Source organism: Felis catus, chromosome A3 (genome assembly GCF_018350175.1).
Source record: "Felis catus isolate Fca126 chromosome A3, F.catus_Fca126_mat1.0, whole genome shotgun sequence".
Taxonomy (NCBI): Eukaryota; Metazoa; Chordata; class Mammalia; order Carnivora; family Felidae; genus Felis; species Felis catus.
In genome coordinates this window covers 33,824,280-33,896,368 of record NC_058370.1, presented here as the reverse complement: position 1 = coordinate 33,896,368, position 72,089 = coordinate 33,824,280, and the positions used below count along the sequence as shown (strand labels likewise).

The 72,089-nt window shown below is 38.5% G+C and overlaps 1 protein-coding gene and 1 long non-coding RNA gene across 3 annotated transcripts; both read left to right on the top strand.

Moving 5' to 3' along the window:
- The first annotated feature begins 13,269 nt into the window (after positions 1–13,269).
- On the top strand, positions 13,270–59,613 carry HAO1 (hydroxyacid oxidase 1). Of its 2 annotated transcripts, none has more exons than XM_045053869.1 (8): positions 13,270–13,447; positions 19,884–20,035; positions 36,852–37,107; positions 44,549–44,724; positions 50,825–50,916; positions 57,188–57,346; positions 57,458–57,527; positions 57,681–59,349. In XM_045053869.1, the coding sequence occupies exons 1-8, from the start codon at positions 13,311–13,313 to the stop codon at positions 57,749–57,751; spliced, it is 1,113 nt and encodes a 370-aa protein (XP_044909804.1). In that variant the 5' UTR covers positions 13,270–13,310; the 3' UTR covers positions 57,752–59,349. The 2 variants fall into 2 exon arrangements, with proteins under 2 accessions (XP_044909804.1, XP_003983819.2); XM_003983770.5 differs by lacking the exon at positions 57,681–59,349 and adding an exon at positions 59,383–59,613 and having other exon boundaries at positions 13,272–13,447.
- Positions 59,614–67,602: 7,989 nt separating this feature from the next.
- Positions 67,603–71,142, top strand: LOC109498078. Its single transcript, XR_002154657.3, has 3 exons — positions 67,603–67,665; positions 68,311–68,452; positions 70,588–71,142. It is a non-coding gene; the product is annotated as an uncharacterized LOC109498078 (long non-coding RNA).
- The last annotated feature ends 947 nt before the right edge of the window (positions 71,143–72,089 follow it).

Here is a 72,089-nt window from a genome sequence, read left to right as displayed (position 1 = left end):
GGGTCTTGCTTTGAAATGGCTTCACTTACTCAGTTGTGTTAACAAGGAGTGTGAGAACTGTGTCCTAGATTTGATCCTTGCACAAAACCAAATTTGAAATGGCCTTTATCACTCATACATCTTTTAAATTTTATATTTTATTGACAGGGTTTGGGAACCGCTAGCTTCTTCAAGCTTTTCAAATCCTAACATCTCTGAGCTCTTTCTTTGAAGAATCTTTTGCGTTTCTCCATTGGAGAACCCGGCCAAGACTTTGTGAGCTGATTTATTTTTCTTGTAATAATTCACCCAATGAAGTCAATAGCAGCCAACTCATGATGCATATTTTGCTTCCCAATTCCTTCCCTTAATGGTACATGTTCATTAAGTACATAGTCTATCTCCAAGTTATTGCAAATGACATTAATAATAATGGTTTTGCCACTGCATGACATGCATTTTTACCTTTTTTTTCCCCTCAACAGTTATCCTATCACATATCCCCTAACCAAATACTTAACATTTTTCCTTTATTTGTTACTCCTTTTCTATGTTTTAAGTTTGTCAGAGTGTGTTGGATTCTACTGCAACAATAAAAATTCAAAATTTCAGGGTCTTAAAACAACAGAAGTTCATTCTTGCTCACACTACATAGCCATTTTGGTCTGGCTAGAGGTTATGTTCTATGATACTCACATTTGGAAACTCAGTCTGATGAAACAGCCACTATTTGGAATATTAGTAGTTACTGTGGCAGAAGAAAAGGTAGCCCCAGATGGTCTCAGTTGGCAATTAAATTCTCAGTTGACAAACTATACTTCCACCTGTGATTCCCTGGCCAGAACAGATCTTATGGCCCAACTGTACCACAAGCAATTCAGGACATGCAATCCCAAGATGGGCTTAGGAGACAAAGAGACCTATTTGCCAAAGAGTAGTAATGACAGCTTCAGTGCACAAAGATCAGTTCCAGATGGAAGAAAATACAGGAAAATGCTTTTATGAACCTTAGAGAGCTTTCTAAATAAGACAAAAGAGCCCACAACTAATGAAAAATTTGATTACATTATAAAATTTAAATTTTTGTGCAATAAAAGATTCATAATTAAAGAAAAAAAACACAGACTCCAGCTTTTTGAAAATACTGTGCATTAGGTTTACTAAAAAAAGTCTTTCACAAAACACCTACAGATGTGAAAAAAATATTGAAAGCATATTTTACAATGTGTTGCTGAAATGGCAAAAAGGTAACGTATATTCTCAAGACGCCAAATAAGTAAATGAATAAACATATCAAAAAAAACACAAAATAAAAAACTTAAAGCTAAGCAAAAGCCCAACAGACTGGTAAATGACACTGAACCTGAGGGTTGTCCAAAGGACATCTGTGAAACCCTGTCAACTGAGAGTCTGCATGTGTGGAGTGAGGAGACAAAGCCATGGAGATTCCTGTATGAAGAAAGGAACTAAACAGGCCACCCCCTCAGTGAAGATAGTGGTGATGGGCATGAGCATGGGCAACATCCCTTCCTGCAAGGAGAGACCCAGAGGAAAATGATCTGTTTACACATCCTAGACCTGGGAAATTAGGAAAAACAAAACTGACATTAATAATTCATGACTATCAGTTAGTAGTCAAGTGAGTTGTCACCCACATTCGTACTGAGTGATCTAAAACATGTCAATACAATTATCCTGCTGAAGATAATTTATAGCCATTTTAAATATAACACATATTTCTAAATGCATTAAAATGTTCATAAAATAGTAAGGAATAAACTGACTAAAAATTGGGTGAGAGAAAGAGCCCAGAGAAGAAAGCATAGAGACTTGTCCCCCAAGGGTATGTGTTGATCCCAGTATTGGATCTCTACTTTAAGGGCCTCATGGACATTGGGAAACAGAGAACAAACCATACAGCTTTAAATGTGGATGGGGTAGTGGAGAAATGCAAGTAAACTCTTCACACCCCTCGTCTCCATTTTCAGAATACCCGTAGGTGACTGCTTACAAAGTCAGCCCTACTGCACAGCATGAAAGCGGGAACCTTTCCAGAAGTTTGTAATGATTGCATACCCTTTCATCCCAGCTTAAAGCCAGGAGCTCAAAGGGCAACACATTTAGTGGGTGAACCAGAAAAAAAAATCCACCTAGCTCAAGGCAACTTGCCTGTCTAGGACTTGGCTCTAATTAGAACAAGGTGGGAAAAATAAAGACGGATAATAAGAGAAGGAGCAGAAGGAGGAAGAAGAGGAGGAAGAGAAAGAGGAGAGGAAGAATGGGAAGGAGAGGAAGGGGGGAGGGGAGGAGGAGGAGAATGGAGACAATGACAAAGGAAACTAAGTAAAAGGTGACACAGAGAAAGAGAAGAGAGGAAGGGTGTGGAGAGAGAGTAAAGAAGAAAAAGAAAAGGAATGGAGAATATCTAACCACATGCTATCACACAGCTTTGAGGCTGACATTAGCATTTTTCCTGTGTGAAAAAAGTCAAGAGCTTAGTAAAAATGTACCTCTATATGTATACTTACAAAGGATCTGTCTCCAAATTTTATAAAGAAATTCTGTCACTCGGTCACAATAACAAATCTATATAAGAAATTGCCAAAGACACAAGCAAGCATTTCATAAAGTGGGAAAATAAAAGCTCAATAAATGAGCTCATAAAATATTATCAAACTCATTAGTAAGCAGAAGAATGCAAAGTACCACCACCATGAAATAGTTTTTACCCTTGTGAGAAGTACTCTCTCCAGCTGCCCTGATAGGTTGGCGTCTTGCTGGCATTGATGCCTAGGACACTGTAAACACAGCCCCTCCTAGTGCCTAGAGAAAGGGGAGAGACTGAGATTCCACCAACCCTACACCTCATTGAAGATGAAAAGCCTCTAAAAGGGATAAAAACAGGAAATAAGATATTTTCCAAGCAATGGTGTAAATGACACCTTAAGGCAAATGAGATTGAAGACCAAGGTAAGGATATGGAGTTCTCTACCAGTTCAGGCTCGAACTGTCCTTGAGATGAAGACAGAACAGTTCCCCATGGGTTGGAAAGTATCTAAGTGTTGTGGAGATGGTGAGGCATTATTCTGCTGAACATTTTATTGGGGCATTAGGAAGGGCTGGAAGTGAATTAAGATTTCATTGAGTCTAGTATAGTATAAGAAAAAAAATCTCTATTCTTTGGCCACTGTGAAGGAGAGTGCTCAAATCCAGCAGGTGCCATCAAACCGCAATTTACAGTTCTGATCCCAGACTGGGGGCTGAGGAGGGAGGTGTCATGTGGGCAAGTGCAGCCTGTAGAAGCTTGAACAAGGCTTGAACTTGTTTGGTCACCTTCCACTCTCAGCATCTCACTTCACAGAGACCTAGAGAGGAATGCGTGTCTCCAAAAGAATGTGAGGTATTTAAACAATGCAATTATCACAAATTAAGAAAAGCTTTATAAGCTCCAACTGCTTCTTTCCCCCAAGAGATTAATTAAGCAACATGAGGACTATATTTTAATTTATTCATGAAGATGGTTCTCCAAAATGAGCTGTTGGCCTGCGATTGTGCAGGATGAGAGTAGATTTTTTTTCAACCCTAAAAAAAAAAATCTTCCTTTACTCTCCATCTTGCCAAAGTGGTGGTTATCAAACAATATTATTCCTAAGAATCACTTGGAAGGCTTGTTAAGGAACAATAGCTATAGAATTTGTGATTCAGCAGAACTGGAATGGGGCCTGAGAATTTGCATTTCTTTTTTTATGTTTGTGTATTTATTTATTGAGAGACAGGGAGAGAGAGAGTGCAAGCAGGGGAGGGGCAGAGAGAGAGAGAGAGGGAGAGAGAGAATGCCAAGCAGGCTCCATACTGTCAGCACAGAGCCAAATGTGGGACTCCATCCCACCAACCATGAGATCATGACCTGAGCCAAAACCGAGAGTCGGAAGCTGACCGAGCTGACTGAGCCATGCAGGCACCCTGAGAATTTGCATTTCTAACCAGTTCCCAGGGGGAGGCTAACACTGTTGGTCCTGCTGGTTCAGGGCTACACTTTGAGAAGGACCGGGCCTTCTCTTCCTTAGTTTCACCAGAACTTGGCCTGCTTAAGGTTCACTCTAGAATATTAAGTTGCCTATGCGCCAAAATTACATTAGTTGCAAGGTGCTTACAGTTTTACTCTTTAATTTATTTATTGTTTAATTTACATCCAAGTTAGCATATGGTGCAACAATGATTTCAGGAGTATATTCCTTAATACCCCTTACCCATTTAGACCATCCTCCCTCCCACAACCCCTCCAGCAACCCTCTGTTTGTTCTCTATGTTTTTTTTAAATATATGAAGTTTATTGTCAAATTGGTTTCCATACAACACCCAGTGCTCATCCCAAAAGGTGCCCTCCTCAATACCCATCACCACCCTCCCCTCCCTCCCACCCCCTATCAACCCTCAGTTTGTTCTCAGTTTTTAAGAGTCTCTTATGCTTTGGCTCTCTCCCACTCTAACCTCCTTTTTTTTTTCCTTCCCCTCCCCCCTGGGTTTCTGTTAAGTTTTTCAGGATCCACATAAGAGTGAAAACATATGGTATCTGTCTTTCTCTGTATGGCTTATTTCACTTAGCATCACACTCTCCAGTTCCATCCATGTTGCTACAAAAGGCCATATTTCATTCTTTCTCATTGCCACGTAGTACTCCATTGTGTACATAAACCACAATTTCTTTATCCATTCGTCAGTTGATGGACATTTAGGCTCTTTCCACAATTTGGCTATTGTTGAGAGTGCTGCTATAAACATTGGGGTACAAGTGGCCCTATGCATCAGTACTCCTGTATCCCTTGGGTAAATTCCTAGCAGTGCTATTGCTGGGTCATAGGGTAGGTCTATTTTTAATTTTTTGAGGAACCTCCACACTGTTTTCCAGAGTGGCTGCACCAATTTGCATTCCCACCAACAGTGCAAGAGGGTTCCTGTTTCTCCACATCCTCTCCAGCATCTATAGTCTCCTGATTTGTTCATTTTGGCCACTCTGACTGGCGTGAGGTGATATCTGAGTGTGGTTTTGATTTGTATTTCCCTGATGAGGAGCGACATTGAGCATCTTTTCATGTGCCTGTTGGCCATCCAGATGTCTTCTTTAGAGAAGTGTCTATTCATGTTTTCTGCCCATTTCTTCACTGGATTATTTGTTTTTCGGGTGTGGAGTTTGGTGAGCTCTTTATAGATTCTGGAATCTATCATATAGCCCTTTGTCCTATATGTCATTTGCAAATATCTTTTCCCATTCCGTTGGTTGCCTTTTAGTTTTGTTGGTTGTTTCCTTTGCTGTGCAGAAGCTTTTTATCTTCATAAGGTGTTGTCTATATTTAAGAGTGTTTTATGTTTTGTTCCCCTCCCTGTTTTTATGTTATTTTTGCTTCCTTTCCCTTATGTTCATCTGTTTTGTATCTTAAATTCCTCATGTGAGTGAAGTCATATGATATTTGTCTTTCTCTGACTAATTTCGCTTAGCATAGTACCCTCTAGTTCGATCCGCATAGTTGTAAATGGCAAGATGCAATCTTTTTGATTGCTGAGTATACTCCATTGTATATATATATACAACATCTTTATCCATTCATCCATCAATGGACATTTGGGCTCTTTCCATCCTTTGGTTATTGTTGATAGTGCTGCTATAAACATCAGGGTGCATGTGCCCTTTCAAAACAGCACACTTGTATCCCTTTGATAAATACCTGGTGGTGTAATTGTTGGGTCATAGGGTAGTTCTATTTTTAATTTTTTGAGGAACCTCCATACTGTATTCCAGAAGGCTGTACCAATTTGCATTCCCACAAGCAGTGCAAAAGAGATCCTCTTTCTCCACATCCTCACCAACATCTGTTGTTGCCTGAGTTGTTCATTTTAGCCATCCTGGAAGCTGTGAGGTGGTATCTCATTGTTGTTTTGATTTTTATTTCCCTAATGATGAGTGATGTTGAGCATTTTTTCATGTGTTGGTTGTCCATCTGGATGTCTTCTTTGGAGAAGTGTCTATTCATGTCTTTTGCCCATTTCTTCACTAGATTATTTGTTTTTTGGTTGTTGAGTTTGATAAGTTCTTTATAGATTTTGGATACTAACCCTTTATCTGATATGTCGTTTGCAAATATCTTCTCCCATTCCATCGGTTGCCTTTTAGTTTTGCTGATTGTTTCCTTTGCTGTGCAGACGCTTTTTATTTTGATGAGGTCCAAATAGTTTATTTTTGCTTTTGTTTCCCTTGCCTCTGGAGACGTGTTGAGTAGGAAGTTGCTGCGGCCAAGGTCAAAGGGGTATTTGTCTGCTTTCTCCTAGAGGATTTTGATGGCTTCCTGTCTTATGTTTAGGTCTTTCATCCATTTTGAGTTTATTTTTGTGTATGGTGTAAGAAATTGGTCCAGATTCATTTTGCTGCATGTTTCTGTCCAGTTTTCCCAGCACCATTTGCTGAAGAGACTGTCTTTATTCCATTGGATATTCTTTCCTGCTTTGTCAAAGATTAGTTGGCTGTAAATTTGTGGGTCCATTTCAAATTTCTCTATTCTGTTCCATTGATCTGAGTGTCTGTTTTTGTGCCAGTACCATACTGTCTTGATGATTACAGCTTTGTGAGATGTCTTAAAGTCTGGGAGTGTGATGCCTCCAGCTTTGGTTTTCTTTTTCAAGATTGCTTTGGCTATTCAGGGTCTTTTCTGGTTCCAAACACATTTTAGATGTGTTTGTTCTACTCTGTGAAGAATGCTGGTGTTATTTTTATAGGGATTGCATTGAATATGTAGATTGCTTTGGGTAGTATTGACATTTTAGCAATGTTTATTCTTCAAATCCAGGAGCATGGAATATTTTTCCATTTTTTTTGTGTCTTCTTCTATTTCTTTCATAAGTTTTCTATAGATTTCATTGTATAGATTTTTCACCTCTTTGGTTATATTTATTCCTAGGTATTTTATGGTTTTTGGTGCAGTTATAAATGGGATCAATTCCCTGATTTTTCTTTCTGTTGCTTCATTATTGCTGTATAGGAATGCAACCAATGTCTGTGCATTGATTTTGTATCCTGCAACTTTGCTAAATTCATGGATTAGTTCTAGCAGTTTTTTTGTGGAATCTTTTGGGTTTTCTGAGTATCATGTCATCTGCAAAGACTGAAAATTTGACTTCCTCCTGGCTGATTTGGATGCCTTTTATTCCTTTGTGTTGTCTGATTGCTGAGGCTAAGACTTCCAATACTATGTTGAATAACAGTGGTGAGAGTTGACATCTCTGTTGTGTTTCTGGCCTTAGGGGGAAAGTTTTTTCCCACTGAGGATGATATTAGCAGTGGGTCTTTCATATGCGGCTTTTACGATCTTGAGGTATGATCCTTCTATCCCTACTTTCTTGAGGGTTTTTATCAATAAAGGATGCTGTATTTTGTCAAATGCTTTCTCTGCATCTTTTGAGAGGATCACGTGGTTCTTGTCCTTTCTTTTATTGATGTGATGTATCACATTAATTGTTTTGCAGATATTGAATCAGCCCTGCATCCCAGGTATAAATCCCACTTGGTTGTGGTGAATAATTCTTTTAATGTATTGTTGGATCCACTTGGCTAGTACCTTGTTGAGGATTTTTGCAACCATGTTCATCAGGGAAATTGGTCTACAGTTCTCCTTTTTAGTGGAGTCTTTGTCTGGTTTTGGAACCAAGGTAATACTGGCTTCATAGAAAGAGTTTGGTAGTTTTCCTTCCATTTCTATTTTTTGGAACAACTTCAAGAAAACAGGTGTTAACTCTTCCTTAAATGTTTGGTAGAATTCCCCTGGAAAGCCATCCAGCCCTCGACTCTTGTTTTTTGGTAGATTTTTGATTATTAATTCTATTTCCTTACTGGTTATGGGTCTGTTCAAATTTTCTATTTCTTCCTGTTTCAGCTTTGGTAGTTTATATGTTTCTAGGAATTTGTCCATTTCTTCCAGATTGCCCATTTTATTGGTATATAATTGCTCATAGTATTCTCATATTATTGTTTGTATTTCTGCTGTATTGGTTGTGATCTCTCCTCTTTCATTCTTGATTTTATTTATTTGGGTCCTTACCTTTTTCTTTTTGATCAAACTGGCTAGGGGTTTATCAATTTTGTTAATTCTTTCAAAGGACCAGCTCCTAGATTCATTGATGTGTTCTACTGTTTTTTTGGTTTCGATAGCATTGATTTCTGCTCTAATCTTTATTATTTCCTATCTTCTGCTTGTCTGGGGTTTTATTTGCTGTTCTTTTTCCTGCTCTTTGAGGTATAAGGTTACCTTGTGTATCTGAGAACTTTCTTCCTTTTTTAGGAAGGCCTGGATTGCTATATACTTTCCTCTTATGACCACCTTTGCTGCATCCCACAGATTTTGGGCTGTGGTGTTATCATTTTCATTGGCTTTCATGTACTTTTTAATTTCCTCTTTAATTTCTTGGTTAGCCTATTCATTCTTTAGTAGGATGTTCTTTAGTCTCCAAGTATTTGTTATCTTTCCAAATTTTTTCTTGTGGTTGATTTCGAGTTTCATAGCGTTGTGGCCTGAAAATATGCACAGTATGATCACGATCTTTTTGTACTTGTTGAGGGCTGATTTGTGTCCCAGTATGTGATCTATTCTGGAGAACGTTCCATGTGCACTGGAGAAGAATGTGTATTCTGCTGCTTTAGGATGAAATGTTATGAATATATCTGTTAAGTACCTCCAGTCCAGTGTGTCATTCAACACCATTGTTTCCTTGTTGATTTTCTGTTTAGATGATCTGTCCATTGTTGTAAGTGGGGTGTTGAAATCCCCTACTATTATGGTATTATTATCAATGAGTTTCTTTATGTTTGTGGTTAATTAATTTATATATTTGGGTGCTTTCATGTTTAGAGCATAAATGTTTACAATTGTTAGGTCTTCTTGGTGGATAGACCCCTTAATTATGATATAATGCCCTTCTTCATCTCTTGTTACAGTCTTTATTTTAAAATCTAGATTGTCTGATATAAATATGGCTACTCTGGCTTTCTTTTGTGACTATTAACATGATAGATGGTTCTCCATGCCATTATTTTCAATCTGAAGGTGACTTCAGATCTAAAATGGGTCTCTTGTAAACAGCATATAGAGGCATCTTGTTTTCTTATCCATTCTGTTACCCTGTGTCTTTTTATTGGAGTGTTCAGCCTGTTGATATTTAGAGTGGGTACTGAAAGTTATGAATATATTGCCATTATGTCACCTGTAGAATTGGAGTTTCTGGTAGTGTTTTTTGGTCCTTTCTAGTCTTTGATGCTTTTGGATTTTGGGGGTTTTGGGGGTTTTGGGTTTTTTTTTTGGTTTTTGCTTTTGTTTTTGTTTTTTCATCTTTTCTCCCCTCAGAGAGTCCCTCTTAAAATTTCTTGCAGGACTCATTTAGTGGTCACAAACTCCTTTAATTTTTGTTTGTCTGGGAAACTTTATCTCTCCTTCCATTTTAAATAACAGCTTTGCTGGATAAAGAATTCTGGGCAGCATATTTTTCTGATTCAGCACATTGAATATATCCTGCCATTCCTTTCTGGCCTGCCAAGTTTCTGTGGCTAAGTCTACTTCATACCTGATTTATCTTCCCTTGTAGGTTAAGGACTTCTTTTCCCTTGCTGCATTCATGATTCTTTCCTTGCCTGAGTATTTTGTGATTTTTGACTATGATATGCCTTATTAATGGTCAGTTTTAGTTGAATCTAATGGGAATCATTTGTGCTGCCTGGATTTTGATGTCTGTGTGTTTCCCCAGATTAGGAAAGTTTTCTACTATGATTTGGTCACTTAAATTGTCTACCATTTTTTCTCTCTTCATCTGGGACCCCTATGATTCTGATGTTGTTCCTTTTTAATGAGTCACTGAGTGCTCTAATTTTTATTTCATCTCTTTGCCTTAGTCTCCCTCTTCTTTTCTGCTTCATTATTCTCCATAAGTTTGTCCTCTATATTGCTGATTTGCTGCTGTGCCTTATCCATCCTTGCCACTGTGGCATGCATTCGAGATTGCAGCTCAGTTATAGCAATTTTTATTTCATCCTGACTAGCTTTTACTTCTTTCATCTGTGCAGAAAGGGATTTTAATCTATTTTCAATCCCAGCTAGTATTCTTTTTATAGTGATTCTAAATTCAAGTTCAGACATCTGCTTATATCTGTGTTGATTACATCCCTGGCTGTCATTTCCTCCTGTTCTTTCTTTTGAGGTGAATTCTTTCATTTCATCATTTTGGAGGAATAAAAGGAATTAATAAGGTAAAAAAATTAAAAACAACACAAAGAAATCAAATAAAGGGTACCAGATCCTAGGTGTGTTTCGGTCTGGTTGTTGAAAGAAGCTTGATAGATTAGAGAAAAAAGGGAAAGATAAGAAAGGAAATAAAAGATAAAAGAAAAAAGGGAAAAAAAGAAAATGTTTGAAAATTTGAAAAAATAGAATAAAATGAAATGATGAAAGTAAAATATAATTTAAAAAATTTACAAAAAAGTAAAAAATGTAGTAGAACAAAATTAAAGAAAAATATTTTTAATAAAAATGGAAGATAATAGATTTTTCGCTTTCTGTATTCAAGAATAAGAAAAGAAAAAGAAAAAAAATTGAATAAAAGGACCAGTGAACAGAATGAAGTACGATTGAAATTACATCTGTTTTCCCATAGATGTCAAGCTATGAAGCACTTTATAGTCCATAAACTAAGCAGGTGGAGAGACTTTGTCAAGAGCATTGTAGGCGCAGTTGGGTGGGGTTTAGTGCAATGGTTCCATTCTCCACTAGATGGTGCTGCTTAGCTTACTGGGGTGGATTGCTGGGGCACTTGTAGGCAAGCATGCGCATGCTCCGGAGGGGTGAAAATGGCATTACCCAGCTACCAAGCAGTGTTTCAGGGTTTATGGAAAATCACAGCACACATCTGGTGCCAGGTATCACCCTTGACATCCTTGTTCCAACACCAGCGAATGTGGTTGTTCCCTGGGGTGTGCTGGAACCTATGATTGTGGGGTGGCCACACAGCCTCTACCAAATGTCCTCCCAGCAGGGGAACTGCCTCTCCCCATATGGCCCAAGGACCACTTGGACCTCATTCTCTCCTCCTGTGGATTCACCCTTCCCACCAGAGCACCACCAGGTATGAGCTGTGGACTTTCAGACTTTGTACTCCCCCTGTTTATAGAGTCTTAATGGAATTTAAACCTCTACTTTCTCTTTTCTCCCTTTTTTTGTTCAGTCCTTGTAGCTGTTTCCACTTTTCCACTTTCTCTCCATCTGCTTTGGGTTGGGGGGTGCTTTTCCCATACTCTCCCCCACCCCCCACCCTGTCTCTGTTCTCTTTCTGCAAGCAAAAGCAGCTCCCTGTCCTCTGCGGCTTCTCTTTCCCCCAGTTCACCTCTCTCCACTGCATACCTGCTGAATTCTATGGTTCAGGTTGTGCAGATTGTTGTGTTAATCCTCAAATCAGTTTCCTAGGTGTGCAAGATGGTTTAGTGTTGATCTGGCTGCATTTCAGGGATGAGAGATGCAAAAAAAAAAAAAAAAGCAAGGTGCTTACAGTTTTAACAATTATTAAAATTGTAATGAAAATGTATTTTAATCTGCAAAATTTGAATTAATTCTTAGCAGAATTAAGATTCCTTAGTCAACTTTCTCAGTAACTTCAGTAACTATAAAATTGAGTTATGTTTTGTAGGACTCTCTTATCATATTAACAGATGTTTACATTCCAATAGCAATTAAAATTTTTTTTAATGTTTATTTTTGAGAGAGAGAGACAGAGCATAAGAGGTGAGGGATAGAGAGAGAGAGGGAAACACAGAATCTGAAACAGGCTCCAGGCTCTGAGCTGTCAGCACAGAGTCCAACGCAAGGTTCCAATTTGGGAATAGCAAGATCATGACCTAGGCCAAAGACAGATGCTTAACCAACTGAGCCACCCAGGCATCCGTTCCAATAACAATTTTAATGTCATTTTACCTATTGCCACACTGATGCAAAAAGTACTTTGGGAATGAACCTATGTTCAATTCAATGCCCAATCCTGACAGCTTAAAGCTTTTAATTAAATTAAGGGGTAGGAAAGTGAGGCCACACGGTGGTTTAGCAACCAACTCATACTGTGGGCAACTGAAGGCTGCAACAGAGAATACACACGAAGGAGGGGTATTTATGGGTATTTATGTACCAGCTCCCTTGAGTCTTTGATTGAAGACTTGGTGGAGGGCTGTCCCTTAGAGCATTGACTCCATAGCACTGTGGTATGACAAGTGGATAGAAAAGTAGGGTCCAAGTTGAAGAGAACATTCTTGTGCAGAGACAGGCAGTTGGAATGCAGCTGCTGAATGGCTGGTGAGCAGCTTAAATTGGAGACTCCTGGACTGAAACCCAGGTCTGACTGATGTCAAAGCCATTTTTTTCTAATTCAAATCTTCCCCCAAGTATTCCATGATTGAGTGAAATTTTAGATGGAGACCACAAGGTCTTTGGAATGGCACCTCTCTAACATATTCCCCAGAATGAGACAAGACTCTTTAAAATTAGCTGTAGGGGTGCCTGGTAGCTCAGTTTATTGATCATCCAGCTTTTGATTTTAGCTCAGTTGTAATCTCAAGGGTGATCTCCACGTTCATGGGATGAAGTCCCCTGTTGGGCTCTGTGCTGACAGTGTGGAGCCTGTTTGGGATTCTCTCTCTCCCTCTCTCTCACTCTCTGCCCCTCCCCCACTCACACGTGCATATCCTTTCTCTCTCAAAAGAAATAAATAAACATTAAAGAATCAGCTGTTAAATGTGGGCTTACTGTTCCTTGCTAAAGCCAAATTTCTGTAATCAGCTGAAATCGTATTACGTAGAGACCCTATTTTTACAGATCCTCCATTCTATAAGCTCTTTGTCACATGATATGTTCATGGTCCAAATGTGGAAGAAAACTGAGCCGGCAGCCCATTCTAGGTTCCAAGCAAAGTGCAAACATACATATCATGTGAAAGAAGCAGCCTTAGTTAGAACTGAGCCAAGAGGGGTCATGCAAGTACTTCTCTATATCCTTCAGTTTTGATATAACAGCTAATCCCCTTCTGCTCCTCCCCAGGCCCTCCTCATGGCTTAGATGTGGCTGTTCTTTGGCAGACAGCTGTTACATGAAATTGCAAAATCTAAGCACATATTTGCTCACTTAATGGAAGCAACAGAGAAATAAATCTGAACTTTGGAAAAAGTCTATTAATAATTAACAGATAGTGAAATTATCAAGATATAGAATGCTATGCAGGAAAAAAAATCCCAAATCTTGGGTTTGGAATAAACTGTGAAAATGTTTACCCGGTTAGTTTGTATCAGTGATTATGAACAACATGCTAAATCAGTACTTCAGAAGTCTGTATATGACTATTACAGGTCTGGGGCAAATGATCAGGAAACATTGGCTGATAATGTTGCAGCATTTTCCAGGTAAGAAAATTTATTTATTTTTAAATCATGTTTTGTGTAATTACATGAAGACATTCTACCAAAATAAGACCTCAGGTTTTAATGTTGTTGATGTGAAATTATCCGTCTAGATAGATGCTTAGTAGAGAGGGAAAAATTCTTGGGGCTGTGAGAAATTTTGGGCTATCAAACTGTTTAAAAATATCCCAAGCCTGGGAATCTCAAACCATTGACTGAAAAAGCCACCCCTAATTGTCCTCACATGGAATTATGTGGATAATTAATTTGACTATATATAAAAATAGTGATGCATTCTAAAGACTCTACTGTCTTTTTCTCTGAGTTGGACAGTGAGGGTCTATGAGCATGGTGTAGGAAGCGGTTAGCACTAGGTTCAAGATAGCCATCTTATCTGGTTGAACCAGATCGGATTGTTGCCTCAAATGTTCCCATCCTGCTGGCTTTCCCTTATCATTCATTTTGATTATTGTTGTCTCAACTTTCACTTTAGATTTCAATTTGTCTATATAACATTAATCTTTCAACGTTGCTGCTTCATCCATCATCCAAAGTGCTTCACCTACCTCTGTTTCCAAATTAGTTTTCCCTTGCCTTTCATATTTCAAAGCACAAGATGGTAGGTGTCACGGTTTATGTTTTCTGTTTGTAATAAAAACAATAAACAAAATAACTTTAAAGGAGTGTTTTTCTCTCAGCAGTTGCAAAATGGTTTATTTGCTGGAGTAGGGGAGGAGAACCCTCCATACACTATACTCTCTTAAACTCATCCATCTTACATTACAGCCTTTAGTAAAGCTAGTGAATATTGTGGGTGTTCATTGATGGTGATAAATTAAAGAAAAAGGGTAGAAGATATCCAGAAGAAAGTATCTGCTTTCCTGCTTGGCTTCTTCTGTCTAGAGCAAAATCTCTCAAAAATCACTTTTCTATGTGTAAATTAGGAAAAATGAGATGATTCTAACCAAGGTGGTCCCTGGCAAATAGCACCGATGTACTCTCAGGAGTCTGAGAATGGGGTGAAGGATGGGGCCTCCCCCAAACTTCTCTAAGCCTTGACTTTGTCTCAGTTCTTCCCTGGAACCCACATGGCTCTTCTGTGGAAGAGCCACAGAAAGGGAAAATTTGGCTAAGAGTGGAGGGGCTTAAAATTCTGTATGATCTTTTTCAATCATTTAACATTCTGGGCCTCTCCAAACTTTTCTGTTCCTGGAAGATGTCCCTTCCTGGGCCCAATAGCAGCTCCGTTCACCGGGTAATATGGCTTACCTCCTGGTAATCTCCTGAAAACAACACTTTAACCCAAAAAGGTTATTTTAACCAAGGAAATTTCAGGCCCTTGACAGGTGTATGGAGTTGGTGTCTCCTTGCATTTCTTATGTCATAATGCTCAGGTGACCATCTATTTCCTCAAACCCCCTTTAACACCCTTCCGCTCATGCTACTTAATTAATGGACTCATGCTTATTAGGAATCTCTATAGGCTAGGTTCTATACTACATGCTGAGGATAGAGCAATGAGCCAGACAAAGCTCCTGTTCACAGGTGCTTACATTCCAATGGATGCACATTGACCTTTGACTTCCATAATGCTGGTGGGTTGAATTGATGCAAAATGTACCCCGAACAACTGGCCTAGTAGAGGCCTTAAAGAGAGAGCCAAGGGGTGCAGCACATACAGGCACCTCTGCAACCCTAGAAATTCTGGAAGCTTTGTCAGACATAGAAGGCATTGTTGAGTTCCAAGTTGTGGACTGGAAGAGTGCCTCATGCTTGTGTGGGTTTCATGGTACTCCAGTAAGTATTCCCACCCTGTGCATGTACTCAGTAACTTCAGGACAGAGCACAGATAATGAGAAAGAGTTTGCAATGCCATCCTTTCCATGAACCTTGATCTTTCCTTTTTGTTCAGCTTGAAAGGGAAAAAACATGGATTAATCAACTTTCTCTGGAAGTTGGCTGATGCTATTTTATGATCAACCACTTGAAGAGTTTTTATATTGCAACAAACGTTAGCGGCCATTGCTTATCTAACACCTCAATTCCTCTTTTCTTGTGTAACTTTCTGGGTGACCCTTCATTCCTCACCTTGTATCATTGAGCTGATCACATGGAACTAAGAATAGATTTTCTGCCAGAGTTGTGGTGGCTTTGGGTTGACGGGATGAAGGAAATCAATCTGAACTCTCTCATTCTGATTCAAATGAAGACTGCAAAACAACCAAACCTCAGATAACCTGTTGTGACACAGTGTCAGGGCATTTTAAAGACATTTATGAAATGTGTACACTTTCCCTCCCACAAGCACAACAAAAGGTCATTCATAGTGACAGCTGTTATCTCTCTGTGCTCAGCTCTGACAATCACATTTTGGAGTTTTGGGGATATGGCTCACTTATGTGACCTAGCAGTTGCTTGTAAACTTTTCTGGGGTAAGACTTGCAACTCTAATGTTATCATGGCTAAAAACTGATAAAATAAAATAAAATACAAAAAGACACCTGAAGTCAAATAGATGGAACCATACTGAAGAACAAAGTTACCTATCGTAAACATTTTGAGAACAGTAGGTGTTAGCTTGCAACATTTTGCATGATTGGAATCATCATGACCTGATTGGAGTTAACTTAAACACACACACACACACACACACACACACACACACACACACACACACACAGTATGTTGTTTCTCTTACACATTAACTCAGTGTATCCTTCTCAACCATGGTCTGCACTTTGTGGCTTCTGATGAAATCATCACTAGTGGAAACTTAATTCTATAATTTGGGTGTCTAGAAGTCCTGATGAAGTTAGAAAATGAAGCTCCTTTCTTTTCTGTTGTGTCATTTATTGACACTGAAAATGGGGTGATTTTCTTTTCAATAACAGGTGATAAAGTGATGTCATTATTCCTTTATTGCAGTGCCTCACAGGTTGATAGTGATCCAATTAAATGTTTTAAAGATGTCACAATATTAAGAATGAAGGGTAAAAAATAAGATTACAAGGGCTCCAGGGTGGCTCAGTCGGATAAGCGTCGGACTCTCAATTTCGGCTTGGGTCATGATCTCAATGTTCGAGAGTTTGAGCCCCAAGTTGGGCTCTGCGCTGACTGTGAAGAGCCTGCTTGGGATCCTCTCTCTTTGCCCCTCCCCTGCTCTCCCTCTCTCTCTGTCTCTCTAAAAAAAAATTTTTTTAAATGTTTTAAAAATAAGATTACAAAAATTGTGTTTTGTATACGTATTTACATACATTTTATTTGCTTTAAATAGTTTAAACAATTAATGTGAAGAAATTGGACTGCAGTATGATCATCTTACAGACTTATGAAACATTAATTCACTGTGTTCAGTTGATGGGATTCAGTAACAGCACTTGGCTTTACAGCTGGGTGATAAGTGTCTTCCTTCAAATACAGTATCCCATCTTGGGGAGTGTATACATCACCAGATTTTTTTGTAAATTAAATGTGAGGCTTTTGTTGGATGTGAAGGGTGGGTCAAAAGTTCTGTGAAAAGATCCCCACCTTTACCCCCTACTTCCTTTACTCGGTCATCTTATTTTCCATCCTTCGAAAGAGGTTTATTATTTGATTGGTTCAATTGTTTTGTCCATCTTCATATCCTTTTTCCAAAGTGGAAGTGTGCTCATAAGAGCACAGTCCAAGGTTACATTCAGCTACTATTTGATGTAAGACTGTGAAAAAAAAAAAATCACTTCTATTGGGGGTGGAGTCAGGTGGGACTCGGAAAGCTATTGGAACTACTTGACAAGGTTAGTTGTAATTGTTCTTTGGAAAATATCAAAAAATGGAAAACTTTTTAGATAACATACACTTCCCACTCCATTGATCTTATATAATTTTGCCTGAAACTTGCATTTTGTGCATTGGTTGGTGAGTCTCCGTAATGTCACCGTCAGAACAGAAAATAATGTGTGTGGGAAAGCCAAGAACACAGTTATTAAAGGGACTGCGCCACCATGTGGACAATCATAAATAAAGCTACTGTCTGGAGATAGAAAGGTTGAGCCTTGACTTCTACATAGGAATTAACATTTAACAATGTCCTTTCTGACACACACACACACACACACACACACACACACACACACACGATGCCCAGCAGCTCTGTGTGTGCTCTTCATAAAAGCTTTCATTGTTTCCTCAGCTCTAAGTAAATATTAATGCCTTCCAAGGCCAACAGCTGCTATTAAAATCGTTTTCTCTCATTCTCGTAATACACTTAGAGATGATTGGTAATAAAAACTCTCTTCAAGGCTTCTGCCTTTCCCCCTTCAAAATGGAGATCAAAGAAGCATGCTGTGAGGGTCAGTCCAAAAGGAAAGACTTCCAGCAGCAAAGCATGTGGTGTGACAGAAAATAATGACAATTATGATGTTCAAAGGAATTGCAGAGAAATCACACAGTAAAACTTCTTTATTATGCTTTTCAAGGGCTGGATGTTTTTACTTTATTATGTGGGGAAGGGTTAGATTACAGACCCAAAGCAACATGAAGGCAGAATTTCTTCTTCCACTACAGGAAGTAGGCTCCAGTTAAGACCTTGGAGGTTCAATTTATTTTGGTTACTACATTTCTAAATCACACTTCAGTATATTAACTAAAAATCTTGTTCTCTCTGGAAGCAAAGTAAAATCTAGGTAATAAAAGGTGAGGGCTGGTTAGGTATGTATGTATGTGTTACACACATGTTTGTTTCTTAGTGCTCATTAGAAAGACGGCTGTATTTTCTTCAGTTCTAATGAGTTACTAATGAGAAAAATAATCCTGAACAAATAGGACATATAAATTTCGCTGAGAGGAAAGAGAACTTGTTCTCCTGTAAATTTTACTAGTAAAGTTTTTGGTTCTTGGTTTATTGATAGTTTTCATTACAACACAAAAGAATTGCAGGAAAAGTCATTTAAGATCGTGTTCAGGAGTCAAAAATTCTTCAAGCGAAAAGTCCAGTTTCTGCCAAATACCCTTTTAGAAGAAAATGCACAATTAAACTAAAAAGAATTATCTTCCCTCATCACCATACTTCAGTGGATACTGACTTCCGTTTAAGAATTTTGAAGAAACCACATTATAATTTTATTTTTTTAAGTTTTTTTAAATGTTTACTTAATTTGGAGAGAGAGAGAGAAAGAGAGACAGTGCGAGTGGGGGAGGGGCAGATAGAGAAGGAGACACAGAATCCAAAGCAGGCTCCAGGCTCTGAGCTGTCAGCACAGAGCCTGACCTGGGTCTCAAACTCACCAACCATGAGATCATGACCTGAGCCGGCATCAGATGCTTAACAGACTGAGGCACCCAGGCACTGCACCACATTAAAATTTTAAAAGTAATTACCTGAAGTTACTGTCTGTTATTTGAAAAGAAAAACGAAAAACAAGAAGGACAAACTGTACATAATATATCTTTTTTTTTAATTTTTAATTTTTTTTGAGAGAGAGCAAGTGCACAAGTTGGTGAGAGAGGCAGCAGGGGAGGGAGAGAGAGAGAGGGAGAGAGAGGGAGAGAGAGAGAGAGAGAGTGTGTGTGTGTGTGAATCCTAAGCAGGTTCCACTCTCAGTGAGGAGCCTGACTCAGGGCTCAATCCCACAACCTTGGGCTCATGACCTGAGCCAAAATCAAAAGTCAGATCCTCAACCAACTGAGCCACCCGGGTACCCCTCTTCTTAAAGTATAATCTAATCCATGTTTTTGTATACCATCTTCAAAATGACCTGGAGAAAGTGAAATGAAAGCTATGTTCACACAAAAACATTTGCATAAATGTTTACAGCAGCTTTATTTAAAATTGCTTCAAACTGGAAATGTTCCAAATATTTCTTAGCTGGGGAATGGGCAAACAGACTGTGGTACTTCTGTACAGCAGAATATTGTTCATCAACCAAAAGGAACAAATTATAGATGCACATGGCAACATGGATGAATCTCAAATGCATTGTGCTAAGTGAAAGAAGGCAGACTCAAGAGGCTACATACTTTATGATTCCATTTATATGTTCTTGCGAAGTAAAACTATATGGACAGAAAAAATACCGGTGGTTGTGAGAGGGTTGGTGGGAGACAGAGTTTCACTGCTAAGGGAAATGGGGAAATTTTTAAAGATGGTGAACTGTTCTTGATTGTCTTGGCACTTATACGACTGCATGCATTTGACAAAGCTCCCCAAACTGGACACTCACGTGGGTGAATCCTACATATGTTAACTACACCTCACTAAGAAGGATAGCTTGTGAAATTCATTATTATCTTATTGCTAACATGCTATCTTAACAAGCATTGAAATTGCCCCTTTTCCTTCAATTTTGCTATTTGCTGCGTGGGAAAAATACAAGAATATTTTCTCTTTTTAAACTAAAACGTAATGTCAAAGCCTTGGTTATGATTTTAAAATTCTGAAACTCTTTTTTAAAAATTCTAGATGGAAGCTGTATCCGCGGATGCTCCGGAATGTTGCTGAAATAGACCTGTCAACTTCTGTTTTGGGACAGAGGGTCAGCATGCCAATATGCGTTGGGGCTACTGCCATGCAGTGCATGGCTCACGTGGACGGGGAGCTTGCAACTGTGCGAGGTAGGAAGAAAGTCCTCACTCAAAAGGACAGAAGAGCACTAACATTTAGTGACTCTTTTCTGTGTATGCATCAAGCAAACACTTCCCTAGATATGTTTATACTCACAAAAGCTAAGCTCATTGACTCTATCATTAATATACCTGTTTTTGAACCTTCTGCTCCTCTATTTTCTAGCTGTATGACTCTGGGCAAGATACTTGTGCCTCAGTTTTATCAGCTGCAAGATAGGGATAAAAATAGTACCCACCTCCTCAAGTTACTGTCAGGATTAAATGAGTTTGCACAAACAAAGCACTTAAAATAGTGCCTTGCACACAGTGGTGGTTCAATAGCTTTTAGTTATATTATGTGTATTAATACCCATATTTCAGAAAATGGAGGTCTGAGAAATTGACTTGGCTCACCCATGGTCATACAGCAACATAGTGGCAGAGATGGGATTCAACCTCATGGCTACCTTATTTCAAAGCCCTTCCTGCTTCCCCAAACCATGTGAGTCTCACAGGGAAATAGCAAATGCAGTGACCTGGTTGGTTGCATTTTCTGCCATGGCTTTGGACCATGATTCTGTTTTACGAATGGGTTAGATTCCCAATAGAGCATTTCTAACTGCCTTAGGAGAGAGAGATGAGAAATTCAAATATGATGTAAAGAAATTCCTTCTTAGGGCTAATTTATTAACTTTCAGTCCCCTAGCAACCATGAACATTTGAAAAGGTATGTACAGTGATAAATCTACCCCCGCCCCCCATCTTCAAAACCTCCTATAAAACTCCTATCTGACTTCTTTTGGTACTAAGCAGGGCAGGAAATTCAGGCCCAAGGAGCAGGAACTAAATACTATTTTAAAGCATTTCAGTTCTAAGTATTACCGATCTTATGGATTTACTTCCCTTCTTGAAATGTCTACCATAGAATTCTGCTAGGGACATCAGCATGACAGAGTGAGATTTTGCTGGACAGACTTAGGTTAGAGTCTAGAATTTTTTTTGTTTTAATTCTAGGACCACACACAGAGAAGTGACCTTAGGACCCAGCCATTTGTCTATGAGAAACCTGAAATATGGGCAGGGAGAAGGAGAAGGGAGGCAGAGAAGAAAACCAGTATCTGTCTATTTACAGTTGGAATAAGAAAGGCCTTTCCTTTCTTATGGCTTTCAAAGGCCATAGACAACAACCATTAAAACAAAAGCCAACAAATCAACACAAAAACCCAGAAACTTCTATGCTGTCAAAGTTCTACAAAAATTGATAAAACAAGTGGCAAACAAAACAAATTGAAATTATGAGGCTGCAAAGCGTTAATGACCTTTCTGTGTGAAAAGCCCCTATACTTGAATAATGAAATAACATCTAACCCCAAATAGATGAAGAGATATAAGTGGAAAAGGACAAATAGGAGATTCATAAATGGACACATAAAAATGGCCAATAAACATATGAAAAGTATTCAATGTCCCCAATTATCAAATGCATATAAATTATAACTATATGTTTTATTTTCTGAATATCAAATTACCATTTTCAGGTTATACAGTGTGATGCGGTTGTTTTCAAATATTGATAAGAAGAGGGTAAGGTGGAATCATATTTCTAGAAAATTGTTTGACAATTGTTTATCAAAATTTTAAAGTATGAATTCCATGTGATGCTGTAAGTCCTCTTCTAGGCATTGCAAGGAAATAATTATGACTTTGAAGAATAACATCTCTGCATGGATTCTCCTGCCTTTGTTTTTTTTTTTAATTTTTTTTTCAACGTTTATTTATTTTTGGGACAGAGAGAGACAGAGTATGAACGGGGGAGGGGCAGAGAGAGAGGGAGACACAGAATCGGAAACAGGCTCCAGGCTCTGAGCCATCAGCCCAGAGCCCGACGCGGGGCTCGAACTCACGGACCTGGCTGAAGTCGGACGCTTAACCGACTGCGCCACCCAGGCGCCCCAACTGCCTTTGTTATTTTTAATAGGAGAAAAGTTAGAAAAAAGAAAAACCCAAATGTCCCCATATTTGGAGATCGGTTGTAAAACAAAATAGGGTGCATTAAAAATGGAATCAATTTTTTTAGTGATATGAGAGAAAGAGTGTGGTGGTATGGAAAAATGTTGTGGCATGTTTTTTAAAAAGCAGTTACAAACAATAGTCAGAAAGATAAATATATGATTTCACTCATATGTGGAATTTTAGAAACAAAACGGATGAACAAATATTAAAGAATCCATCCTCAGAGCAGCCCAAAGAATAGTACTATATTAAGCCCATTTTACACCTGGGAAACTGAGGCATGCAGCAGATGAATAACTTGCCCAGAATCACACAACTCATAAATGGTAGAAACAGGATTCAGACCTAGACAGCCTGGCTGAAGAGTCGTGGCTCCTTACCTCCCTGTACTGCTTTTAATTTCCAGAAAATCCCATAAAATGTCATGAGAAGACGCCCATTTATCTGTCAGTTACAACCCTAAAAATAACTGATTTATCACGTTATGCACATGCAAAGCAGCCCCCCCCCCCCCCAGGGGAGTGAGATACATGATAAACATTGGGACAGGGTGGAACAGTTAAGAACGAAGAGGATGTCATGACACTGAGGACACAGAGGAACTGGCAATGACATGTTACACACAATGCCCTTGAGAATCTAAGACCCTGGATCAGGTTGTTGTGAGGGCAGTGATATCACAGTTTAGATCTAGATTTGTAGTAGAAATCTCCTGTAAGGATTTTGACATTCCTAAGGTTTTTTTCTATGGTCCAATTACCATCTGTGGATTGATGATTTATTTAATATTTAAATTAACCCTGGGGGTGCCTAGGTAGCTCAGTCTGTTAAGTGTCCACCTATGGCTCAGGCCATGATCTCATGGTTGGTAAGTTTGAGCCCAGTGTAGGGCTCTGCGCTGACAGCTCAGAGCCTGGAGCCCATTTCGGATTCTGTGTCTTCCTCTCTCTCTCTCTCTCTCTGCCCCTCCCCTGCTTATGCTCTCTCTTTCTCAGAAATATGCACATAAACTTTAAAAAAGTGTAAAAAATTAAAAATAAAAATGTATCCTTAAATTAACCCTGAAAGACAATGGTGATCCCCCCATAACCAAGAGTACTCCTTGGTTGGTATGTTTGGGTTGTGAGATGGATAGGTTACTTGGAAGGAAAGAAAGTATAAGTACCTGGAGCAGATGCTGTTGGTGTTCAGGTTATATCCCCTTGTTACTTATCATTTCTATAAGAACTTGCAACTTTTTGCCTGTATTTTCTCTGGCAACAGGAGCTGATAGATGGGTGGGTTGGGGGTTACCTTCCCATTAACACACCTTTCCTTGACTGCCTTCTCTTCCTTCTTTCACTTTCCTATTCTTCAACTCACCTTGTGATTATTCCCAAATAAAAGACTTGCACTCATATCTTTGCCTCATTGTTGGCTCCTGGAAGAATGCAAATCAAAGTGAGGACCATTCAAATCCCCAGGGAATGATCAGGCTTGAATAATTAGAATGGGCATCCAGAAAGTTCTCAAAGCTGCCACAGTACCACAATCTTGCCTTCTCAATTGGCTCTCTAGACTTCACAGCACCTTGCTTAAAGGGTCTTTTGGGCTTTCTTTTCACCACTGTGGAGCACATCCCCAGTATAACTGGGCCTGAGAATGGAGCTCTATTTTCTTATACAGCTTTGTGGTTGTAGAGTGACCAATAGAGCTACTCTTTCTTCGTTTTCAAAATGGCAGTGAATATAAGGTTACCAAATAAAAGGCAGGGAACCAGCTGCATTTGAATTTCAGATAAACAGCAAGTCATTTGTAACTGGGTCATCCTATATGTTTATTTGCTGTATCTGACAACCTTAGTTGAATAAGAGCTCTTACTTCTAGGGGTCCTTTGAAAATTACCTGAGAATAATGCTAGGAAAAGCTTCCCAAAATGGGGTGCACTTTTTATTTGCCCCTCAGAGTCCCAAAAATGTCTTCCACATATTAAAAAACTTACTTTCAGAAAAGTATACTCCCGGGGTGCCTGGGTGGCTCAGTCAGTTAAGCGTCCAACTCCTGATTTGGGCTCAGGTCATGATCTCAGGATTTTTGAGTTTGAGCCCCACGTCGGACTCTGTGCTGACAGCGTGGAGCCTGGTTGGGATTCTGTCTCCCTCTCTCTCTGTGCCTCCCAAGCTTGCTCTCTCTCTCTCAAAATAAATAAAAATTAAAAAAAAAACAACTTAAATAAAAGTATACTCCATTTACACTTTAGTGGGAATGAAAGTTGCTCTTTTTACTTTGCTAAAGATATTTTTAATTTAAGCTTTATGCAGGGACCTCAAAAATGACTTTAAGGGTCAGATTGGTAACATAAATACCCAGAAAGGGATGGAGTTAGGAAAACAACAATGCAGGCTCGATGGTGGAGACTGTAGCAAACCTGAGATTGCAGGTTCCATAGAGGAGGGCAGCCACATTTTAGTGCTAGCTAACTACTGCCCCAAGGGATTGAGGATGTTGGGCTGCCAAATCTCCAAAAACTTTAAGAGAAGCCAAAACCCTTGATTTTTATGTGTAATCTCCTGGTTTTTAAATGTTGGCAAATAAATCAAAAATTCGCTAAAACACTGTTTGGGGCAGTAATGTGTGGGCCAAAGCAAATACTTTTGCGGGCTACAACTGTCCCCTGGGCTGTCAGTCTGGGACATCTGATTTATGTGGAATTCACCACTAACTAGTTTCACTTCTGTAGCAGGCCATTTTCACTCTCTAGGAGGATTACGTTTCCTCACTGATAAAGTCAGCTGCTTAAGCAAGATCAGCGGTTTGCTTATCATGTCCCAAAGAGGTTGGGATTGTTCCCAAGAGTCTTGGGGAAGTGAGGTGTGTCACCAACCACGGAGCTACTTGTGTTGCATGTTGGGGTTCAAAAAGACAGTTAAAAAAAAGAGTTCTGCTGTGAAGGCAAGAATGCAGACAAAATCTCTACAATGAGAAAACTCAAAAACCCAAACCAGAAAATTCCTAACAGGAAGATGATTTTACCATTTTTTTTTTCAGGTTAGAAATGAATGGTTCTGTCCTTCTTTAAGATTTCATGAACTAGAGAAGCCATTCAAGGTAGAGAACTGTCCTTCTGAAATCCCACCCTTATCCTCTACCTCCTTCCTCCTGTGCCAGCCCTGGAGAGTGTAGACGGTGGAGTGAGCATTTATATGTGATTGCTTTTCATTTCTCATAGCTGCATTCTTGGGATAGAGGAAAGCAAGTAGACATATATATTTCCGGCTCTTGCTGAAAACACAAATAGATGTTTAATAAATGCCACAGAAATTAACTGTTGTGAAAAATGATGATAGCCAACATTTATTTGGCAATTCACGTATGCCAGGCAATTTGCATTTATTAACTTATCTATGTCTTACCCATCTTAAAACATGAGTGCAAAACTCTAAAGATCTTCTTTTTTTTAATGTTTATTTATTTATTTTGAGAGAGAGAAAAAGAGCGCGAGCAGGGAGGGACAGAGAGACAGGGCAGAACCCAAGTAGGCTCCACACCGTCAGCACAGAGACCGATTTGGGACTCAAACTCACTGACCACAAGATCATGACCAGAGCTGAAATCAAGAGTCAGACGCTTAACTGACTGAGCCATCCAGGAGTCCCAAAACTCTAAGGATCTTTTTCCAATTCCTATGGTTATGGAAACTGAGGCTTGCAGAGGTTAAATACCTTGTTCAGGGATATTAATCACTTTCTCAATGCTGTGTATAAGATCCTGATCAGTGACTGATATTTCCAAGTATCATTAATTACAGCAAGAAGCCTAAGGCAAACTCTATGTTATAGTCTCAGAATATTAACTGCAATTATGTTTTGCAAATATGTTAATTATGCAAATATTAACTGCATTCTATGTTTTTATAGTTTTATCCCTTTGATTTTGAGAGGATGGACTAAGCCACCGAATATGAAACTTATTAGGAAATATGAGCCTTCAGCAAGACTCAGGAGCATAAATAAAGGGGCTTGAATTTTAAGCAAAAATTAAAACTCCTAAAAATCTTTTAAGATGGAAGGAAACTAACCAAGAAACACTGAGTGGAGAGCAGTTTGTCATGCATTGTGTTATGAATAAGGGATTTATTGCAGTAGATGATTTAGTTAACATTTTAATAATTGACAATTGTTATAATATTTAAGGAGCCATATAAACACCTCTACTCATAAACAGCGCATCCATCTGAATGGTTTTTGATTGGTTTTTGATTTACGTTTTATTCCTCTTATGAGCTTCAGGGATGATTACAGAATCATTTCTACAAATAGTTAAAGTAGTGAAGGAAATATCAATGATAAATATAAATGCTAGTGTAATATAAAACAGGTAGTCTCATTAGGTGAAATTTCCATCTTGCAAGAGAAGTAAAACATCTCTGACTTCTCACAGAGCAAATTAACAAAATGCTTACTATGCCACAGAGGCTTTTAGGACATTATCATAGAAATCTCTCAGGTTTTATGTACAGTGGCTGTAATGAAATTTTATTTCAGCCTCCATGGAACTACATTAGCTCCTTTGCTTCATTTAAACATGAGAAATCAAGAGGAAGGAGGAGATTGAGTTACTAATTCATCCCTTTGCTTCTGACTGTTATATGTCCACGCGCCACATGAGGGAGTGCCAGGACCTCAAATAGAGAGAAATTAAAGCCACCTAAGGCGTTCTAGGAATGCTCAGCATATTAGCAAATTCTTAGTAAAGTGTCAAAAAAAAAAAAAAAAAAAAAAAAAAGAAAAGAAAAAAAGATTTTAAAAGAAATTCCTGCCCCTGGATGCAATTAGAGGCTACCACACAGGATTTGATAGGCCATAAAACCATTAACTCTAAACACTTTCTTTTTGAGCCTAAAAGGCTAGAACATTCCAAAGTGAAGTTTTGGGACTTGGCTATGACTTGACCACCTATTAAGACGCAGGTGGAAGAGATGGCGGAGTAGCACAAAGAGCCATACAGACCCCAAAGAACTGAATTAGGGCATAGGTGAGAGCTTTAGCTGTTGAATTTTCTGGATTTTCCGAGATTAAGTGATCGATTTTGACATTGAGTGAAAGACCATTCAGCAAGAAAAATTGTCATTTCCTTTGCTCCAGACCCAAATGATATATTTTTGAAAGCTTTATTGATTTATATTTTATGTGTTGTACTAGGTGACCGAGCAGATATACATTTCAGCATACCTATGAGGAAAATATCCCATTATTCTTAATTTTACCTAAATACAGGAAAGCATGAGATTTCTTTATGAAGCTTTTTTTTTTTTCCCCTGAAGTGAGTGAGTGCCTTTTATGCACCAGATACTGGACTTTACAGCCCCATCATTAATCCTCACAATAGACCTGTGATGTAATTATCATTTATCATTCCCCTCATTTGACAGTGGAGGAGAAGGACGCCCTTGACCAAAGTCTAGGGCTGGCCCATGATCAAGATGGGGCTTGAACAGCAATCTGCCCTCTAGAGTTTGATCCAGTTATTTGTCATAATCCATTAACAAAACTAAGGAGGAATAAGAAGAAAGGACAGTTCACTAAAACTTTGTCCAAATTATATCATTAAACACTTGGAAGAGAATACCTCTTTGCTTCATTGTAGTAAAAATCAACCAATTCTCACCTTTATTTTCAACGTATTTCAGCTCAATTTTATGTTTTGGACATTCTTTTCCCACAATCAAAATTCAGTGGACATGCTCATTCCGCACACACAACTCACACACAACACATAAGCATAGACACACACACACATATACGTATATATACATTCACACATATTAAAAGATTATGGACCTTTTTTATATATATACATAGGTATACAAAATATATAAAATGTATATATGTGCATAGATATATCAAAATTTTATATCTAAAAATTTTCCAAGAAATGCTAGATTCGGGATTGAAACCACTTTGCAGTAGGACAAACTTCAATCAAAAACAGTTAGTAAAAAATTAGCCTCTCACTACATTAAAGACCAACATCAAGTGGTATGATTTTTAGTATCTCGCACCAGAATTTAAGCTATCGGCAGCTTTCTTGAGAGCATGAGATTGCTTCTTCTCAAATTATAAGTGTGCCTGATGACATTAAAGCATGATAATCCAGAAGTCAGAGGCTCATGTGTGTGTTTCAACACCAAGGTTGTTATACTGAGGGAGGTTAATTGAGGTCAAGTGCAGGCTTGATCTGCCTTGAAACCATCATAAAAGGCATCTCACTATGGTGTGGTCTCCATGTGATCTGCCAGTTATATGCCAGGACCTGACAACTTAATAAAATGACAGAATAATAACCTAGGGATCATTACAGTAAGGTTAATGTTTTAGTCTAATGCAGAGTTCTACCCCAGAGACACAGTGGAAGCAAGAAAGGGAGGGCACAGATGTCATTGGGACTAGTTATTTCTTGAAAATCTTTCGATGCAGACAAAAAGAGCTCTCAAAGTTAGTGACAGTGTGATCACTCAAGTTAAACTGCTCCGGATTTAGACAATGGACCATCTTGAAAGCACTGGAAAGATGAAATCTGGTTTTCTGGCCTTTTTTGGCAGTGTTGAAATTGCTTAAGTTCCCTAAATCATAAATTAAGATTTGTTTGACCACTTCTAAGTATTTCACACATAATTATAGTGGAAGTTTCAAAACATTATTTTTCTAAGTAATCTCAAATTGTAATTTTAGACGTGCAGACAATAAATAATTTTTACTCCATCTTTAACAACTCTGTAAATGGCAGTTCCTGTGTGAAGAAAGGTGGGCACACCCAGTGGATGTTAGGGTGCACATTTATGCAAACACCTTAGTGTGTCAGACCCTGAGTTTTGAGCCACACAACTGCTTGGTACTTTGTCATTGCATATTTTCCCCATTGCACAATGACTTCCTGTGCAGAGGACAGAATGCGTTTTCTCAACATTTTCAGCACAGCTGTCTTGGTGACTAAGTTTTGCAGGAGCTTTTTAATCAAATGCACCTAAAAATAACTTTAGTCACTTTAATCATGTTATCCTTTTTTCCTTTAAAAACACAATTTTGGAAACATAACTCACCTTTCCCATAAAAGAGAGCTATTTTCAAAGAAATAACTTGGACCCAAAGTAGCACATTGCTTAACCATTCTGCTCTAATCTGGAAATATGATTGACCCACATGAATTAATGTTTCAAATAATAGACGTTTACTGCCATTGGTAACTAATAGTTTACAATTTCCTCTGTGGTGGTGGTGGTGGTAGCTGTGGATGAACATCATCCTCAAATGTATTATAATTCCCCTCCCTGTCAAGCCTAGCATGATAAGCTTTAGTTTTACTTGGTGATTCAGCATCTTATCTATATGTGTAAGATTGTTGGACAATACATTAAACATTTGGAAGCTATTTTATAATTGGTGAACTATCTCATCTTTCAGTAACTTCCCTCTCTCTTATCTTCTTCAATTTTATTTTTATTTTGTTGTTAATATTTGTTTCTAACCCCAAATCTAGGAAGCTGGGCAAGTCCTAGATAAGCAAGGTTTTAAGATACGTCTGATGATGAGGCACCTGGTGGCTCAGCTGGTTGAGTATCCACTCTTGATTCTGGCTCAGGTCATGATCCCAGGGTCATGGGATGGAGCCCCTAGTTGGACTTCATGCTGAGCATGGAGCCTGCTTAAGATTCTCTCTCTCTCTCTCTCTCTCTCTCTCTCTCTCTCTCTCTCTCTCTCCCTCCCCCTGCACCTCTCCTCTGCTTGAGTGCTCTCCCTCATGTGCTCTCTCTCTCTCTCTCGGTATATGTGTGTATATCTATATATATATATAGATATATATACATATACGTATGTATATATATATACGTGTATATATGTATATATATACACATATATATGTGTGTATATATATGTATATATATGAGTCTCTTGGCACATTATGTATATATATGTATATATTATGTATATATATGAGTCTCTTGGCATATTTAACCATTACCATATATATATGGTATATATATATATATATGGTATATATATATATGGTATATATGGTATATGGTATATGATATATATGGTGTGTGTGTATGTATATATATATATATATATATATATATACATATATATATATGTATATATATATAGTAATGGTTAAATGTGCCAAGAGGCTGTTGGTATAATGCAATTTATTCCTTGACTTTAAAACTAGTAAGGGATGAATGCATAAGAAATAAGAAAATGTGGCAGATTTACCTGTGCCCTCCTCAAAGGGACAACAATGCAGAAGACAGACAGATTCATTGGCAAGATGTTTCTGGCAACTGGCAAGCTGGGAGCCAGACACTACCCACCCTACCACCACTGGTCAGTTTGCTGTAAGTCCTAGCTTTACTTATGCCATCAGTTATATCCAACTAACTTGAATGAGTCCTTGAGAAAGAAAATATCCACCTCATTGTTCTAAAAGTATAGTCCACAAAACAAAAGCATCAGCATCACTCAGGAGCTTGTTAGAGATGTTAGATTTCACATCCCACGCCAGAACTACTAAACCAGAATCTGAATTTTATCAACATCATCACATGATTTCTATGTATATCTGAGCTTGAGAAGCACTGGACAGAGCCTAGAATGAAAGTCTTTGGTGGCTCCCAGCCAATGATGTAGTTTAAATCCTCAAAGATGAAACAGTGTTGGATGTAGCATGAATATCATTCCCACCTGAAGACCCTATAAGATCTTCTGAAAGCCTGTTGATATCAGGGTGACTCAAAACCAAGGAGAGGAATGTGTACAAAGTGGTTTTGGATTAAAGAATTTGGACAGGTAGGCTTAGTGTCCCCTAAAATTTAAGTCCACAGAAGGTTTCCTGTCTTCTCTCCTTTACATCCAGATTTCCTAGATAAGAAATGAACATTTTTATTAAGGCTTGCTTGACAGAAAGCAAAACACTGCCAAGATGTACAAGCGCAACTGCATTTCTTAGCCATACAGGGGATTCTGCCAGTTCATGCCACTTTGCAAAGCTACTTACTTGTTCTAGCCCAATTAAATCACTGTACATTGGAGCTTAGGATTTGTATCAACTCCAGAAGTGGTTGCATTGATATCTAAGATGAGTTGATGTAAATAAACCTCAGTGGTTGATTATAGGTTCCATAGTGTAGGAAATTGAGTTAGATCTACTGAATGGCAGTTTGGGGAGGCAGAACTACATTTGACTAAGGTCAAATCTTATACCAGATTATTGAAGACCCTTGTAGCATTTCCCCAGACTAGGGCATGTGATTTCACTCTAATAAGAAATTTGTTGTGGGTGGGTTCTAGGATAACTTTTATTCTGTTAACCAGAACGCACAAATGTTTTTCACTGGCCCATAGCCAGTGTGGGAGGGACGGGATTGTGGGTGATAGTAAACAATGATATTAAATGCATTTATTTCCATATTATTATACTTATTATACTTTTTATACTTATGGTTATGCAAATAAAGCAAAGAAAAAAAATATAGTGAGAATTTCTTCCAGTATTGCTGTTGTTGTCTTACTAAGGAAATGCTGACAGCCTCTCAGATCTACTCTGCAGACTCTCCTCAGAAATCTGTAGACAGATAAGGGATAGAGGTAGGGAGTGGGGAAAGTCATGTTTTTGTTGCATCTCTCGTATTATTTTCTGTTGTCTTGTCCCTGGCTTTTCAAAGGAATGTACACCCTGGGAATGTAGGAATTATCTGCTTTGATATTCTCTTCTTATATCAGCCCTATCATGGAGTTCCTTGGCCTGGAAAAAATTCCTCTCTCCTTTGAGAGCTTTCTTGTTTAAGGGACTCTCTTTGACACTCTCTTTGCAAAGAGGAATGGGTGTCTTGATCATCAAAACCAATGCTGGGAAAAGCTGGGTGTAGAGAAGATGATGAGTAATGATAAGAAATCCAGGTCTTGTCAAAATTCTGAGTTTATAAGGCTACCTAGGACTTCTTTTCCCATGTAGTGTTAGGCATTCTCTCACTTAACCCTTTAAAATTGCATGACTTCAGAGTTTACACAGAAAATGTTCACAAACCTTGCCTCAGTGTTGACTGTCTAGCAGTGTTATGAAGCAGACAAGATAGCAGCTGTGGTTACAGATATTTTGCAGATGAAGTGTGCCTCATGGATGGCCAGCCTGGGACAGTAGCCCAGGCTTTCTGACTCTCAATCCATTATAGCTTGTTGTTTTTTCAAGAAATACATATTATTACCTAGGTCATTTCCAGGGCTTTATCTTCAATGCTTTATAATTTTTTAACTGTTTATTTTGAGAGAGAGAGAGAAAGAGAGAGACAGAGCATGAGTGGGGAAGAGGCAGAGAGAGAGAGACAGAGACAGAGACAGAGACAGAGACAAAGAGACAGAGAGACAGAGGAGACCCAAAACTTGAAGTGGGCTCCAGGTTCCATGTTGTCAGCACAGAGCCTGACATGGGGCTCGAACCCACAAACTGGGGGATCATGACCTGATCCATAGTTGGACAGTTAACCGACTGAGCTACTCAAGCGCCCCTATCTTTGATGCTTTAATGTCTACAACCTTACTAATGTCTCTTTTAGTGATATGTGTGTGTGTATCTCATATGCATTTAAAAAAAATTTTTTTAATGTTTATTTGTTTTTGAGACAGAGAGAGACAGAGCATGAACGGGGGAGGGTCAGAAAGAGGGAGACACAGAATCTGAAACAGGCACCAGGCTCTGAGCTGTCAGCACAGAGCCCGACGCGGGGCTCGAACTCACAGACCGCGAGATCATGACCTGAGCCGAAGTTGGCCGCTTAACAGACTGAGCCACCCAGGTACCCCTCATATGCATTTTTTATAACAATGGCATAATGTATTACTGCTGTCTCTAAATAAAGAAGAGGAAAAAATTAAAATACGAATACATCTAGAGCATTAAAGGTTTAGGTTTTTATTCTTGAAAATATATCTTAGGGATGATAAAAGAGGGAGTGAGTGAAAGTAAGGAAACAGAGTCGTGGGATGTCATATGGGATCAGTGTTTACTTGATTGTGTATCCTCCTGGATATTGTATCTCTAGGATATGCTGGCTATAATGAAAGCCAAGATTTTTAGACTTGGATCAACATTAGGGACTTTCATCTTGGGCAAGGGCCAGGCCTTGTCTTTACCACCTCAAATGTGATCTCCATTTTGCTAGGAGTTATGAAAATGCAACATACGCTGGAGTCTTCTGTTGCTACACCGCAAGCTGGACACACAGCTCCATGCAAGTGAACCACTGTCCCTTGTAAAATGAAATCTAACAGTTGCTGCTTTTGAGAGCAGGTCAGAGTTTCATTGCAGAAAATTAATATGGAGTGAAAGTGGGCTTCAAAAACATTTATGCACTGGACTAGGATAACTCTAATTAGAATTTTATAACAAAGTCTGACTATGCCAAGTGATTTATAAAATTAAAAAGCTTGTAGTTTTTGTCCCCAAAGAGCAATGTGGGCTAGAAGGGTATTTTCTTTATTTATCAGGCAAAAATGACATTTGAAACATTTAGCAACCAGTACAACGAAAGACTTTAACCAATTAGAAGAGATGCTCAGATGCTGGTTTCTAGTGCTCTAACAGCATTCTGGATGCCCAGCAGCCCTGCCAGGCATTAACATTTGAATTTCTGGGTTGTAGGGGTGGAGGTCCAGGAATTCCTTGAGGAGAGAAGAGAATGATGCCACATTGAAGGGACTCAATGAAGGAGGGTCATTTCCTTCACAGCCATGGTTATTTGCCAGTTAGAATGGAAGTGTTTCAATATTTTAACAGGCAAAGTTGTGATTGTCTCTCTGAATGGTCCTTGCAAAATCCCAGGGTGCTCTATCTCATTCAACATAAAACTGTGTTGAAAACCATAGATGTAATTCATCCATAATTGTCTTTTTTTTTTATCACAGCATATGATCACAGGTGAATGGGGATCACAGTGGGCAGTAATATATGTTCCAAGGAGCATGAAGCCTTCTAAGTTTTGCTCCTGTTCTCTCCTGGGAGTAATATATAGTCTCAACTCGTAGTATGTCAGCATAGGCTCTGAAATTCTCTCTGCATCCAGCATTTTCTCCTGAAGTAAAATCACCAAATATTTATTAAATGCCTACAGCTGGAAACATTGGTAACTTAGAAGTTTAAAGGTCCCTGATTCTCAAAACTTCAGCCCCATATGATTTAATCATTGAAAAATAAACATTGAGCACCAATAGCTTCAGGAACCATTAGTATCAAAGCAGTAGACTCAGGAAATAGATGGCATGAACTAGCCTTGCTTTTCTCTGGACATACCCACCCAAGGGGACTAGACAAAAGGTTTGTGAAGGTCAACACCTCTTGCAAGTTTGATAGCTTAACGATTTTAATGGTCTTTGTGGAGTGTCTGTAGATATTTCTTATGAATTCAAGATCTTTTTGAGGATTCTTGATCCTTATTGACAGAGGAGCCGCTCACCGACATGATGCCTTTGTATACACTACAAAAAGGTGTCCTATCATTTGATGGTCCTCTTAGCTGAACCCCTTTGTGTAGCTACACTCTGTACTGCAGTATGTGGCAGGCCCTACACCCTGGTTTCCATTTCCATGCCTTCCCAGAGCTGTTGGCATGGTAGCATCCTTCAGGGATATGGCAAACCTACTCCCTTTGGGGATGATGGCTCTGAAGAATTGGGAGAACGCATTTATTTATGCTTGATACCAGAGAGTCTTTTGGGCATCTAAGAATTCTATCTAGAAAGATCATTGCCCTGCAGAAGTAGTCAGACATGCTGGGTCCTCATCCCACTCAGCTCTCCATTTCTGTGCAACCTTAGAGCACATCCTCTTCAGGGCATATTTTCTCTGTGATAAATTGATGGTTAGGGGATTCTGACCCAGTCAGCGTTCCCTGGTGTTCCTTCCAAACAGCAGTAGATGACCTAGAGCTATTTTCCATATTTATAAATCTTAATGAAAATCAGACAATGGTCTAGATGTGCATATGTGTTATTACTTAATAAGATGTGGGTAGTGACAATATTTTGCAAGTCATGAGCCTCTTGAGAGCAATTCTCAAGGCACACTTGGAGGGAATAAATTAGCTGCTCACAGACAAGATAATCTCCAGTTTAGGTCTTCTTTATCTGAACTCTCACCTGAACCACAGGAACACAGCACCTACCATAGGAAAAGTAACATTTGTCCAGAACAAAATCCATTTTATTACCGTGTGGACTTAGAATTTTACTACCAAATGATAATGCTACTACTTAAATTTCAAAGTGTGGTACAGGGGACTGGCAGCATCAGCACCTTTGGGAACTGGTTGGAAAGGCAAATTCTCAGGCCCCATCTCAGACCTACTGAACTAGAAATTCTGGGGGAATGTTTGCACACTATGTTTTCACAAACACTGAAGGGAGATTTGAAAATGCACGGAAGCATTTTAGCTTCTCAAAGTCGTATCTTAAACAGCACATCACTTGATCTCAACGTCACCCAAGGAGTGTCACTTGGACAACTACTTTTACTGCCATTTGATATATGTCAGGCACACAGATAAGTTGAATGACCCAGGGTCATATGATTAGTTTACATATGGTTAGAGACATATTGTCTCTTGTCATGCTTGGTATTTGGCATACAAACATTGTATCAGTTTCTCCTCCACTAAAGACCCCAATTCTACTGCCTTTTACCCTTTTTTCGGTGAAAAGCTTATCCCCCATGTTCTTCCCAGTTCTCTAAGACTATTGGTTAGGTGAATCTATCTAATTTATTACTTATTTTTCATTTTCACTGTGCTCATTTCTTGATATCTTGCTCAAAAGGTTGTGAGGGAGCTGCTATGTACTTGGGATGTCTAGCATACATATTTTATAATATTAAAAAGTACAACATAAACGGGAGAATGCACCCTTAACAAAATGTTTGAAGATAAAAGTTAAAAAGTTAAAAACGAAGAAAATAATTAAACTCTCCAACCTCTCATTAACAATTAGTTTGTTTAGGTTTATAAACCAATAATCACACTGGTACAAATGTGGAATTATATGTGTCATTTTGTAGACTTTTCAAAAATATATCTTGAAATTCTTTCTGTATCCACAAATAATATTATTCTTTTATAACTGTAATAGAAACATAATATGTACATAGAAAGAGAGGCAAAGGTAGGGGGATTTATTTGTGGACCCTGGCGAGTCTAAAACCTAAAGGGTAAGCTGTCAGGTTGGAGACCTAGAGAAGAGTTCATGTTGCAGTTTGGGTCTGAAGGCAGTCTGCTAACAGAATCCTCAGGGAAAGCCTTCAATTGGTTGGATGATCCCTATTCACCTTATGGAGAGTAATCTACCTTACTTAAAATCTACCTATTTGAACGTTAGTCTCCTTAAAACATACCTTCACAGCAACAACCAGATGTATTTGAGCAAATTCTGGAAACCATCACTTAGCCAAGTTGACACACAAAATTAAACACCACAAACATATTGTCTTTAATGGGTGTGTACCTTTCATTTTATATATGTACTGCAGTGTCTCCAATCCCCTAAGATTGGAGATTCAGGTTGTTCCAAATTTTTTCATCCCTACCCATAGTACATCTTTGGTTATTTGACTCATTTTTCTCTTCAAGATCAATTCGGAGTGTAGAAAGGAAAGCATATTTCTAATTATTTAAAGAATTGACTTCTTATTGCCAAATTGCTCTTGTAGATGTTTCCACCCCCTTGACCCACAGCCTGAAGGCTTTGGAGTGAGGAAGAATGCTGGGCTTGCCTTTATCTTCTTTCTTCCTCAGCCTGCAGGTCACTGGGAACCGGGATGATGCTGAGTTCCTGGTCCACTTCCTCAATTGAAGAAGTGGCAGAGGCCAGTCCCGAGGCACTCCGCTGGCTGCAACTGTACATCTACAAGGATCGTGAGGTCACCAAGCAGCTAGTGCAGCGGGCAGAACAAAGGGGCTACAAGGCCATATTTCTGACAGTGGACACTCCTTACCTCGGGAACCGCTTTGACGATGTGCGTAATAGGTTCAAGCTGCCACCTCAACTCAGGTAACCATGGGTCTCTGATCACCTCGGCTCCTGAACTGATTTTCTAATTCTCTTCATTTTTGTCATGTACCAGCTCCAAAGGTTTTTTCCCATGTCTATTAAGATAAAAAGAAAGCTTTTTCCTGTGTCAATTAAGACTAAATAGCTAAAAGAATGGAGACAAAAGAAACCACATGTTTGATTCCCTATCTCCTCCTCTATTCAGCAATGTTCCTCTTTCATTGTGGTTCATCAATGGGTTAAGATTCATTCATTCATTCATTCACTCACTCACTCATCTAGGCAAAACCAATTTATCTAGTAATCTAAAATTAAACTGTGATGGTTTTATCAGGTCATTTAGCCTGTCTGTTAGCAAGGAATTGTCCTTTTCCCTGTAATATTTTAAGACTAGATTTATATTGTGTCAAAGCTAGGAACTCCTGGAGTTTATTGAGAAAGAACCCTCATCTCTTTAACCTGGAGGCCTTTTTTCCCCTTTGTTTTTTTCCTTACCCTAGTTCCCGCCAAAATCTGCTCTTAGGTTTTTCATATCAATATGTGACTGATAGCTTTTAGGGATAAAGCTATCTGAAAAGGAATCAAAATATTCATTTTAATGGAGGACATTTTGATGATGGGATTTCAAGGCATCCATCCATCAGAGTATGTGAAAAGATAAAGGATTGCTTCCCAGGATCCTAGACCTCATTTTACAATGGGCCATTGCTTACTCTGTCTGTATATGAAGTGAACACTTCTAGGGGCGCCTGGGTGGCTCAGTCGGTTAAGTGGCCGACTTCGGCCCAGGTCACGATCTCGCGGTCCGTGAGTTTGAGCCCCGCGTCGGGCTGTGTGCTGACAGCTCAGAGCCTGGAGCCTGTTTCAGATTCTGTGTCTCCCTCTCTCTGACCCTCCCCCGTTTATGCTTTGTCTCTCTCTGCCTCAAAAATAAATAAACGCTAAAAAAAAAAAAAATAAAATAAATAAAATAAAATAAAATAAAATGAAGTGAACACTTCTAAAAGATCCAAATCCAAAAGATTCTAAATCAAATCAGCATTCCATATAAGGACAAGAAGATTGTTAAAAGATAGGAATTCCATATATGGTATAGAGTAACATGTATCTCAACCACCACATAAGTCCATGTATAGTCTTATCTGAGTGTCACAGAACTATTATGTAGCTCTGCTGTGTCTATATCTATTTGAGTATAAACTACCATGCATAAAATTTTGCCATCATTGAATGATATGTAAATTAACTGTTTGGTGCTATCTCTGTGTTACTTCTAGGCAGATTTAGGATATTGTTTGTGTATGTGGTACCTTCAATAACCCAATGACAGAAAGAGAAAGTACTCTCCTTGAAAGAGCTGTCAATAAACCTGTTCCGTGTATCCCAGACACTGGGTTACCCAAACACTCTGTCTTTCTAAGAGAACAGAAACAAAAACAAAAGTCCTGACATATTCCCACTTCTTGCCAAATCCATCAGAAGTAGATGGCTTCAAATTTCCCTAATATGAAATCTGTATTCACCTTACTTCTCTATTTTGATTACCTTATTTATTAGACTTTCTAAAATAATTAGTTTCCCGCTATTCAGGCTTCTGACAGGAAACATTCTACGTTATTTTCCCTTTGGCCATTTGAAAGAGAATTTGGTATTCCTTTTTCTCCTCCCCTCACAACGACTACTACTGACAACAACAATAATAAATAATACATTAGGGTGTTATACACCCTACTGTATACACTTGTTAATTAATTCTGGCTGATATCGCTTGTTTCTTCGGTGCCAGGGCCACTCTGTCAGGAGCAGGAGGGTTGATTTGCTTTCTCCCCCTTGTCCTTTGCTCCTGGGCTCCTGCCCAGATGACTAGAAGGACCAAGAGACAAAGGCCCTTTTCAGCTGTCTATGTGCTCAGGAGTGGCCACGACTCCCCAGCTTGTCACATCTCCCATCTGAAGATGATCAAATAATGAGCAACACATCCAGGTTACAGGGAACACAGGAAACACCCCACAGCCTGGTGCCCCGGACCCCTGGAGTGCACACTGGCCTTGTTTGTTCTCCTGGGCTTCGGGGCAGGCCAGCGCTCTCTGGTCTGCTCCTCAGCAGCTCACATTCAGCAGTCGAAGGCAGAGCGCACTAATGGGAGGCCCAGGCTTCCGCCTGAGGCCACATACAACCAAAAAGCTCATCTGTTACAGCCTGATATGAAATCGGGTTTTTTTCCGCAACTGACCTGACTCATAGAAGGTGAAGCCGGGCTTTTCAGAAGTGAGGTTTGGCAGGCGGGGGAGGCAGGAAATCCAGAGAAGAATGAGTCTGTAAAGCAGTGGCTCCTTCCAGCCCTAGCTACTTCCTCTGCTGGGGAGGAGAGGGGGAAGGGTAAACAGGGTGGGGGAGGATCCCGACTCTTGGCATCTGAGACCAGCCAGAGTTCAGGAGTTTGGTAGTCTCTGCTTGGTCTATATGCAAAACACATGTATGTGTGTATTATGAATGGCATGGAGCTTCCTGAAACTGAGGGAGAATAAGGGGAAGTCTCATCTGCTCTTGGAAGAAACAAAGAATGGGGCCAGTTCACTAGATTGATTGCTCAGGCTTTGAGGCAGGGGCCTTTTCCTCTCTCTACCCCCTGGAGATGGTTCATTTACCCTGAGTAAAGATTTGGCTCTTTAGTGCAGCACCAAGGCAGTTGAAAGAAAAGAAAAGAAATTTCCAGCCATTGACTAAGATCAAGGTAAATCATGACACCTATTCTTTTGGTGATTTGATTATAGCCCTGTAGCCCTAAAAGGACTTATTAATCACACCAGTCAGAACGTATCACAGGGAAGAAGATCAGATTGCCATTATCTTCCCAGGTCTGTCATGATAAAAGTGGCCTGCAGGGCTTCCCAGGAGCAGGACCCTGTTATCTCTTTTCCCTTATCACCTGGCACCCTCAACTCCATTCACTCTTCCCAGCTGTATGGGCTTGCCTACTGTTCTTTCAACATGCCAGGCTTGCTGGTTGGTGCCTTACAGCCTCAGAAATGACTCCTCTCTCCATCTTATATGTCTTTCCTCAAATCCATGCACAACTAATTTCCTCACTTCTTTTACACTTTGACATCAAGGATGGATCTACATGTCTTTCTAGTGGAAAACCCAAATAAAAACAAACAGTAGCAATCAGAATGGAGATACAGTACGTTTGGGAATCCTGGGTGGGGTTAAGGGGAGAGAAAGATTTGCTAAGGAGAACTTGATACAGGGCCAACAGCCTCTAAATTCTTTGGTTAGGAAAATATTCAAAATGTAACTGTGTTAAACAAAATAATAACCTCCCAAAGACATTCATGTCCTAATCCCTGGAACCTGTGAATATGTTAAGTTACATGGCAAAATGGATTTTGCGCTTGTGATTAAGGACCTTGAGATGGGAAGATTATCCTAGATTATTCCAGTAGGCTTAATGTAATTAAAAGTGTCCTTAGGGAAGCAGGAGTGTCAAAAGTCAGAGGAGATATGATGATAGAAGCAGAAATTGGAAAGGTATCATCAGAAGTCAGGGCATGTAGGTGTTTACAAGCTGGAAAAGGAAAGGAAAAGATTTTTCTCTAGGGCCTCTGGAAGGAAAACAGCCTTATCAACACCTTGAGTTTAGTCCAGTGAGATACATTTTGGACTTCTGACCTCCATAAATGTAGTATAATAAGTCTGTGTTATTTTAAAATCCTCATCTGTGTCATTTTAAAGGTTTGCAGTCATTTGCTATAGCGGCAACAGGAAACAAATACAATAACAATGCTCTGCTGATTTCCTCTACCAGGTACCTTCTCAGCGAGGCCAAGTCTGATTATGATATCTAAACTTTCAGTTAAACCTCTACCAGCTCACATCCCTCTTATTCTGCTTTACCTTTTTTTTTTTAATTTTACATAGCTCTTATGTTCTAACATACTCCATAAATTACTTATCGATTACGTTTGTTGTTTGTTTTCTATCTCCCCTTGCTAGAATGTCAACCCTACGTGGCCAGGTATTTTTGGTTGTCTTACTTACTGGTATCTCCTAAACATCTAAAACATATAGCAGGTGCTCAGTAAGTAATGTTGAATCCATCAATGAAAATGTACTAGATTACATGAGATTTACCCAATGAAACATGACTACTAAGACATTGAACAAGAATTTGAGCTCAAACTTAAAATCCATGCCCTGAACATTTCTTCTAACTGCCCGGAACAATGAGGAAGAAATTAGCAGAGTTATGTTCTCAATATAAATGTTTTCCTAGCCAGCATTAAAAGCTAGTGGCCTATGCACAAATTTCTATATGTATTATGAATCTCTCTCCCTTTCATATTGTGTAGATATCATGGGCTCTACTGGTTATTGTTTTATATTTTGTTTCCCACCATGGAGACACAAAGCTTTGTCTTTAATGTCACACCATCAGTACTTACAGTAAATAATATTCTCAGGCATTCAAGGCACAATGAGTTTCTTACAAAGCCAGTTCTTTCCTTTGCTTTTGGGTCATTTAAACAGGGTGGGATTTGGAGAATTAAGTCCCAAGTAATTGTGTTATTACTTTGACCTTGCTCCTCTCCTTCCTTGAGAAATGGAACACTTTGGTTATCAGCAGCCACTTTAAGTGTTTCTTGTGTATATGTCATAATTCAAATAAAAATAGTATTCACGGAGGTTTCCTTCAGAAGCACTGGTAAAACACTCCATCGTGGGTCTCTGTCAAGATATCTGAAAACTTTTTCTTGGCTTCTGGCTTTGAACAACGTTTTAGAGTAACAACAAGGCTTCATTGTGCACTGAAATTTCTGTAAGGCAACATTCATTCAAGTGTTGATCTGCATTTCACCATCCAAGAATAACAACAGTTATTTATATAATTTTATCCATGTTTCTGTTTTTTCCTATCCATTTCACCCTTCCACCCCGCCTCTGCTGAAACACTGTAGCTTGTTTGGGATGGGGGTGGGGTGCTATGCAGAGTATATATACATACAGATGTTTTTCTTCTTTTCCCCCCTGGTCTTGCTGTGGAACAGACAGACCTAACCTTTTTCTTATTAACAATATTATTTAAAAGTTCGGAATTTAATATCACTTAATACCATTTCTAGGTAATATTCTGGAATAGGTCTTCATAATAAGGGTATGTTTATAGACCAAAAGCTTAGCTTAAGTCAAATGAAGATGAGCACAGAATACCAAAGGCTGTGATAAAATGTACAACCCTAAATGGTTTGATAAAGAGAAATGCCTAGCTAGGTATTTCAGCTAAAATCCAAACCAAATTTCAACAAATAGATGGGTACCAGTAAGACTCTCATGAAGTTGAAATTTTCTATGATCCTTAATGGTCAACTGAGTCAATGGTCTATAGGACAAGCTGTTCAATCCTTATTGAGAAAATGTCGCCAATGGCTTGAATAGAGTTAGGTGGGATATGAATGTTCATGTCCTTATGAGAATGTATGCCACTCGAGCCACACAAGGAGCTATTTTAGCTGAAAGTATACTAAAAACATTAAGCCTAGTTTGTATTAAAAGAAGTCTTATGATTCTTTTGAAAAAATTAAAAATATAGTGTACCTATGTACTTTTAGGTTTATATAAAAATTGTTAGAGTCATTGCTCCAAAATCCTTTATATGTTCAATGGCAGAACTAGCAGGAAGAAAGAAAGTGTTATGACTAAGCCAGAGAATAATATACAGCTGTATTTTATCCAAATTGGAGATTGACTAGCAAGGTAATTTATAATGTGCAGAAAAACAAGGTGAATCCAGGTCACTGTCATCATTCAAAGATACCCTTTTGGAGAGATGAAGTTTGCAATTGGATTTGGGTCTGTAGACAGCTAAGTCACAGGGGGTGATGCCATTGTATATCCAGATGGTCATCTACCCAGTTAGTGATCAAAGGTACAGGCAGAAAAAACTTTGTCTCTGGTTTAGGGAACTGCCAAACTGTAGTCAGGATATCAGGATATTAAGCCAAGAGAAAAGACTTCAGGTATAGAATGAGCCAGTAGCAAAGTCTTACCAGTATGTCAGAGAAATCCTGGTCTAAATTGGTTCAATAAAATTAGACACAGGGAGAGGCAGCAACTCAGTGAGGTTGTGTGTCAATTTGGGTTCCCCTAGGAGGAGACTGTGAGCCAGTGATTTAAATGCAAATAGTTTCTTTGGAAGATGAAGTGAATACTGAGTGGGGAAGTGGTGTCAGGGAAAGGAGGCAATGAACAAAGGGCCTGTTACCAAGACAACTCCAACTGCAGGCAACTGAAGCTCAATCCTGATTGGAAATTCTGGGATATGTAGAACCTATCTCAGGTTTAGCCTGCTTAGGGGTGAAGGAGCTGGGGTATTTATATGCCAACATTCCTGACACTTCAGATCTCCTGTGTGTGTGGTTACTAGGGCTTCAGGAGCAGGAGAAAGTCACATGTATTAGATTCTCCAGAGAAGCAAAATCAGTAGGACGGACACACACACACACACACACACACACACACACACACACTATGAGGGATCCACTCACATCATTATGGAGTCTGAAAAGTCCCACAATCTGCTGTCTATGAGCTGGAGGCTCATAGACTGGTATACTTCCAGTCCAAACCAGAAGACCTGAGAACCAGGGGAGCCAATGGTGTAAGTCCCAATGTGAAACTAAAGGCCCAAGAATCAGGGGATGATAGTGTAAGTTCTGGTCCAAATCTGACGGCTTGACAACCAGATGTTTCAACGTCCAAGGGTAGGAGATGATGGATGTTCCAGCTCAAGCACAGAGAACACATTTGTCCTTCTTCCACTTTTTTGTTGTATTCAGGACCTGAACAGATTGGATGATGCCCACCCACATCGATGAGATGAGAGTTATCATCTTTGCTCAGTCTACTGATTTAAGTGCTAACCTCACCCAGAAACATCCACACAGACACACCCAGAAATAACATTTTACCAGCTATCTAGGTATCCTTTAGCCCAATCAAATTGGCACATAAATTAGTGGTCGTACCACAGGCAAAGAAATGAAGATCTTGGTAATTGGAAAGCTCATGCCCTGCCAGGATTGTCTGAAAGATTGGTAAGTTTGAGTCGGCAGGCAGACAGCCTCAGAGGAAACAACTAAATGGAGGAGGAAAAGGCAAGAGCTGAGAACCCACATGCTGGGAAACACTTCCCACCACTCCCTGTGTCCACCATCACCACCAACAACATAATAGGAGGGCAGGAGAAAGAGTCTATAATGTTTGTCACACTTAGTCTGGAATCTTACCTCAAAACATGGGAAATATGCATGCAAGCAACCTATAGATGGTTGAAGAACATCTAATTGATTTGAAAGGCTGACATTTCATTTTTCATTGAATGAGTCTTTGTAAAATTATCTCTAACTCTGGGAAATTCTCATTTTATGTATCTTTATTTCAGAATGAAAAATTTTGAAACCAATGATTTAGCATTTTCTCCAAAGGAAAATTTTGGAGACAACAGTGGACTTGCTACATACGTATCTAAAGCAATAGACCCATCCATCAGCTGGGAGGATATTAAATGGCTGAGGGGGCTGACATCACTGCCAATCGTTGCAAAAGGCATTTTGAGAGGTTTGTGTTTTTCTCATACTGTTCTCATGATTCTTTGTAGATATGATCATGATATTTTTAAGAGAAAATAACCAGGAAAAATTAATGTGGATATCTAAGGAGACATTCCATCTCTCAATTCTCCATATTGATGTTTGTGAGTAAATATTTCCTCATTCTTAGGTAATACACAGAAGACCTTGTCTCTCATGAAGTAAGAAGTTAACCTTTTTTAAAGTGTTGGGTTTCTGTTGCCTTATCTTGGAGCCATCACTAAATCATGGAGCTTGACAAGGTCTAGGCAAAACGTCTTGAGTTCATTGTTTTGGCTAAAAGCTACAACAAGCTGCTTCTAGACCAAGAAGAAACCCAAGGATGATATTATGACAGCCAGACCTCTTTCAAGAGCCTTTTCTATTTTTCTCTGTTCCTTGCAAGTACCAATGACGAGGACTGATTTTTGAGTGTGGTAAATCCCACATGAAGAATGGTTGACTACAACATTAAAATCCTCAAATATCAAGCCATGATTATTAAGAAAACTGACTGCTTCTCCAGTATCCACATGTATTCAAATCCCACAGGGAAGTACCAATGACTTGGATAATTTGGAGTATAAGTATAAATGTATTCTCCCACAGAAATGTTTTCCTGCCTTTGAAAACATTTTTTTTTAGTTAATTATATAGAAAACTGCCAAAACCTTATTATTTAAATGTGAATGTTTAAGTAAGTGGCTCTGAGATGAGATATTCTATTAACTTATCTCAGGGTCAACAGCAACTTCTTTTTTTTTTTTTTCAACAACTTCTAATCAAAACATTTTCATCAGATTTACTTGAATATGTGAGTCACATGGCCCCTATTTATAAAGCTGTAGACCTGCCCTTGGCTTTATCTATTTAATCTTAAGTGTGCAGAAATAAAGTTAATAAAAGTAAAAGAATGGGTCCAGCAAAGCTTTTAAATAGTGGAAATACATTTGAATCCAGACCTATCTTCATTTGTGCTTTTCAAAAATATTGTTACATTCTTTCTTGTTGATCATTGTACTAGTTCAAAATTTCTGTGGATTCCACTTCAAACAATACTTCCTAGTGTTATAGACATCTTTAAACAATAGTTTCACTTACTTAACTGGCATACGTGTTGTCATCCATGATTGTTAGCACTACTTCCTATACCTACATTCAACTGTAGATACTATAGAATATTAACCCAAAGGTTCTGCCCCATTCATTCATACATCTATTCAGTTACTCACTCACGAAGGCATTCATTTTGTAAATATGCATCATGATTATTGTGTGCTGAAGTTAAAAATGATAGTAATTTGAGGTCTTTGGCCAAGAGGAGAGCCCATTCTTGTAGGAGACAGACATAAAAACAAGAATTTGGGGGCAATAAGATGTTACAAGTGCTGAGATAGAAATCTATGCGGTATTAGGGTGGGGTTTCAAATAGGGTATGGACACTTATAAAAGCAGGTTAGGGAGTTTCATTTTAGAATGACAGATAATGTTTGAGTTTTGCCACACTATCAAAAGACTCAGACTGAAATAATAGCAAAATAAAGCAGTTCTGAGTAACAATTTATAAAACATATTTGAGAACCACTGAGATTCTTAATCAGGGAAGCAACCTCATCAGATTAGTATCTTAGAAAAATCCAGCATTGTTTCATGGACCTGATGGATGGAGGTGGCAAAATTGTGGTGAGGGGGACACTTAAGAAACTTGTTGCCTGGGCAAGAGATGATTGTGGCTGACCTCAGGAAACTGAGAAGGTGGAATTGAATTAGAAAATTAATGTAGTTCCAAGTATTTAATTCATTCTCATCACAAGTGTGGCCCAGGGCAAAGGGCTTAAAACACAAAGAAGAATGAAGTCTTAGTATAGTCCCATATTTGTCTAATAGAGAACATATATAAGAATGAGGTTATTTACATTTTAAACAAGCTTTTCAATTTAGGATTCCCAATATATATCATTTTCTCCAACTCTGTCCTCTAGGATATGATGTGTGTCTATTTAATTAGACTTTACTATCATGTGTTATGTTGAAAAATACTCTGGCTTCTAGAACTTCCTTCTGTGGTCATCTTACCTAGGACCACCACCCTCATCGTCACTTCTCTTTTATTTTCATCCATGTGAATCATATCATTTCTTTCCACATATTTCATAATGTTTTACACATAGTAGATAGCCCAAATGTTTATTGGCTAAAATCCTCAGTGAAAACTATGAGTCTATATAATTAGAGAGACCTCAAAAAGGAAGAGAAAGAGAGATGGAGCATTTGGCATTTGAAAGGAAATAGCTTATTTACAAATGTACAGTTTACATTGTCTAGTTTCTCTGTGACTATTTGTTTCATTTATTTAACAAACAAGAATTGTCTCCATGACAACAACTGCATCAAGTAGTGCAAAAGCTCAATCTTGATGGGGGTGGGTGAAGGGGGCAGTTCTGGGAAATCCAATTCTGTTTCACAGATCTTCTTCCAGAAGTCACATGGATAGACTGAGCATCACCCATCCTCTTTCGTTTTCTTTTGATGAAAAAGGTATAGATGATGTTTGCGGGAGCATGAATTCACATATGCTGGAAAGATCTCAGTGAAAATTCCCCCCCTTACCACCATTTTAAGAATTGCACCTTAATGAACGCAAATTGAAGTGCAAGATGTAATCTCTTGCTGTGGTTAAACTCTGCCCTTGGAAAACTTCAACACAAACTCTAAACATGTATTTGAGACAGGATTTGGTCTTCATCAAAACTCATGCTAACAAACAAATGGCTTTATGAGCAAAGGCATAATGCTTTTCAGAGTAGTTTTAAAATTAAAAAAAAAAAAAAACTCTTCTGTGATATTTCCATAGTGGCTTTTTTGTTTCTCAAAACTGTAACTAGCTCTTTTCCTATACACATTTTTTTACAACACTCTCAAAGCTATTCAGAGTTTCTAGATTGTGCTCAAAACTGCTGCCATGCAACTAGGATTTAGTTACTAAATTCCTATGAGATAGCAGAGTCCTGAGTTAAAAACTCCATGGGCTTGAGGGTAAATCTTGAGTACTTAATTAAATATAAAAATAATATATCAAGAAGATAGCAAACAGTGCTATTCCCCATTGACTATTGCATTTGTCAATCAATTAATGTATTAACTGGCAAATTAACATACGTGGAATGCCATAGCAGTAAACGTTAAGGATTAATGAAAATACCAAAAATTCATGAACTTTTTGCAAAGCCAGAACATTTTCACCCTCCTATTAAGGCAACATTGTTTTTCTCTCTGGATTAAAATAAAATGTGAAACTTTGGACAAGGCTTCATAAGCAGTTAATGAAATGGGTTCATATCTGGTCGTAAATTATTCTTACTTTGCTTCTCCAGATACTCAGGATCTTATCTTCTGAGTAAACCATTCTATCATTTCCCCCTACATTCCCAGCACTGCCTAGAAGAACCTGGAAAACCACTTGAAATGATAGGAGATAACAAACTGTTACTTAAGCAGTGCTTACTTCAAATGAAAGGCTCTTTATAATCATAATCCTGACCAGGATGAAAATTTATTGTTATAAACAAAACTCAATCAGACTTGCCAAAGGCATCCAGCAAACGAATTTTCCTCCACTTACTCATCTGAGTTTATACTTCCTGCACCATCAGATGAAATTAATAGTAACAGTTAATATTTATCTGAGTGCTCAACATGTGTCAGGCACTTTCTAAACACTCATTCAACTACTTTAATTCACAAGCCAATCTTATGTGAATTACTATCCCTATTTTATGACTTAGGAACCCTGATGCACAGAGAGGTTAAGAAGCTTGCCATTTATGTAGCAGGCAAGTAGCAGATCCAAATTCAAATTCAGGTGGTCTAACTACTAACCCTAAGAAGTTAATCATTTTTTTTTTTCATATTGTATAGGATCGGTTTGCTGATAATATTCAGTTTCTGAGAACATAGGTTGTAACTACATGTATTTTGATATATATATATATTTTTTTACTTTTGATGTTTGGTATCATGCACACAATTAGATAACCAAAGCAAACCTCCCCAATTCCACATACACTTTACATTGTATTAAGGCCATATTTTTAAAGAACCATTTACCCAAACAGAGTTTAAATGATAATATATTGGGTTTCTGGTTCCAAATAATGGACTGAGTAGATATGTACCCTCTCATCAAACCCATTAAGCCACTGAAAATAAAGTAGAGACATACAAAACTGCATAAGTCTTATGACAGCAGAGGAATGAAAGATAAGGGACACACACAACAGAGAAACTTCAAGAGATTTATGAGAGACACAAAATGTAAGGGAACGTGTTTATAGGAGGAAATGCAAAGAAAACTCCCCCTCATGATAGGCCCAGAGGAAGCCCTGGAGGAGACAGGAGATTCTGTAATGATTGTCTGAGAGGCATCCAGGGTCTAGTCTGCAAGTGTGACAGAGATGGAAGATGAGAAGTGGAGAAGAAAGCCAGGAGATTCATGAGAGTTCTGCTTGTGAAGCTCTTACAGAAGCCAGCCATCCTGTCCTCCCTCATCGCTTGTGCAACAATGGGCCACTTGACGTGGTAGCTCTATCCTTTCTAAAGAAATGAATGAATGGCTGGAACAACCTATGGGTGGAAAACATTGACAATATGACATGATGCTGTTCTCGGCTCTGACACTTAAGGAGCTCACAGTCCAGTAGCCCCTAGTTAACAGTCAAGTTCCGCTGTGCGCTCACATGACGTGTTCATTGTTATGAGTGGAGATTGGGTGGGCAAGTAAGTTCTCTGATCTTTTCTTATAAGGGCACCAATACCCTCATGAAAGCCCCACTCTCATGAACTCATCTAACTTTAATCACTTTCCAAAAGCACCATCTCTAGATACTATCACGTTGGAGGTTAAGGTTTCAACATACAGACTTTGGAGGGATTCAAACATTCAGTCCATGAACCATGAGTTTAACATTTTCATGTACATATAGTTTTAGAAGAGAAATAATACTAGCATCATTTATTTAAATGGATATACTTAAAAACTAGCACTCAATAAAACACAGGTTCGAAAATGATGGTTTAGCATACAGTTTAAAAAAGGTCAGAATTACAGATTCTCTTATGAATCTTTTTTCATTATTCTTGGTCAGGTCTGCCCTTGATCTCCATTGCTGGATTTATGAATGTATACAATGTTTGGTATCCATTTGGTTACATTTCCTAAATATGCTTTTCACTACAATCTTAGGCCAACTATTTCTGAGTGTTAAATTTGAGTATCAGTGTCATTTGCCTGATTCTGTTAGCAAATGTGTTTTTATTGTGAGCATGCTGAAAACAATAGTTTGAAATATAAAATATAAAAAGTGTGCTGGGAATTGATTTGAGAGAATGTTAATCTATCTTAAAACTATATTTTCAGAAGTTGATATATTTTGAAGCATGATTAGAGACATAGCATATAATTTTAATTTTTGTACATTTTCATATACTTCAATGGGTGAAATACATTTAATTATAGAACAATACAACTTAAGATAATTATTGAAGACATAACTTTGTATTAAAGAATATTTTTGGAATAGATTTGTTCCTTTCCTGTTACACTTAAGGTGCTTTCCACTGATGTATTCTTTTATGCTATGCAACGTTTATTTGTTTTTGGGACAGAGAGAGACAGAGCATGAACAGGGGAGGGGCAGAGAGAGAGGGAAAAAATTTTTTTTCAATGTCTTTTATGCTATGCAAATTGCAAAGGGGTAATTCTGCTAAACACTAAATGGTATTATCTCATTAATAATAATAAAAATGCTTAGTAGGAGTACTTCCTTGTGAGACTAAATAAATTTTAACTGCATATCAATTTGCTATCTACTGAAAATTTTATGCCATCATTAAACTGTTGTCAATGCTAACACTTTGGTCAAGGAAACTATCACTACTATTCTAGACCTAACCCTTGGTGTATTCCTATGCTAAAGATTCTGAGCAAGGTATGAGGTCAGCCTCCCTTTGACTGGGACCTTTCAATTTCTAAACCCATGTCTTCTGTTAAATTGCCTTTTCATATACAATGGCTGTCTTTCTCTTTCTAGGTGATGATGCCAGGGAGGCAGTTAAACGTGGTTTGGATGGGATCTTGGTGTCGAATCACGGGGCTCGACAACTTGATGGGGTGCCAGCCACCGTGAGTTTCAGCAAATGCTGAGATTTCCCTTTGGAGTTTTCATTTCTATCACAGTTTGGGGTATCTCTGTATTTACCTCTATCCTGTGTATTGTGTGTGTGTGAATACTCAAGGTAAAATATGTGTGAATATATGAGATCCTTGATTTTAAGTGTAGTGGCATAGAACTACCTAAATTTGATCATTAATTAGTCCAGTACAGTTATTTGTAAACTTTTAAAAGTCATCATTAAAAAATAAGTCATTTGTGGGCAGGGATTATCCTTGTATTCATAGGTACATTGAGATGTATAATGTAAATTAGAGTATAAGAGAAATGGTTATGTCTTGAGAGTTAAGAGGAGCTAACAGATCCATTGTAATTATAAAAAACTTGGGTGGAGTTTGAGATCACTGGTATAAGAGGTCAGGAGGAAGGAAAGACTGAAGTTTCCTCTGACTATGGGAGTTGAACAGCTACAGAGAGAGGTTGGGTGGGTGGGGAAAGGAATAGAAATTCTACAGCCCAGGTGAGAGGAGGTCAGCTGCAAATGGGCTACTTTGCTTGAGCTGTGCATGACCTTGGCTGCATATTAAAATCACCTGGGGAACTTCAAAGACTCCTGATGCACAAGCTGCATAATACATCAATTTATCAGAATATCTGGGGACAGAAGGCATAGGCACCAGTATTTTTTAAAGCTACCCACGAGATTCCAGTATGCATCTATGATTTTTTTAATACACTGTACAAACTGTGCCAGGCAAATCAGAATCCAGAATGTAGACATAAAGTAAACCAGGGAGCCTGGGGTGGTTCAGTTGTTAAGCATCTGACTTTGGCTCAGGTCATGATCTCATGGATTCCTGAGTTTGAACCCCACTTCAGAAGAAAACGAACCCTGTTTGGGTGAACACGAGCCCCGCTTTGGGTGAGCCCCACTTCTCTCTCTCCCTCTATCTCTCTCTGTCCCTCATGGAATTCTCTCTCCCTCTTTCTCTGCCCATTACTCACTTGTGCCCTCTTTCTCAAATAAATAAATAAATAAATAAAGTAAACCAAATTGGATTGAAAGCTGTGGGACTGAGTTAAAACTGTGAAGGAGAGCAGTTAGCCCCAAGAGGGCCAAAAGCATTTGACCCCTGTTATCAGAATCACTCAGTCATGGTTAGTATATGGATGGCTTTAATTAGGATGACCAGTGAATTTACTCAAACAACTGGAAGTACAGCAGGAGAAATAATTTAGTTAAGTAGTAATGGATTACTCTTCACTGAACTATCAGGTAGATTTAGATAAGTCCATAAACTAGTTGTGTGGGTCTTGGGACAGACTAAATGATGACAGGGGAATACTGGATGTCGTCCATGTTTGTACTCCATTTTTCCTAAAGCATCAATGGTAGGAATGAGCTCATCTTTGCACACTGTAGTATCACAGAGTCAAGAATCAAATCGCAAAACTGGAAGTTTTCAGTACTTTCTAATTCAGCTTTACTTATAGAGACCAGTCTTCTTAAATGTTGCCTGCAGGGAAAGGGAGGTGGAGAATGAAGACCCCCTCTGGGCAGGGAGGAGAAGCTGGTCACAGCTCAAGGCTCTTTTGCAGATTTATGCCTCTCTTGTGTATGAAGACATAGACTTAGTGTGCAGGCCAAATTAAGTTTGTTTTCTAAAAATAAAATCTAAATCTACTGAAATCAAATCTAACTAGATTTTAAGGGGAAAATATCTAAATGGTGTGGTTTATTTCCCTCTGGCTGAGGGGATATGGAAACTTATCTAAAAGGGCTTTTTGAGCTGTGGTCTCTGAGACTTTAAAAAAAAAACAATGACACTCCCCTTCACATGCTGTGTGCAAGAGAGGAGATGCTTGCTTGACTTTTGCCTCATACTTTAGAGCAAATTTAAGGCCCATGGTGGTGAGAGAAATGTGAGATTAGATTCAGCTTACGCTGAAGATGTTTTTCCCTCAGTGTGTAGGTTTTAAGATGAAGAGCAAATAGTTACAAATTAAGTTTAGGCCAATGTCCTTACACCCAAGGTAATAATGTGGCCAACATCACTCTTGAAGAGGGGCACCTGGCTGGCTCAGTTGATAGACAATGTGACTCTTGATCTTGCAGTCATTAATTCAAGCCATACATTGGCTGTAGAGCTCACTCAAAAAAAAAAAAAAAAGAAAGAAAAGAAAGAAAAAAAAAGATTGCTCTTCCTCTTGAAGTAATTAGAGATCAAAATGACAGCATCAAATCAATTTTCAAAACCCATTGTACTGGAATATCTCAAACCGGGGTCCAAGAACAGATTCTCTGGAGTCTTTGAATTCTAGAAGCATTTTTTTCAATTTTTCATTTTTGTTTTGATGCTAACTGGACCTAAACTACCTTAAGCTTAAAAATATTCTTGGGTCGCCTATGTGGCTCAGTTGGTTGAGAGTCTAACACTTGATTTCAGCTCAGGTCTTGATCTCACAGCTGGGAGTTGGGCTCCGCATACATATATATATATGTATGACACTCTTTTCTTGTGAAAATGTTCATCTACAAAAAATTTTCATAAAATAATATTTGGGTTGTTAAGTCAAGTGTTTCCAAAATTGAGTCCTTGAGCACGTTCTATGAGATCCAAGATATTTTTTTTTTTAAGGGATCCATGTAATTCTACCTTTGAGATACGCTGATGTATCAGTTAGCCTTTGCCGTGTAAAGGCTACTTGGAAACCACTTGGAAAGTTACTGGCCAAAATTCAATAGCTGTTCTTTCATGTCACAATTTTGTGAGTTGGAAATTTGGGCTGAGATTGGCTAGGAGGTTTTTCTGGTCTCGGCTGGGCTCACTCAATATGCACATGGTCAGCTGCTGGGTTGACTAGGACAGGCTGGGGTGGGGTGGCCTCAGTAGGGACAGCTCTGCATTGTCTCACATTAGGTAGGTTGGTTCTCACAAGATGGCAGGTTTCCTAGAGGGTAATTGCAGACATGTAAGGCCTCTTCAGACTGAAGCTTAGAATAGACACATTGTAGCTTCTCTCTATTCTATTCTCTCTACATTCCATCAGTAAAAGTAGGTCACAAGGGTAATTCAGATGCAAGGGATGGGAAAATAGACTCTCCTATCCCCATGCCCACCGCCCCCCCCCATGATGGGAGGAGTAGAAATGTCACATTGCAAGGAAATGAAGTCCTATCCCCATGCCCACCGCCCCCCCCCCCCCATGATGGGAGGAGTAGAAATGTCACATTGCAAGGAAATGAAGTTAGGGAGGAAAATAATTGCAGGCATTCTTGCTATAGTAAATAGTTAAGCCTATAGGAACTAGTGATTTTCTAAACACGCTTAGTAGAAACCCCACCCAGGGCTTCCTGGTATGATGTATGATGAGTGGAGTGGGGTAAAGGGTCAGAGGAATATTTCCAGACAGTAATGTGAACTCTGGCTCTTTTGTTTTTAACTAAATCAGCTCTGATTTTATATGCTTTGTCTGTGTTCAATTGCTTTGGTTTGAGACCTTTAAAGGGTTCCACGCCCCAAATGTCAGCCATCAGGAGTATATTGATGGATGCTGTGGGAAGATAGAAAGGTGAGAGCTCCCTGTGAGTAGAAGTTTTGTGGGACAGGGAACATCCTGGAAAAGTGTGACGTCGGCAAGAATGGGAAAAAGTTTCATTGCAAGTCACAACCCTGTGGGATTCTTTTTGGCTCCCTTAGACCATCTGCATATTGGTTTGAATAAAGCAGGTCCTCAATAAAGTGTTTAGTAAGCCAGTGAATGGATGGATGAGTTAGCAAGTATATTGGGATTTTACCACATTTTCCCTTAGATTAATCCCACCAGAGGTAAGCCCACAATTAGTTGTCTAAAGAACCACTAAGGAAAGAAAAGCCAAAATGAATGGTCTCTGAGATGTGTAATAAGCTGAAAAAAGGAAACATAACAGTCATAAAATAGTGGATTTTTCTACTGTATATATTTATTTAATCCCCTCTGATCAGAATTATTCTCTGAAATATATACCCAGCAGAACTGTAGCTACTGAAAGAAAAAAGGGGGAAGACAGAAAAACTCAGCAGTGGATAGAACATCCTTGTCCACAGACACACAAAACACCAATCTGGGTTCCGTTATACAGCCCAGAATTCACATTTTAAGTATCCTTATTAGTTTCCTTTTAGGCCAGGTTGGGCATTGGAAATAACGTAAACAGACTTGATTTGCGTGACTTTGAAAATGTGTATTGAACCCAAGCTAGCTAATATTTTTCTTTGGTTTTGGTTTCAAATGGGGAAATACGCTTAATTATAGCTTGCATCATCTTTTGGAAATTGTAGCATTTATATGTTGATGTAACTTGCCTGACTGTAAAAGGACTATGTATAGGTAAAGGGGCATATGTAAATGGATCCAAAGCATGTTTGGCAAGGCAGAAAAGCCAAAAGGAAAAGGGGAAAATCACATTACCTGCCAAACACTTAGGGGCTGCATGCCAAAAGTTGCCTTCACTTCCTCCAAATGTGTAGCCGGGTTTGGTCTTCAGCCCTTTACATAAAACTCTATTTAAGTTTAGCCTCTAAAATTTCAGGGGAAAGTGGGAAAGGCTTTGAGTGATTTCAGTACAATTATGTCTAGGAAAATTGCACTCGAACACATAGTAGCTTCTTCAGCATACATTTTAGATGTGGATTGGGCTTAATTTTATACTTAAATATTTTGGAATAAATGTGGGTTATTTCTACAGATTTTGGCCTACAGGTCACCTTGTGAATTGTTTGCATTCTCAAGTGCAAAGATTTACATAAAAATAGACAACTGTATCAGCTATTAGGTACTAACTATATTGGCTATTAGCCAACTGTATTAGCTATTACCACATAATACTATGAGACAACAGATTCCAGACTCAGAGACTTAAATCTGCAGTCATTTATTCCCATGAAACTTTGTGTCAACTGGAAGGGGGCGGGGGCAGGCTGCTGATCTGGACTTGGTACTGGTTAGGTGGCTGTGCTCCAAATTTCTTGTCCAGCTGGGCTTAGCTGGGCTAGCTTTGCTTCCTGAATTCCTGAATATCTATTCTGGGGCCCCAGGAAAGGGAAAGCATTGCCCAGGAGGTTCTCCTCTCATGGCAAGTGGCACATGTGCCAGAGAAAGTTGAAATGTGTGAGGTTGTTTAAGGTCTATGTCCAGGAATGGCACTCTGCCACCTCTGCTCACATGTTATTGGCCAAAGTAAGTTGCAAGGCCAAGGCCAATGTCAAGGAGCAAGCAAGTGCACTCTGTTTCCTTTAGAAGGAAACACTGCAAAGTTACCTTGGAAATGGAGTGGTTTCAGAGTGATGTGAAGGATCAGGAACAATATTGCCATCTACCAGATCAACCTCTATGAGTCTCTTGTGTTCTTTGGTGCTGATATAAGTCCGTCATCAATTGCCAATCCAGATGAGGACCTTCAAGGTGCATGTGGTCTTGGTCCTTTTAAAGCAAAGAAGGGCACTGGTGGCTCAGTTGGTTAAGCGTCCGACTTCGGCTCAGGTCATGATCTCACGGTTCATGAGTTCGAGCCCCGTGTTGGGCTCTGTGCTGACAACTTGGAGCCTGGAGCCTGCTTGGGATTCTGTCTCCCTCTCTCTGTGCCCCTCCCCCACTTGCACTCTATCTCTCTTTCTCTCTCAAAAATAAATAAGCATTAGAAAATAATAATAAAATAAATTAATAAACAAACAAACAAAAAAAAAAACAAAGCAAGAAAAATATTTTCATGGAGATTTCCCTAATAGATGGCTAGATGCAAAATATATTGGATGAGGAAATCAGAGACTAGGTTTTTCATTAGTAGCCCTGCTTGCATTTTTATGTACCACTGCTTCCACAGACAATTAAGTATTAATTTTAACAATTGTTTTTCAACAGGTAAATAATATACAGAATAATTTACATGAACAAGATATTTCATTTGTTTTTATACATTTTATAAAGCATAGCTATAAAAGGTCATTACATGTATTAAAATTATGCTTATATTTTATTAAATCATGGTCTTTAAATTTGAAAAAATTTGAAAAAAGTCCAATTTTGAAATAAAAATAAGCCACTCAACTGAAAATTTAGTTGGTTTTTACTTACTAACATTTGCACCCTACTCTTTCAGGAGGGAAAAATTTTAGTGTTGATTCCAAACCTGCTTAACTTCTTTAATGCTAAATCCTGTCAGATGGTCAATGGCTGTGGAGATTGAGTTGGGTAACAACTTAACATACATACCGTCACATTATTGACCACTTCTCCCTACAGATTGATGCCTTGCCAGAAATCGTGGAGGCTGTGGAAGGGAAGGTGGAAGTCTTCCTGGATGGGGGTGTTCGGAAAGGCACCGATGTCCTGAAAGCTCTAGCCCTGGGAGCCAAGGCTGTGTTTGTGGGGAGGCCAATCATTTGGGGCTTGGCATCCCAGGTAATTGGAGGATGAAGAAAAAAATATATAAAACAGAACTACAGTGACATAAATGCATGAATTAAGTCAGACTGACTTACCCCAAAGATCTGTATCTTTTTACTTGCTTAGGGAGAGAAAGGTGTTCAAGACATCCTTGAGATCCTAAAGGAAGAATTCCGATTGGCCATGGCTCTGAGTGGTAAGACTGGCCATTCTCCTTTTCAACTTTCGTTTCTTCTTATGGGCTTTAGGCCAGGCTCCTTGGTGGAGAGAAGTAAACTTGAGGGGGAAGAAGATGGACTCATTTGGGCTGTAATTAAATTTGAAGTTGGCTCCATGTTTACATCTCTAGTGCAGAACCCTCTGAACAGAGAAGTGCTCAGTGTACACAGCCAGCAACAGTCGCTAAGCCTCTATCTTTGACAGTCTCACCAGGGATATGTTGGCGAGTGTGAGTACCTGAAGGGTGAAGCCTACACTATACTCTTCCTTATCTCATAACAAGTGAACAAAAAATCTAACTGGCTAGTCAACACCTTCACTGGGATGTCTAAGTGGCATCTCAAACTCTACCCGTCCCAAATGAAACCACAAACTTTTCCTATTGAAACTACTCCACCTGCAGACTCTCCGATCTCAGTTTATGTTAATACCATTGTTTCAAAAACCTTGAGTTATTTTTGACTCCTCATTTCCCTCACACCCTCACATCCACAGGACCTCTATCTGCAAAATGTTGTCAGAACCTAACCTCACTCGCTATTACAAGAGTTCCTCTGTGTTTCTTTCTGATCAGTCCCTCTCTCCCCTTGATATTGCAGGTCTGTCTGTCTGTCTGTCCTTGCCTACCTCACCCTCCCACCCTGATCACAGCAGTCAGAATGATCTCTTTACACATTAATTCAGATCATTCCACTGTTCTGATAAGGACCCTCCAATGGCTCTTGGTTTATTTACTCAGTGTAAATGCCAAAGTCCTTACAATGGTCTACAAGACCTTTATGTAGCTTGACTTCTGTCACCCCTCTGACCTCAACTCCTGCTGTCACCCTTGCTTATTCTGCCCGGGCCACATTTACCTCCTGCTGTTCCCTATGTCAGACATGTTTCAGCCTTAAGGACTTTGCAGTGACCATTCCATCTTTCCAGATGCTGTTCCCAGGTGTCTACATGGCTAACTGCCTCACGTCCTTCAAGTCATAACTTAGATCACCTTTTCTCAACATCCTGACCACCCTATGTAAAATGGCAGTCCATCCTCCACCCACCTGCTCAGCTTCCAGTTTTCTTTCCCTGTTACTATTTCATTCTTCTCCCACAGCACCTATCACCTTCTATAAACCATCTATCATTTCATTTACTTTTTAAATTATTTGCATCATGTATTATCTTTAGCTCTGTAGAATACAAGAAGCATGAGGCAGGGATCTTTATTGTATTCAATTCAGCATCCCCAGGGTTTACAGCAGCTCCTGGCACTTAAATAATATTTGCTGAAGAAATAAGTAAAAAAATAAAAAAAAATCACCTTATTACTAGTGGCTGTTTTGAATCTGACTCAGAATGGACCTTGAGATGCAAAGAATGACATTGAGTCCAATGATCAACTTTCAAAGGTAATGAGAGTTTCCTTTTCTGTGATCCATGTCACCCAGATTGTCCTCATGGATAGAATTCCTGAGATCAATGGTCTACTCCTACTGTGCTGAGCCTGTGTGGACACAGCCTCAGTGAGCAGCATGCCATTCTGTGAATCCTCACTCTGCATTTTAATTTGCTGCAGACATATCCTAAAAGAGAGCTTTCAGCCACTGACTCTCTATTAAATGTGGCAGAAAGAATATACTCTTTGTGTTAATAAAAATATGTGCCAGTCATTTTGTGTTAAGGACTGTTTAGGTAATAAAAATGGTCTCGTGCCACATAAGATTTGGCAAGCCTACCTTGAATCATAAACCTTACATTTGTCAAGTTTTACATTCCTTGGGAAAACGATTACCTGCCTGATTATTATTGCATTCATGTCATATTAAATGTATGCATTATTTTCTCAGGGTGCCAGAACGTGAAAGTCATCGACAAGACATTGGTGAGGAAAAATCCTTTGGCCGTTTCCAAGATCTGACAGTGCACAATATTTTCCCATCTGTATTATTTTTTTTTTTCCGGCATGTATTACTTGACAAAGAGACACTGTGCAGAGGGTGACCACAGTCTGCAATCCCCACTTCAATACAAAGGGTGTCGTTCTTCTCCAACAAAATAGCAATCTCTTTGAGCTCATTGCTTTTGACTTTTCAATGGGTGTCCTAGGAACCTTTTAGAAAGAAATGGACTTGCATCCTGGAAATATATTAACTGTTAAAAAGAAAACATTGAAAATGTGCTTAGACAACGTCATCCCCTGGCAGGCTAAAGTGCTGAAAAACAAAAGATATTCTTTGGTAAAATTGGAGGTAGCTACCACTGAGGTAAAAAGATAATGATCTCACTGTTTATTAATTTGCATTGTGTTTAGATATCCTTAAGCCGGGTTCTTAAGTTGTAAGCTCAGGTTCAAAAGGTTGGACCATGCCAGGAGAAACAGGAGATTTAGATTCCCAACACGGAGGAGGTAGCCCTTGATAGAATTGGGTCGAGCTGGTGGGAATATGTGACTTTCTGGATACTTTTTAACACCCTGACTTATGCTACTTCTTTGAACGTAGATTTCTGTTCACATCTTTAGTGCCTGCAGGTATCTGAATATTTTATGACATATATATATATATATATATATATATATATATATATATATATATACATCTTCTTAATCAGAAAAAATAAAGCATTTTTGAAAAGAGTGTATCTGGTCTATTCATAACAAGATGAAATTCAACCATTTAATCTCTGAACCCTAGTAACTGCCCTGTTCCCCCACTAATTCTCTTATACCTTCTAGTTCTTCTTTATTCTTTTGCTTCTTCTCCACTTAGAGTCATAAGCAGGGCCAGTTGCATAATTTATGAGGATTATGCCAGATGAAAATGTGATGCCCTTGCTCAAAAAGCAGGAAAATGTCCTTTCTTTCTTTCCACAGTTTTTCTCTTAACCTGTCGTGGCATCCTTTATTTGCTATTTAATGTCCTGTTTCCTTGGGTATGAGGTTACTTACAGAGCAAGTGTAGACCCTCACAGGTGCCTGAACACTGCTCTGTGATATGCTCTGACTCTCCGATGCCTGTTCCCAGGACCCAGCCAGAGGTGGACAGTGGCACTGTCAATGACAGGTGGGTGAGCCAGCTGCCAAGGACTCATTTAGGGGAGGTGGGCAGATGGCAGGAGATGGGACATCGTGTGATTCTAGGCTCCAAGCCCCTAACACGTTTCGTTGTCCCAATGACTTTTACTTATAAGACACAAACTCAAAGGTAAAATTATTAAGAATTTGAATCCAACAACCACAGAGCATTAAACACCAGTGTGAGGCCCCCTTCTGAGTGTGGAGGTACTGTGCAGCTGTACTGGCCTTGCGCTCTAGAAGCCCTGGTCATGTGACTTTTAAATTTGTTCCTGAAACCTGGCATTGGCAGATTAGTGGTAAACTTGGTAGCCAAAATAACTTTGAAATTTAATTTTTTGCCATCTCCCTGGTTGTTCAACCCCTGTGAAATAGTAAATGAAACAATGGATAGAATCACTAACTAAAAATACGATTTTTATGTTATGTTTTATCACTTTGTTTTATTATTCTCGAATCTCTCTCTCTCCCTCCCTCTTTTCTCCCTTTAAATGCTGGGCCATTCCCAAATACTATGATGGAATGTCATAGCTCTTTCTTTCTAAAATTATTGATTTAGTCTGATAAAAAAGAATCGTTTAATCTGATAGAAAGGAATAGTTACCCCTCAATATTTTCTCCAAATGCACAGAAGGAATATCATTGTCATATCATGTAACTGTCTAATGCCTGTACGATTAATGTTACTTAATAGGCATATAATAAGCACCTCTTTGATTCCCGCAACTGATTTTGAAATGCCTCTGCTGTCGGCAAAGAATGTCTACTTTGACTACATCATAGTATGTGGCCGAGAGGTAAAAATAAAAAGTTGATAACTTTCCCAGCAAATGGAGATCCACACATGGCATTCTAAGAAAATTTTATGCAACTTATGTGAGACTGGGGATTCGTGGTCTTAATTTTTGAATTTCTGGACACTTTTATGACCTCCTCAGCCATGCTACCTACTTGAATGTAGACTTTCAATTTTGCTATGGAGGTATAATATCACTGAAGCCTTTATGGTATATATTATTTCCATTACCAGAAAGATACAAAGTCATTTTTACTTTCCTTTGAGAGTGTCTCCAGTCCAGGTGTAATAATACTAATACTAAAGCTATCTGATGGCTGAGACAGAAATGGAGCATGTTGGTTGCATGTCTCCTGCTGAGAATTTGTTTCATGAACTTGATAGAAGTTCTCTGAAGAAGCCACATGACATTTCTGTTCTGAGTTTTCTGAAATATGTTGGGAAGGGGTCAAAGGGAATGGATAGTTGAATATAGGCCAACCCTGCTTTCCTTGAATGTCACTAATTTAATGTGCATAGTGCTCTAGAGTAGTATTTCTCAAACTGTAGAGTGTATCACAGTCACCCAGAGGACTGATTAAAACAGAGTGCTAGGGGGGCGCCTGGGTGGCTTGGTCGGTTAAGCGTCCGACTTCGGCTCAGGTCATGATCTCATGGTCCATGAGTTCGAGCCCCGCATCGGGCTCCGTGCTGACAGCTCAGAGCCTGGAGCCTGCTTCGGATTCTGTGTCTCCCTCTCTCTCTGCCCCTCCCCTGTTCATGCTCTGTCTCTCTCTGTCTCAAAAATAAATAAACCTTAAAAAAAAAAGAGTGCTAGGCCTCATGCCTATAGATTCTGATGCAGCAGGTCTGGGGAGGGGCTGGAAATCTGCATTTCTAACATACTTCCAGGTGAGGCTGATACGGCTCTTCTGGGCAGCACACCTTGAGAACCGCCCATCTAGTCGAGAAGGAAGCATCAAATCAGATTTGCCAGGCACATCATGTAATGAGCCAGTTGTTGGATGTGGACCACGCCCCACCTATAAAGGGCAACTTCTCCTTAGCCAATCGATTATTTTTGTTGAATCTTATTCCTTATTGAGGTAGAAAGTGCTTCCAGTGAGGTGTGTAGAGGGTTGAAACCTAAGTGCATAGGTGAATGTATTTTACATATACACCCTTACCACCACCACTACCACCCAGATCAAGATACTGAATGTTTCCATCATCCCCAAAAGTACCTGCTCTGCTAGAAGTAGACTTATGCTAACTTCCAACACCACAAATTAGTGTGGGCTGTTCTTAAACTTCGCATAAGTGAAACCTTACAGTGTATGCTTTTTGTTTTGGTTTCTTTTGCACCATGTATGTGAAGTCCATTCGTGTTGTTGAGTATATCAGCTGTTAGTTCTATTTATTGCCCTGTAGTACATCCAGTGTAGAAACTACCACAATTTGTCTCTCCATTCTCCTAGAGCTACTTGGTTGGGTTATTTGCAGTTTTTCTGCTGAAAGCCGATTCCAGCTAAATACAAGCACAGTATTATTTTCTGGTTTTTCAAGAAAGGAGCTAGACATCTATGTTGTTACGTAAACATTTTAAATGTTGGTGAATATTTAACATTTTGAACATTGAGCAGGTCATGTTAAACATGGTTGCGGCCCATGTCTGGCCCACGAGTCACAGGATCTCAACGCCTGTAACATCTTGTCCTCACAAATGTTTCCCTCATGGCTAAAATGCCTCTTATGCCCCTGTACAGAGTCATGCCTGAGACATGTAGCGCTGATGGGTGCCTGCCAGCAGAATTTCCCAGAATCTCTTTTGTTTAAGCTTACATAGATTCTGCTCCCTGGAAGATTGTGGGTGTGAAATAAACTTCCTTCTCTCCACCAGGCTTGGGGAGCCCAGGTTCACGGTCCTATAGGAATGAATTGAATGGTATTGATGCTTCTTAGCGTGCAGTTTGCAAAGTGCATCTGTGTCATTGCTGTGTTATTCATTCATTTATTTATCTTGCCAAAACATTAGCATTTGTGAAACAGCTTTAGAGGGTTGTGGTGGATTAGTACAGCATGAAAGGAAGTTGTGGCTTGTTCTCGAACAGGGAGAAAAGACTTTTCATTGTAAAATTCATAATCTATTTACTGTCTGATGGACTGTATTACATGTCAGTTGCATAGCAACAAAACAAAGTTTGTCTGTTTAGGAAAATCTGAAGGTTTCTTGTAACATAAAGATAGAGGATGCTTTCTGAACTTACATTTGCTTCAACACGCACTCTGTCACATGCCAATAATAGAACAACATCATGATGAGAGTTTATTTTAGGTAATATAAATGTTAACCCAAATGATGGAAGGCTATTATTATATGTTTATGTGATGGGAAATCTTATCTATTTTAAAAGATGCAATTTCCTGTCTTTATCCAAATCTAACTTGAGCAATAGCTGTCTTCTTTTCTCCCTAATGTGGTTGCCCATAGTTGGTTGGGAGGAATAAGAAATGTTTATTTTTATCCAGTTTATCTTTGTTTCTCCACTGATTTTTTTTTCTGAATATCATTTTAGATAATGAGCATAGGTTCAGCTGAAGATTTTCCAGGATCTTCTACAAATCAAGAATTGTGTTTCCCTGAATAATGTCAAAACAAGGGCTGAATTCAAGCAAACAGTGAATTTGATTTTGTTTGTTCATTTGATTCAGCATCACTGGGGAAGAGATTCTGACTTGGTTTCTCAGCTGTTATTCTCTGGTTAGATCATCCATCTTGAAAGCTGATTTGTTTTCCATTACAGTCAAACTCCTCAGTCTGTTTCTAAGAGTGGGATCTTCTCATTGATCGAGTTGTTTATGGTAATATGCTTCTGGTTATATGCTAGAGCCTCATTACTAACCTCACGAAATGGTCAGGGCCAACCTGCCCAAAAGCACTGGATTAGGATCCTGAAGATCTGAGTGACCTAGCAGAATGAAAGCTGTGAAATGAAGACATAGCATGGTGAACTATATGAGAACAGATCATGGATTATAAATTGGCATTGAAAGTCTTATTAATAATAATTATTAACAGGAGACATAAGGTAACAAATTCTGATATGTATTTTGTTTTCATATTATTTATTTTGGAAAATTAACATTTTTTTGGTGAAAAATCTTTAAGGATTTCAAACAATTCAACAGAGTAGAAGTAAGAATCATATATTTTACCATGTAGAGATAATTGTTACTTATGTTAGGTGAGTACTATTTCAGATATTGCTGTACCCATATAATAAATAGCAGTTGGATAGATAGAAACGGCTTCTATAGAATAGGACAACACAATACATTTTACATTTAAGTAAAATATTCAATCTAGTTGTACCTGAATTTAGTAGAAGAGAAAGTGAAATTGAAAGGAATTCTTAAAATTAAGGTAAATGCTTCTTTCAAAAAATAAATGCAGCATAAAAGTGCCTGTTCATCATATTTTTTAAATTATGAAAAACTTAATGGGTTGGAGTAATTTTTTGTTCTGGCATACACATGTTTCATTTGTAGACACTATCAGTCAACTTGTTGCTATAAAAAATGAAGAAATTATCCTCTTATACCTACTATCCTCTTTTTCTCTCCCTTGTCTCTCAACTTTCTTAATATATTATTAGTCTTATACCATCAAAATAGAAAACATCTTCCTATGTAACAATAATTTCCAAAATTGTTGAATTGAGCACAGGTGCAGCTGGAAAAAAAATAACATATTTATCAATAGGTTACCAGTTTCACAGCTGGTAGTGCCCAGGAAGAAAAGGCATTGAATGAACGGCAGCCAGACTCATGCTGCAGGGTGAATGAAACTCCTTTGGCATGAAGCCTGTGGAGAGGGTATTCAGGAGCCTGGAAAACGACCTTTAACTTTCTTTTAATGTATCAGTTTTCATTGAAATGGGTTTAATACTTACTACAGTATTCAGAGCTTCCACATTCCCTGGTTCTTGACTTTGATTCACGTGTTCTTGGTTTCCTGCATTTTTTTTGGAAATTGTATTTTCAAAAATAGCTATATTCCTTGAGTTTGTGTGTGCTTAAAACTCTGCTGCATGCTTTTACATTTGAATGACAGATGAATATATTTTGGGATCACACTTGCTTTTTGTAGACATTTTGGATTGCCACCTGGCATTGAATCTGATGTGGAGAAATGGACATGGGCTGGTTTTCTTCCCCTTGCTGTTTACTGTGTCCTCCTCCCAAAACAAAACAAAACAAAACAGAACAGAACAGAGCCTGGTGTCTGAAAAACTATTTCCTTATCTATGAATTTTAATAGTTTCAAGTGAGGTAATGTGACATATCACATGACTCAGTTTAAAAAGAGAACTATGCCAGGACACCTGAGTGCCTCAGTCAGTTGAGCATCTGACTCTTCATTTTGGCTCAGGTGATGATCCCAGGGTTGTGGAATCAAGCCTTGCATCAGGCTCCACACTACTTAGTGTGGAGCCTGCTTAGGATTCTCTCTCTTCCTCTCCCTCTGCTCCTCTCCCATTCTCTCTCTCTCTCTCTCTCTCTGTCTTTAAAACAAAACAAAACAAAACAAAATAGAACTATGCCTAGAATGCTGTTTTATTTTTAATTTAAATGTGAAAAAGCCAACTCAACCAATATCAACTATTAACATATTTTTACAGCACAGCCCTCTATTTTTATGTTAGCTTGACCAATAATGGTATAACAATAGTAATATCAGTGGTTATTATAAATTTTTGGACATTTGTTCCATTAAAACAAAGTTATTTAAAGATTCTTATTATCCAGTCCAGGGCTACTCCATGAATGTTCAATGAGGATGAAAAAGTTTTATACATGTGTTGTCTAATATAATAGCCATTAGCTACATATGGCTGGCTATTGGGCACTTGAAATATACCCAATATTAAATGCTTCAACTTTCTTTAATTTTGATTAATTTAAATTTAAGTATTCGCATGTGGCCTATTGGTTCCATACTGGATTGAATACATCTAGACATTCAGAACAACCTGAAGCATCAAAGAAACTTTATCTAATAGACTCAGGACCAAACTTGCTACCTTGTTACCCTGGGCAAGTGATATAAGGACTTTTCAATGCAGCTTTCCCAATTAAATAATAAACTGTTAAAGTAGCTCTTACCTATATGGCAGGGACATCAATTGTAATAATAAATGTAATATTGTTTTAAATTATTTTAAAGGAAAATACTCTTTTGATCTGAAGCAGCTTTGTGTTTTGTTTTTCTTATTAATCTTTCAGTTGTGGTTTATGGGAAGATCCTAAGAATTTTGCTTTAAAGTCTTGAATTTATGGCCCAACCCAGCCACTAGCGAGCATATCTTGAGAAAATAATCTTGAATGTTAATTTTCATATTGTAGGTGGAATAGTAATATTACTAGTCAATAAGATGTAATAATGAATAGTGACTCCCTTTGAAACTGTAAGGAATGATTATATATATATATATGTGTGTGTGTGTGTGTGTGTGTGTGTGTGTGTGTAAGCTATTATAAAAATAACAGTAATAAGAATATATGCCTTGTAGTGTAATGACTGATGTCTTGGAAATCTGAAAGGAATGAGCAAAGTTTGTTAGACATAGTGAAGTATGTCCTGTAGAGTAGACAAAATCCAGTATGCTAAATAGCCAACTGGCATTAATAAGGAGTCTTTCTCTAAGCAAATTTGGCATCTTCTTGATCCAGGAGCACAAATTTCTTTGCCATATGAACAAGTAGCATTGCCAAAGTCAAGAACACACTTTGGTTCTGATTTTCCTTTATTGTTGTTGATACCAGATTATCTGGTTTTAATATTAATGAGCAAACCTCTCAGATTTTTGGAAAATTTCTGAATAATAGTAGACAATAGGTTTAACATATTCAAGAATATGGTTTTGGTTTCAATATTAATTAACATTATAGCAATGCTTCTTATTTTAAACATTAATAAGCAATGACTTAAATTTTTGAGAATTTCTAAATAACAATAATTTAATATGTGTTATAATGTGAACATTCCTGTTTTAAGTAGTGATTTTTTATTTTCCTATTTTTTATTTATTATTTTTTAATGTTTATTTATTTTGAGAGAGACAGCACGAGCGACGGAGGCACAGAGAGAGGGAGACACAGAATCCGAAGCAGCCTCCAGGCTGAGCTGTCGGCACAGAGCCCGATTCAGGGCTCAAACCCATGGACTGTGAGATCATGACCTGAGCTGAAGTCAGATGCTGAACCAACTGAGCCACCCAGGTGCCCTAAAGAGTAATTTTTTTAAATGCACTAAAAAAGCAGTCAGGAAGAAACTCTTTTAAGATTTTCTTCAATAGTCTAACTGAGTAAGGTTTAACATTCACTATTTCCAGCACTCCAACCACACACACACACACACACACACACATACACAAAGGCAACAACCTTATAAACCAAGAAAATATTAGAAGATTCAGGCATTAGTAAACTGTTAATCTGCAAAAGAGAAGAAAAGTTTTAATTTATGTGATTATTAAATATCCGTGATTATGGCAAGGCAGTGTATATGAAAACCAGAATCCATAACTTTGAAAATGCAATCATTGGATCAACTGGTGGTTTTGTCTGCACAACTGCATAAACAATTTGCCTACTTTCCACTAAATTGACCAGATGCTTTGTTGTCATGTAAACACAATCTAAATGAAATCCACAGATGTCCCCCCACCCCAAAACCTTATTTTAGCTAAATGTTTCTTGGCTAATCTTATTCCAGGTCTGTTAACAATTTATCCAGCATGATTTGATTGGCTTTCACTTCTTTTGCCACCTCTTGTCCATCCTTTATTGATGCAAGTGTAAGTAAATAAACATAGAAAGAAAGGTCTTTGGAAAGCCTGACACTCCTTGTTGGCTCTTTCACAGGAAGGGCATGGTTAAAAGGGCATGGGAGGTTCATGCCCAAACTGCCTCTACATTTGAGATGCCTACTCTAAGGAGCTTCTCTCTGCCTCTAAATATCCTCTCTGTTAGCACCCCTACTTACAAAACGCTTCAAAGACTTCAGGTAAGTAAAAATGTAGCAACACATATTTTTTAAAGTTAATTAATAATGATATATGATGAATTAATTAAGATGATGTAGTCTCTAGTAATTTTCATAAATGTTCACATTCTTGTTGCTTATCCAAACCTTCCTGATGATGAAGGTTCACAAGGTCCTGGGATATTTTTTATCTTGCCCAATAGAGGGGAATGAGAGATGATAGAGCTGCAACAACAAGAGAAGACTCGCATCATGCAAGAATCAAATTCTCCATATCAATTTCAATTTATGTTATGGGCTGCTGACCCTTCTGAGTTTTTTAACTCTCATTCAGAAATAAAGCATACATCATGTTTTCTCAGTGGTCCAATCCAGTAGAAGAGACAACATTGTTTCTAGTATAGACTCATTTACATTTTTGCTTCCACCAAACTAAGAATTAAGAATGAAACTGAGAAATATGGGACCCTGTTAGAAAATGCTCATAATCATACCTTGTCTGCTATTGAAGCAGTTCAGTAAAATGAATAATTATGCTTGTTACTGGCTATCACATGATAACATATCAGTTACCAAAACAATATGTTATTAAAAAAAAAAAACTTTTAACTAGCTTTATGTGAAAGGTGTGAAGCATTAGGAGAGTGGAATTTTGTGCACATAACCTTTAATTTCCTAGAGGACCCTAGATGCCATCAGATATTTCTCTGAACATTGAGGTCATGCCATGATGAATACTGGAGTAAGGGATGCCATCCAGATCTCTGGGCTTGACACAGAGACCTCCTTCTGTTATGGCACACTGCTTTCTGCACTGCTCTTTGGTGCTTTGAATATTCATCTCAGAGAGGTCAGAGTTCTATTATCACTAACTGTAATACTTATTAACCCTTTAGTATGACAGAAATTCAGTGTCAAGAACAATAGACAGTATCTCTTGAATGTGTTCTTTCTACTCACGTAGCATTGCTTCCAGATCTTGCCACACTGAGTGCATTCAGGGGAAAGCAAACAATATGGTAAAGATGTCTGGACATCAAGTCATGCTTATGGAAGGTACCACAGTCTTGGGGTTCACATGATAATCTTTACTTTCTTACATGCTATTGAGTAAATACATGAGTAAACTTATGCCACATTGTCCTAAGTACAAAACAAACACCAATAAGGAAAAATCATGAGGAAATAGTGCTAGAAGCTAGATTTTCATGTCCATGAGAGCAATCTCTCTGTCTTGTTTTTGGTAGAATATTATCAGCACACTATCTGGAATTGTATTCGATAAATGTGTGTTAAATTAATCATTGAAGATTTGTTGGGGATATTATAGAGATTTTTTTTTTTAGAACCAACTCTGACATTCTGTGTTTGGCATCAGATATAGCAAATACTTAGTGAAATTTTATTTAGAAATTTAAAATTGAAGTATGTAATGGAAAATTCTAAGAATACTGATTTTACATGTATTTTATGATCATGAATAGCTATTGTGAAGTTGTGTTTTATTTTCAAAATAGAAATTAAACAGGAGATATTATACAATTAAGAAGTATAATTTTCTCAAGGATATATTTCATAATTTCAAATTTTTTTATCACATTTTATAATAAATAACTACCAAACTGAGTTTGATAAATTGTTGAAATGTCGCAAAGTCATAGAACTTTAGAGTTGCTTAGAATATGTCAGATCATGTGGCCAAATATTAGATGTATTTAGTAGGCAAGCCCTATGATCCACTCTGAATAATGACTCTATAGCCAAATAAGTTAGGTGATGTAGGTGTGCCATATCTCAATCATGCAATAGTTGGACCCTAAAACAGGGTGAGTAATTAATATTTATTTAGTCCTTCTGAGAAAATGAATTTTTGTTTAATCATCCTAAAAATGTCCCATTGAGATTTTATAACTCATGACACTTTATTGGAAAAAACAAAACACAACTTGAATTAGGTCAAGCAAAAGGAGGGGTTTTTAAAATCTCACTAAATCATAAGAAGTGTTAAACACCAAGCCACAGGAAAAACATGAGTACAGTTCAGCCTTGAAAAACTTGGGTCCAGGAATTTGAAAGCAACAAGGACTCATCTTGCTTTTTTTTTTTTTTTATTTTGGTTCTCTCAGAATGTTGGCTTTATTGCTTTCTCACTGCAGATAGGCAACTTCCAGATGATGGGTCATATGGCTACCTGTTGCTCACTAGATTCACATCTCTTGGCTCTGCTACCAAGAAGAATTCATGCTCTTGTTCCAGCTCCAATTCAAGATTATCTGAGAGCAGAATGCTAATTGGGCCACTTGTGCATTCCTTGACCAAACAAACATGGTTAGAGAAAAGGTCCAGTAGGAACATAAAGCCACACTGAACCTCAAATGCTGCAATACAGAGAAGAGAGAAGAAAAGAAGTGCTGCTGTTTCCAGAGTAAGGAAGTTTAATTGGGAACAAAACAATAAGTGTTCCTTTTAGAAACAAATGCTTTCGTAGTATAAGTTTATCCCATGCAATATTTGTTACATACCTATCTCAAAAGATTATTTGTTTTTTTATCTGATATTTGATTTCAACTTGGCACTTTGTTTTCTTTGTGTGTGTGTGTGTGTGTGTGTGTGTGTGTGTATGCGCGCATGCACTAAATTTGTGCACATCTTTACAAATTAACAATATTTTATGGTCATATTTCAATTAAAAAATAGAAACAGGAAACATATGAGTTATTTGACCTTAATCTTATGACATCTGAAGGGTACACAATCAATTGGCAACTGGGAAATTTGATGCAGGCCAGAGATTGCCTCGAATCCCACTGTGAGCAGTGTGTTACTTTGTTTGCTTGACCATGCATCAATGATCCAGAACCATACTGTCAGTTTAAGACCACAGAATGTTTGATGGAAATTTAACATGTTATTTCAGAGCTAGTGTGTCCAGTCTTGCAAATTTAACTTCTTGATTGCTTTATTGTTGAAGTTCATAAATTAATCATATAAACTTAAAGTTGAGTCTTGTGGTTTAATAAGACACATCTGCCTATTAATGTATCTCAAGTCTTATGTCAAAGACATCTAGTTACTTTTGTGGAACCAGGTATTTTCCATAAACACTTTGTGTATGTCTATAATTAATATAATAAATGGGGCACTTGGGTGGCTCAGCAGATTAAACGTTGAACTCTTGATCTCGGCTCAGGTCATGATCTCATGGTTTGTGAGATGAATCCCTATGTCAGGCTCTAAGCTGAGAGCATGAAGTCTGCTTGGGATTCCATCTCTTCCTCTCTCTCTGCCCCTCCCACTCTAGTGTGTTCTCTAAATAAATAAATAAATAAATAAATAAACATTTTGAAAAATATATAATAAAGAACTAAAATTCTGTGGAATGCAGTGTAAGAAAAGCTACAAATCCAGCCGTTTCATTTTTAGTGTAGAAAATTGACCCAGAAGGATTACAACCCATCCAAAGTCAGTCAACTAACAGTAGCCCAGAGCTAGAGATAACTGATAAAGTTAAAAAAAATTTTTTTAATGTTTATTTATTTTTGAGAGAGAGAGAGCGAGTGGAAGAGGGGCAGAGAGAGAGAGGGAGACACAGAATCTGAAGCAGACTTCAGGCTGTGAGCTGTCAGCACAGAGCCCAATGCAGGGCTGGAACTCACAA

Coding starts and splice junctions, on each gene's coding strand:
- HAO1 (XM_003983770.5), top strand. CDS start 13,311: ATGTTTACCCGGTTAGTTTGTATCAGTGATTATGAACAACATGCTAAA. Junction 13,448..19,883: donor AATGTTGCAGCATTTTCCAG/GTAAGAAAATTT, acceptor TAAAAATTCTAG/ATGGAAGCTGTATCCGCGGA. Junction 37,108..44,548: donor AAGCTGCCACCTCAACTCAG/GTAACCATGGGT, acceptor TCTTTATTTCAG/AATGAAAAATTTTGAAACCA.